This window comes from Macrobrachium rosenbergii, chromosome 29, assembly GCF_040412425.1.
Source record: "Macrobrachium rosenbergii isolate ZJJX-2024 chromosome 29, ASM4041242v1, whole genome shotgun sequence".
In the NCBI taxonomy this organism is placed as follows: Eukaryota; Metazoa; Arthropoda; class Malacostraca; order Decapoda; family Palaemonidae; genus Macrobrachium; species Macrobrachium rosenbergii.
The window spans coordinates 12,628,261-12,689,208 of NC_089769.1; the positions used below are offsets into that span (position 1 = coordinate 12,628,261).

The 60,948-nt window shown below is 35.4% G+C and overlaps 1 protein-coding gene across 3 annotated transcripts; it reads right to left on the reverse strand.

Annotated features, from left to right (window-relative positions):
- Positions 1–40,963: 40,963 nt before the first annotated feature.
- Positions 40,964–54,836, reverse strand: LOC136854597 (solute carrier family 25 member 3-like). Of its 3 annotated transcripts, none has more exons than XM_067131041.1 (7): positions 54,742–54,836; positions 49,088–49,222; positions 45,010–45,173; positions 44,601–44,837; positions 44,115–44,361; positions 43,853–43,972; positions 40,964–41,528 (listed from the first exon to the last, which is right to left on the reverse strand). In XM_067131041.1, exons 2-7 carry the CDS (start codon positions 49,212–49,214, stop codon positions 41,365–41,367), a joined length of 1,059 nt encoding a protein of 352 aa, XP_066987142.1. In that variant the 5' UTR covers positions 49,215–49,222; positions 54,742–54,836; the 3' UTR covers positions 40,964–41,364. The 3 variants fall into 3 exon arrangements, with proteins under 3 accessions (XP_066987142.1, XP_066987140.1, XP_066987143.1); XM_067131039.1 differs by having other exon boundaries at positions 53,860–54,779; XM_067131042.1 differs by lacking the exon at positions 54,742–54,836 and adding an exon at positions 54,542–54,739.
- Positions 54,837–60,948: the final 6,112 nt, after the last annotated feature.

Genomic DNA, 60,948 nt, shown 5'->3' on the forward strand with positions numbered 1-60,948 from the left:
TCGTTGGAATTTGTGGAGGGATTTATAGCACAGATTTCCTATTATTAGGTTTCATCGTTTCACACAGGAAAAAAAAAATACAAAAAGCCATCCACATCTAATGAGTCTATACCAAAAATTCTTTTTCAGTGGGATGCAAAATTTATTCCTTCCGTTTCTATAAAAAACAATAATCAACTTAAAATTGGCCCAATACTCTCTCCCGCACTGGCTGATATTATACACAATATATATATATATATATATATATATATATATATATATATATATATATATATATATATATATATATATATATATATATATATATATATATATATATATATATACAATATATATATGCATATTTAAATATATAAACACATATATATGTATATAAATATATATATATATATATATATATATATATATATATATATATATATATATATATATACATATTTAAATACATATATATATATATATATATATATATATATATATATATATATATATATATATATATATATATATATATATATATATTATGATGCTTTACTTCAGGGAAAACCCGAACGCCGGCTCCTCTACCACTTTTATTATTTTTGTATGAATTGCACGAAATATTCCGCGAACTTCCAGCTCAGTTTATCCTCAGTAAAAAATATTCAAGTTACATTTCACTTTTGTTGGTCTTTCAAGCCCAGAGTTAGTCATATATACATACCACTACTGAATTTTATGTTTGTTTGTGTGAATAAAAGTCAGTGCAACATGAAAGCTGATGGCAAGTGTTTGCCTGCACTTATTTTCGTATTTTCTGTAAAATGTTACTCCAGATACTTCTGAGTACATATTCGTCTTCACGTGCCTAATTATAGGCATCAAAGGTAATATTTGCATTGGTCGAGTTAGCCACTACCTAATCATGCAAGTTTTAAAACTGCCCTCCTCATGCAAAGATTTTTCGACTACTCAAATGAGCGAACATCTGAGAGAAAATGCGTATTTTTCTAGAAAACCAAATATTAATCAAGATAACGCAAAGATATGTTTTTGTGTAAAAATGCTGAGTCTACATACATTCCCATACATTGAGTTGTTGTATGGTAGATTTAAGCAACGACCCATTATCAACCTTGGTTTTAAGTGTCAAAACTATTGGTTGTCCATTTTTGACACTAATCTCGTCTCTCTGAAGCGCTCCTTAAAAGTAGGACCCAAAAACAATGGCGCATACAGCATTCATGAAGCCTTTCCCATACACTGTATAAAAATGCATACACATATCACTATACATCTGTCCTAGCCGGACTCTGGCTGGGCAGAAAATGAATGGCAGAAATTCAGGCAACGCGCCAAAGGCTTCCAGGATCAAAAGTCTTGATCTGGATTCCTGGAACGGCAGATACCTGAAATCTACCCCGTTTTCCCTGCTACTTGTAACGCGAGAAGACTGGACGGTTCCCTTTTGGGTGAAAACAAAGTTGACGTTGTTCACTTTCAAATGCAAACCAAAAATAATCGAATAGTGTTTCATTTACGGCGGATCTCTCCTTTCTCAAGCAACGGCAGAAAATACTGGAGTGAAAATGGACACAAGGCAAAATCTCCTCTGTTCTTCCCAAGAATCTTTTATCCTCATGAATATTTCATTTACTTCCGGATAAATCTGTGGATTGAAGCAAGAAACTCCACCTCTAAAATTAATATATATTATATATATATATATATATATATATATATATATATATATATATATATATATATATATATATATATATATATATATATATATATATTTAAATTTACAGCAAGCAGTGACGTTTTATTAATTTACATATACAGTAATAAACATGAATATGTAAAAGTTCTGACCTCGGTCTTTTGCCTAATCCTCTGAAGAATCCAAAAGTATATTTATTCTTTATATTCATGTTTGCATTTATTTAATAAGAATCAGGTTCAGTGATCGTAAACCTTGTAGTGATTTCAGTTTGCAAAATGACCGCTCTTTGATTAGAGCCTTCGTTGGACTGCGGCATTCTTCAGTCCAAAATGGGATCCACATTGAAGCGAATTCCTTTCGTCCACGAACAGTTCAAAACTCTTTTGGGTATTTGATGAAAGGCCCACATAGCTCTGTCCTTGGTAGTTGGAAGTATATGTGAATGTCTAAACTTTAACCAAAAGCGAATGTGAAGTTTTGGAAACTAACCAGTTAGAGAAAATTTATCGTAATTTAATTTATCCAGTGACTGAATCTTTGAAGATATGTTTTTCAATGCTTTAATTTTATCATTAAAGACAATCTCCTAAGGCCAGCAATATGGGAATTAATAGTAATAAGAATCATTCAAATATTAATTAATCAGTTCAGCTCAGTTAACAAGGTGACAGTCTTCTCCGAACGGACAAAGTTAATTTTCTATTTGGCTCGAAATTTGACGTAAGTTTGTTGCTACTGCAAAGAAAACGTTCTCATTTGAATAAATATGAAAGGCCTCTGAAAAAAACAAAACCATTCCCACTGTTCACGAATATAATTCCTGTTTCCGGAAAATACATTCCTCTCAAATACATTCCTCTCGTGCATTAATCCTTAGTAAAGAACATTATGAAGCATCTTTGGCTACGGATGACTACGGATGAAATGCAAAGCTTTTCCTACTTGTTGCCACTACCTCTCTCTCTCTCTCTCTGGGGTGAAATGCAAAGCTTTTCCTACTTGTTGCCACTACCTCTCTCTCTCTCTCTCTCTCTCTCTCTCTCTAGGATGAAATGGGAAGCTTTTCTACTTGTTGCCACATCTCTCATCTCTCTCTCTCTCTCTCTCTCTCTCTCTCTCTCTAGGATGAAATGGGAAGTTTTCCTACTTGTTGCCACTACATCTCTCTCTCTCTCTCTCTCTCTCTCTCTCTCTCTCTCTCTCTCTCTCGGATGAAATGCAAAGCTTTTCCTACTTGTTGCCACTACTCTCTCTCTCTCTCTCTCTCTCTCTCTCTCTCTCTCTCTCTCTCTCTCTCTCTCTCGGATGAAATGCAAAGCTTTTCCTACTTGTTGCCACTACCTCTCTCTCTCTCTCTCTCTCTCTCTGATGAAACGCAAAATGTTGCCACTCTCTCTCTCTCTCTCTCTCTCTCTCTGATGAAATGCAAAGCTTTTCCTATTGTTGCCACTACTCTCTCTCTATCTTGTCCAAGAAACAAACACTTCAAATATAGCTTGAATACTACTGTAAAATAATTAATTAAGGGTAATAATGGAATTTTTCCTAATGTCACAAGACATGCTTGACAGTGGTAGCACCGGGAAATTTGATCGAGCAGAATCTATCAGGCGTATGAAATGTCTGTTCTTTAAGATGTTTTACCTTTTTTAAAGTTTTACTAGCTTTTGAGTCTTAGCATTTGATGACTTGTTTGTATGACATGACTCTCTCTCTCTCTCTCTCTCTCTCTCTCTCTCTCTCTCTCTCTCTCTCTCTCTCTCTCTCTCTCCTTATGGGAATAACAAATCTCATGGCAAAAGCAATGATGTGAAAATAAAAAATAAAGATAAGAAGGCTGCAAATCCAAAAAGAATTACTCTAACTTACCCACTTCTGCCGAGACTTTCACAGTCACCTTAGCGACTAAATTAAAGGCTTACTGCACTGGAAACAAAACCTCGCATCGGAGAGAGTATGTTTTGACGAGATTTGCATAAGAGAATCTTCAGAATATCTTCAAGGTAACAACAGGCAAGAAAACTTTTCTTTTGGAAACGACTGGAATGGGAAAAGAATAAGTAATGCATGATATATATATATATATATATATATATATATATATATATATATATATATATATATATATATATATATATATATATATATATATTATATTTATATATATATATATTTATTACATTCATTTTACACTGATGAAAAGTCAACTCAAAGATAGTCATTATATTAAAAAGCATAATTTAATATATGACGCAGGCAATCTCTACAAACACAAACAATGGATAAGACACAAAGAATATATATATATATATATATATATATATATATTGGATTCTGGAGATTAATATATATATATACTAATATAAGACGATACAAAAGACGGAGATATAAAAATATATATATAAGTCCCTATATATATATATATATTCGTCAAGCAGAACAGGTAGAAAAAGCTTTAAGGCCACCTATATACCTATCCTGGCCTATAATATGAACGTTATATGAAATTTTTATCTCACCTGATTTATATGATAATCTGTGAAGCTAATATTTATAAAAATATATATATATATATATAGATATATATATATATATATATATATATATATATATATATATATATATATGATATTTTTATCAAATGTTGTTTAAATCCAATTCACGCTACTTCGGGAATATCCCCGATGGGGAATTATCACCGAAGGGAAATTTTATAAGTGATAAATGGATCGGTAACTCCGGGTCTCGATCCTCGACACAACACCTTCCAACAAATCCAGTCGACGGTCAAACCACTGAACCACCAAAAGAAAGGTAATGTACCAGGATTTAAGATTTTTCTTCAGCCACGTTCCTTATTCGCCTCCGACTAAGTTCTTTTTTTTCATAGTGCTATATACCTACAGTGAGACTTATATTGCTTTATATTTTGTGCCGTTAAATTTGCAAAGCATTTACGAGAAGTGTAACGTAAGCGTATGATTGTTCGAGTCACTGGAATCGACTTCAGTCTAGGCATCTTCTATGCAATTCCTAGATTCCTTCATTACAGTGCTAGTTTCGGTTGAGTAACCGTTAGTGTTTCAATTGCAGATTAGGAGTATTCAGCCGTGGATCTGCGTATCATCTTGTGTGCGTAGCGGGCACTACTTCGTTATCAATGCCTTTTGAAGTGGGCAACCCATTTGTATTCCCTCCAGGAAACTCCCCGTCACTTGCTCTTGCCTCATTACCCCAGAATTACGCTACCATTCTTCTGTTGCGTTTTCTTTTGTAAATATAATGATTTAAGTTAAATCTCATCACTCCCCTCTTGAAGTAGGCCTTCAGCCGTATTTTGTTGTTTGTAATTTTAGCTGTCCTCAAGGCCGGAGTCCAGATTTTTGTGGTAATTAAGGTAAGATGCGTATCATCCTTGTATGCCCCATTTATCTAGCAAGACCCCAGGTTTAAAATTACAACGCTGGTGATAATTCCCCATCAGGGATATTCCCGAAGTAGCGTGAATTGGATATTAAACAACATTTGTAGCTTCATGATTATATATATATATATATATATATATATATATATATATATATATATATATATATATATATATATATATATATATATATATATATATATATATATATATATATATATATATATATATATATATATATATATATATATTCATATCCACCATTATTAGACAACACATATCATTGAATGTCCAATTTATTGTACCTTCGGAATAACTTAAACCCAAGGAGAATTATAATTGATATGTGCAACGCCACCAGTGGGATTCGAACTGCTGCCTGGTTTGCCAAAGAGCGACGCACATAGACCTTTTTCCATTGGCAGCCTAGTGGTAAAAATATTTGTCACTGAAGTCGGAGGTTGTCACTTTCGGGAGGTCGCAACTTTCATATAACAATTCATTTATCAGTTATAATTCCCCTGCGGTGTTGTTTTCGGGGTAGAGCGAATTGTATACTAAACGACACCTGTAGCTTAATGTTTGTAAATAGAAAGAATGTCGCGGTGATGGGATAGAAATTCATGTGCCTATATGTATATATATACATATATAATATATATATATATATATATATATATATATATATATATATATATATATATATATATATATACTATTATTTATATATTTATATATGTTATTTCTTATTTGACTAATCAACATATTTATTGTATATTTTATTAAATATATATAAGTATATATATATATATATATGCCTGTACATATACAGTATATGTAGCCTACACACACGCACACACACACATATATACTGTATATGTGTATATATGTATGCATATGCTTTCTTTCGTTAGTATTCAAAACCCAAGTACAATTGCAGTACCTTGAACTTTTAACTTGGATTTCATACTTCATACACTTGCCACGCTGGCCAAAAAGTTCTCAAACGCCGATGACAACCGCCGGGTGATTAACGCACGCTCAAATTTCTGCGCATAAACGCACAGTCAAATTTTAAACTCATCAGGGACTCTAGAGCGCTCTCTGCTCTATGAAAGTAATGACTAGTGAGTGTCGGCGAACTGCGGAATTATTGAATTTGACCGTACGCGGTATACCGTCTCCCTGGAGGAGCGGGGGCGGCCTTCCGATTCCAGCTGCACGGAAAATGAATTCGAGAGAATTTCGCGCCGCTAACGAAAGGCTTCGGGATAGTCAACTTTTGATCTCGATTCCCGGAACCGGAGATATCTGGAAGTGTTTCCAGACTTGTGTATTACTGGGAATGGGAGCAGACTTTGAGGCTTCTCCCTGCACGAAAGCGACGACGCTACGTTATTGACTTCTGAATAATAAACGAAAATGCTACAGACGATTAAAACGTTCATATTTACAGCGGATCTTCCTCTTCCTGATGGCGGCTCAAAATACTGGAGTGAAAAACCTATTTCAACAAATTTCCCATATTTACAAAATGTATTCCTTTAAAAAAAAAAAGATACCTATTTGCATGTAGCTGGAGTTTCCCAAATGTAAGTATATCAATAAACATTTTAATTTATTCCATTAGAGCATTATAAATCAACGACCTCTTCTATACGCTTAACATGTCATGTCATGACCTTTAATTCTTAATACTTTTATGTATCCCTCGAATTAAACTATCCACACATGAATCGTTTTGGATAAAAACCTCATATATCTCAGAAATTTCAGTTTTATTCACCATAAAGGATGCACCTTTTCGCTTTGAATAATGATCGCCATTCGACATAAATCCTTCATCAATCTCCCGCTTGAAATACAGAGTTAAAATTAACTCAAAAAGCACCACGTTCAAATATCATTTTGCTGTGTATCTGATGAAATCGTGAGGTTTTTATCCCAACAGCAGCAAAACAATGCAAGCGTAATATCACGTCTCTCTCTCTCTCTCTCTCTCTCTCTCTCTCTCTCTCTCTCTCTCTCTCTCTCATTCAAAAATGGCCTTCCGTCTCTTTTCCATTCCGTAAATCCAGTCTCCCTCGAAACTTTCCGTGACGATTCTTTGCATCCAAGAGCCCGTGTTTTCTGTCATTTGGCGAAATCTCGCGAGAAAACAATTTCCTTTCTCGGATTCCGGTTTAAAGGGCTTCATAGTCCTTAAGTTTAATTATTATTATTATTATTATTATTATTATTATTATCATTATTATTATTTCAGTAGATGAAACCTGTTCACATGGAACAAGCACACAGGGGACACTGACTTGAAACTCAAGCTTCCAAAGAATGTTGGTTTCAATCTCCCACCGCAGACCCCACACTGCAGCAGTAACTGATCATGATACAAAGCCAGTGATTTTTCATCGCCCTGGGGGAGACGCGAACCCGCAAAATCCGAGTGGTATTCCACGACACTAACCACTATACCAGAGGAGCAGTTAACAATAACGATAGTTTGCCTACACGAACATTAATTCGCGCAGTTTATAAAAATTAATGATTTCTGGAGATTCTCTTCTGTCATGGAAAGTGTTATAAATCGCCCGTTAATTGGAATAATTGACCAGTGTCGAGAGGCCACTGAACTTGCGTTACATCCCTTTATCGGGTGTTGAAACTTTTAAAAATACACATGCCTCTACCTAACATTCACGTAACAAAGACAAATTGGTATATTATATATTATATTATATCACACTATATTATACATATATATATATATATATATATATATATATATATATATATATATATATATATATATATATATATATATATATATATTAGTTGTCCTGATGTCGGAGAACACTTAATCAATCAATCAATATATACTGTATATATATATATATATATATATATATATATATATATATATATATATATATATATATATATATATATATATATATATTACAAAGATACAACACACCCAAGTCTCAAACTGACTTTAACGACAAACCGGCCATCCTCCGGTTTACATTTTCCAACACAATTTAGATAAATCATAGTATTTTAATTGCACCCAATAAGTTTTTTTCTCCATCAAACACTATCAAATTCTGTCGTAAGCTTTTCCTAGGTCTATATATGCCATGTACAGCTTATCTCCTTTGCTTTCAAGCTTCTCGCATTACTATTTCATAACGCACTTAAACCACACTCCCTCTTTGTCTCAACCTACATTTTTTTTTTTATCTCAGTCCTTCTGTTATTAGACCTGCTTTCTCAGATCGTACCATACTCCTTCCTATTATACTATTTAACGTTATCAGCCTATAATTCTTACAGCTGTCTCCATATCTATACACAGGAAACAACAATTCCTATCACCCATTCCCTCTGAATCTTTCTCTCATCCAGATTTATTACAAATCCTGGTCAGCCGTTCAAATATATTATCATTACCGTACCAATTCATCTTATTTATAATCCTGTTAACTCCTGGTATCCCGGCCTCTAGCCCTACGTCAACTTCTTAACTTCAAAAGTCACTTCCAAAAGCATTCTCCACCTATTACTAACTCATTGTACACTTGCACTGTTCAACCCTGTCTGTTCTCCACACTGAACTGCAGAATTGCATTTGCAACAGAAAACATCTTTCCAGTTGCATCTTTTAATCTGAGATTTATCCTGAGATTTATTTGTTCATTAGCCTTTCTTTAAGCATTAATCACCCTTTTGAACAACTTTATTCTCACCAAAGTTCTTTGTTGGCATTCTTCCCTTATTTCCACTCAGGCCACTATACCTTCTTTTTATGTCTTCATTTCTGTTTTGGCAAGGAGCTACAATTGATATTATCTCATTTTTCCTTCTTGATTTTTCATATCCTCATTCTTTCATTTACTGTTTAAACACACACAACACACACACATATATATATATATATATATATATATATATATATATATATATATATATATATATATATATATATACATACGTATACATTCTTGGATATATATATATATATATATATATATATATATATATATATATATTTCTATATGTATTTATATATATACTGTATATATATAAAACACAAAATGCATACATAAAAATAACCGTAAGTGATAAATAAAAGCTGATTAAGCCAGAAACTCATCAATTAACCCCGCACCTTCGTCAACAAGTTCATTTCCGCGCAAGGATCAAAGTCAGAATTCCAAAATCCGTTGCCACCCTGAGTTCATGAGGGACGTCGATATGGTTAAATGGATGTACTCAAACAATGCGATGTTCGAATTCGACGACAAAGCAAATACACAGAGCTAATGATAATCTCTGGGACATATTTACAGTTTTAATTAACAGGGGCAGGAAGGAGGGTCATTTGTAAATATTACCTTTTTATATACAGTATATATATATATATATATATATATATATATATATATATATATATATATCAATGTATATATATATATATATATATATATATATATATATGAATTAATGTTTACAAATGACCTAGTAATTATTAATTTATTTATATATATATATATATATATATATATATATATATATATATATATATATATGTATGCACGTATGTATGCATGCATATAGGTATGTATGTATGTATATATATATATATATATATATATATATATATATATATATATATATATATATATATATATATATACATTTTACTGATAACCTCACCATTCCAGCAGATATAATAATCACTGAAAATCTGCCACATTTATTATGAAGACGCCAACAAGCCATGCTGCCATAATTTACGGCAAATTTGAAATGATTTAGCAACGGAAACATACTTTGAATCTTCCAAGAACATTATGGGCATTATTTGTTCGAGATTATTACTTTTGAAAGCAAAATAACCTAAAAAATCTTTTTTTTTTTGGTAAACAAAAAAATAAGGTAAAAATCGTCTTTGTCTTGCCCCACGCTCAGAATGAAATATAATTTTAATATTCATGATTAAATATAGCGTTCCTATACCACAAAAATAAGCTTTGCTATCTAACGGCTGGCATAAATAGCAGTAAACTATATAGTAGTTTTGTATAGGACGAATACAATTTTAGTTTTCTGTAAAAGAAAACTATTGTTCCGGCTTTGTCTGCCTGTCAGCACTTTATTCTGTCCGCCCTCCGATCTTAAAAATTACCGAGGCTAGAGGGCTGCAAACTGGTATGTTGATCATCCGCCCTTCACTCATCAAACAAACCAAATTGCAGCCATCTAGCCTCAGTAGTTTTTTTTTGTTTTATTTAAGCTTTAAGTTAGCCATAATCGTGCTTCTGGCAACGATATAGGAGAAGCCAACACCGGGACGTGGTTAAAGTTTTATGGGCCGCGGCTCATACAGCATTAAACCGAGACCACCGAAGATAGATCTATTTTCGGTTGTCTTGAATATACGCCGTACAGAAAACTCAATTGCGCCGAAGCAACTTCTGCGTATTTTTTACTTGTTTAATATTTTATTGCTTTATTTTTAGATATTTTATTACATGCATTCCTATTAATAGCTAAGGAAGCTATTTATACTTATATTTTGTTTTTGTTATTTTCCTTTCTTGAACATATTGCAATAAATTTAAATTGCTTATCTTCCAAATGACACCAAATAATGAGTATCCTACCATAACCACTTACGTTACACTGAACGACCAAAGAAATATATCATTAAACAAGTTACTAAAGAATCATCTTTTTTTATTTTTTCACTGTTTTCATATGCATAACGTTGCATAGCTAGCCATAAACTATGTATCACTGGGAAAGTAATTTATAGTATTTTTACATTCAAGAAAATTTTTAAATCTTTAATTCCTTATTTTTGGGAAATACTCCTCTATAACAACTGTGTTTTCAGCTAATTTCAATTCGCCAATTTAACCTTATATTGGCCTTTTTAAGTTTTACTTTTTTTAAAACGTCCCGCCACAAATGGCATTTATTCAGGTTTCAAATTGCGCCAAAATCAGTACCCTAGCGTGAAAACTAACCTTACCTAGACCAATCAGAGGAAAATATTGGTAAGTTCAAACACGGTCAGTGAAAGATAGGTGCGCCAAGGTCGCAGGGACGCAAACTAAAAACAAAATATGGATATGTAATGTTATATATAGAATATTTTTTATGAGAGAAATGTGGATATGTATTGAGTTTTATATAATACAATCATTTCTATGACAGTACAACATTTCACATCTATCACTAACCGTTTTACGATGGTACCGCAAAACAGATACGTTTATTTGCTAAATTTATCCTTTGTGTTAAATATTTTACGGACTTAATTCTCAGTTCTCTAATAAATAGTTATATATATATAATGGCACTTATATATATATAAGTAAATATATATATATATATATATATATATATATATATATATATATATATATATATATCAATTGATAAGACCCACTAACCTGCATAACTATGAAATACATATACAAATAAAAATAAACAGAGCTACACAAATGCATGAATACATGCATAAATTAACAGCAGTTTTAGAAACGCCACAAACATTGGGATAAAAGTGCAGGATTGCCTTAAACCAGCATTACAGATTACAGCCTCTCTTAAAACTTATGGGCATCATTTCTATTACTGGACAGTGTGACATGGGACCATTTCAGCAGCATATGAATGTCAATGTTCCGCACAATGCTGCCCTAAAATGGAAGACTGCAGTGTCAGCAAAAATACAAAACTGAGAAAAATGGCGGATACTCCCCTGCCTTCTACGATTTTGCAGATACTGCAAATGGGACCCGCTAAATACTCGTGGAAAGCATTGAAGAACATTCTGAAACTGCAGTAATTTGTGTATTAGTGTTTCACGAGCCCAATAGGTGGCATATCTCAATTTCGAAAATTTTGCAGATTCTGCAGTTTTCCAATTTAGGGCAGAATGGGTATAATGCACTCATTCCTAAGCGACAGCAACTAAAGATAACAGCAGAAGTTCGCTATCTAAAAGAGGATAGCCAAGAAAGACAGTTGTCTTAATTACTTGAGATGATTATTATTAGCAAAAGCTAACTCCCAATTTTGATCAAATTTTCAGAGAAAAAAATTCCTGGATGCTTATGACGTACAGATCTGAGAACATTTTTCCAAAAACAAAAACCGAAAAAAAAAATCTTCAGCGTGTAATATAAATACTATCAACTTATCAACGATATCAACTGACGAGTGGTCAAGTCGACTGTCTATCACTGTATCTAAACCAAGTTCCCAGGTTTGAATCCCGGCCGGGCTAGATGTACTTATCAATTATAATTCCCCTTGGGCGTAAGTTGTTCCCAAGGTATAGTGACTGATACGGAGAGATGTTTTTGGACTAATATTTGTGAGTATAAAAGTCATGTGGGTGTTATATATAAAAGTAGAAATATATACATATGTATATATTTATATAATGTATATATATACGTATGTATGTATGTATGTGGATGTGTGTGCGCGCGTTTGTGTGCGTGTAAGTATGTGTGAGTGCGTGCATGTATGCGTGTGTGTGTGTGTGTCTGTAACAGAAAATATCTAGAAGCATTTTCAGTTTTGTGTACTGCTTGAAACAGGTGAAGACTGGACAGTTTTCTTTGTACAGAGGCTTGTCTACACTGCTGACGTCTAAAAGTCAACAAAAACGAACGAAAACCTTTCTCACGGTGGACCTGCCTTGCTTTCCTACAGAGGGCGAGAACAGCGGGAACAAAAAAAAGTGACACTGAAGAATCCGCTCTGTTTCTGTGGAAAACCTTTTATCTTTGATGACTGATATTTTCCCCTCAGTAAATTCAACAAATTCGAGTCAATACATCCAGTTCTATATTGTAAAAAATTTCCACTGGCGGTAAGGTTATAAATCTTTCGAAAACTAGGTGGTAAAATAAGCTGAATAAACATTTACTTTGGTTGAATTAATAGTTAATGAACCATCAAGTAAATACTGTTTTTTATACACTGCAGAGGGAATTTACTTTTGGTCCACATTGTACAATATCACTGACATGAATCTTTACTTGTTTTTTTTTTTTAGGAAATGTTTATTCATATTTTCGAGCATGCGTCGCTGTTTATAAAAAATTAATACATAAAATATGCTGAGAATGTACCTAGGTCGTATTTATTTATTCAAACAGCACGTTCATTTTTTCCCTCTACAAAATTTTAATCCCAGCAAACTCAAAATTCTGTCGTTGTAGATGCAATATCACGCCTCTTTTTAAGACGACTTTCCACCCACTTATCCTTATGTAAATCTGGTCCCTCTGAGAACTCGCGACAAGATTCTTTGCACCCGGAGAGTCCTGCGTTTTCTGTCGTTTGCGACATGTTCCGAGAAAATAATATCCGGCCGCGAATTCTTGCTTGGAAGTTTAACGCATTCCTCTCTTCAGTTGGGGTTTAATAACGAATTTCACTGCGCGCGTTTGACACGCCAACGGTAAAATTCATTTGCGCAACTTATAAAAATCAGTTAGGAGACTGTTTAGCTGGGATGCGCAGACTCGTTGTGTATATGACAACCATTCTCTCTCTCTCTCTCTCTCTCTCTCTCTCTCTCTCGCTCTCTCTCTCTCTCTATTTCACATGCGCATATACATACATGCATATTTTTTCTTCTTTTTTAACGTGCTTTTTTCCCATTTTCATTGATGCCTTCTTTTAAAGGACTTTGATTTGGCGGTTAGGCCGTCCGATCGGCTGCCCTGCCTGACATCGCTCTGCTGGCCATATATATATAGTCTCTGGCTGGCCAATGAATATATATATATATATATATATATATATCTATATATATATATATATATATATATATTGTTGCATGCAATACAATACGCTTGAATGTCTCAAGTTTGATGATACTTCTCAACTGTTTTCAAATAAGGGATAGCTAAATAAAAAAAAAAATCAAGGGTCACTCCAATGGTAAATCACAGAATGAAACCCAGTGCAAAGTACTTCCACAACAACAGAGACCTGTATCACAGCACGGAAGCCCTTGAACTCTCTCTCTCTCTCTCTCTCTCTCTCTCTCTCTCTCTCTCTCTCTCTCTCAGTTCCTCATTGGACGGGTGGTTGTTCCTCGGCTAGTACTCTGCTGGCCAGCCACTCTGGCTGGCCAATGAAGAATTAGAGGAAATTTCTGGTGACAGAAATCCATTTCTCGTCATAATGTGGTTTGCCGACAATAAGATGAGGTCCCGTGTTAACCAATTGGTTCTCAGTGGTAAATCTAATCCTAAAACTAGGAGAGCTGTTAATCAGCTCAGTGGTCTCTCCTCTCTCTCTACTTAGCTTCTCTCTCTCTCTCTCTCTCTCTCTCTCTCTCTCCTCCCCGAAACTTCTGAATTATATACTATTTTTACCAACCTTCAGTTAATATCAGAGATTGAGTAATACAAGTATTGTCAGAAAGATTTGAACGACCTCTTTTCTCTGAGTAGGCTGAAGGAGTACAATTACAGGGGACGATAAGTACAGAAACTGATATAACAAAAAAAGAATACATAACAAAGGAGCTCAGTCATATGCTAATTCCTCAAGTAATATGATGTAATGCGATCACGAGCAAATGGCTTAAGAAAGCAAAACCTTAATTATCTTAGAGACACATTATGGTGGAGGTTATCAAATTACACGGAGAATTGGGAACGCTGGAATCAAATATAAAAATTAGCATAGAAATGACAATCAAACACAAGTTTCTCTGCACATTGGTACCGAGATACAAAGTCTTTGGAATGGAGGAAAAAAAAAAGGAAGACTTAATCTGCTGAAGCTATAGAGATCTTTAACGAAAAAAGACTGAATTTCCCTCGGCAGGAAATAAAATCCAGATACAAGAATTCATCATAGTACAAAAGGAGCTAAGTTTTTTTTAAGTAGAATTCAGTATTGGAACGTCTAATATTGTTCATTGTTGCGCAACTGAAAGTCATTATTCCAGATGTCACCTAACGTACCCCTAAAGTCAGTTTTTGAATTGTATAAATTTGCCAGTCCATAAGATCTTATTTAAGTTTAAAGGCATTTTACTGTGTGGATGGTTTATTGATTGCAAAGGTTTTAGATTAAACTGGTGGAATGATCAGATTAGGTGTAGGGTGCTGACATGGACCCATATATAAAATGCATGGTAAAGGTAGTTAAAAATGGCTGTAAAAAATGCTTCAATTTAGAAAATTTATTTGGACAAATGTTATAGCCCAAGTGCAAAAAAAATTTATCCATGTGACATAACCAGTTCTTTCCAAATACTATTTAGTAATGTCATGTTAGATGAAAGTGGTGACACAGACAATACTGTACTAGGGCAAAGTATCATCAGAGCTGCAAACTGTTGACCAACACCACCAAGTTGCAAAGAGAGCAGAGGAGTAACTAATATTGCTAATGCAAGTACAGAAGAGGTCAGAATCAAAAGATCCTCAGCCATTGCAACCATCAAGAGAACTGAAAATTGACTGAGCGACAGACTTACTGAATGTACCAGAATGTCAAACAGTGAAAAACCCCTTGCACAGCTTAGAGTAGGATTTGCTATTACACAAGACCATAAATACAACTCAAACTGCTTTAGCAGGACCGTACAAGAGAATGAATCCACCTCAGTATCCTGAAGCACACACTCAGTTAGCGATCCTTTGCACCTACTAACCTTTTCGGAACTTTAATTAACATTACTAATGTGAAGAGTGCAAATAAAGGTGCAGATCCAGCTTCATTCAGACTTGAAGGCTTAGTATCTCTACAAACAACGACTTTACCAACATGATGTGGAATCACCAGAGGTGAATTCAACCAGAGTGAGGAAACTATTACTTTCTAACATACTGGAGTAAATCGAAAAAAGACGCAACTTCCCTGAGGGATTTGTTGAAGAACTATTCAGCCACCCCTTTTTCAGTTCATCTATATTACTAAACGTGGTATGGATTAAAGCTCCTTTTGATTCATGGAATATTCAAGTCTGATGCAACAACAGGAAATGCTAACTAAAGTACAAAGAAGATATAGCATTCAAGAGGCACTCTGAAGGCTGCGGCTCCTTTCACTGTATACATCAGAATAGCAGTCTTTAAATTAATTAAGTGACTATGAAATACAGTTAGCACACCTTATAACAGACTATTGGAAATTTAGGTGTATTCGTGAAAATCAGTGCTGAACAAACAAAAGACAGTCGTGTGCATACCAATTCCAAGGAAGAGGTCTCTCACCACCCAGGCTCAGAGCAACACTGTCCATAATGCAAAAGCCATTACTGCGTCTTTTCGAGTATGAAGTATGCCCATGTTCTTGTATTCAGTTTCAAAGGTGGGACAAGATTCACACTCCAAACTCCAAAAACCAGGGCAAAAAAAAAAAAATTGGAAAACCTGAGTCCTCCTCAAACATCCCACCATAACCCCTGATCCTTGTGATGTAGGACAGAATGTTACTTTAGGCAAGGGGAAAAACTGGATGGATCCCAGTGCATATGGAAGTTTGGCACTGGAATTGGAGAAAAATGCTTAGAACCCTGCTTTTAAATCCCTCAAGCAGGTGGGATGTTCAGTAAAATTTCATGACAAGGCAATTAAAGCTGCCTGCCAAATATGGGATTAATATGAAGAGAATTTAACATCAATCACAAAACTCAGTCAAAATTAATCTACAGCTGAAAATAGTGACCTGTGAGCTCTGAAGACATTAACTGTCTTAATATAAGATAGGTCCCTTGTCACTTCCTCTGTTAATGAATTCGGAGTATGTTGTGCCTTCTGGTACACCATACCAAGGAAGAGCAACCATTCAATGGACCATCAAAGGCTATGCAATATGAGTATTTTTAGCAGACAGGACATATGTACAGATAAGAGTTGACGTTCCAAGCGAAAACACAGAGCCAGTCTGACTGGGAATGGGTCAAACATTAAAAGACAATGGAAAATATTTTGGACTCTTCTTGCACCTGCCACATACCGTCACAATTAATCAAATATGGCTGCAAAAAGTAATGTAAGTCAAATGCAATGGCTATAAATAAAGACGCAGCTGTGATGAATTTTTCACTTAGTCTTGCCAAGCCTACACAGATTAAGGGAGAGTCATATATTGCTATCATTAAGACAGCAATGTGCCACCACTGGATGAAAAGGTGATTAAAGTTACCTTACAAGGAATGAATTTTGAAGCACGCTTTATAATGACTTATTGGGGTTATGGATAAAGTGATACTGTATCAAGATATAAGGCCAATTAGAAAGGCAGTAAAATTTTTATTCACCAAATAATCCAATCAATTCCAATTTCAAAAAAAACAATTTTACGAGTCAGATTGCGGCTACCTTGGGAAATAGCTGTTGTGTTGGAATTGCAAATGGTTGGGACAATTTCTTTAAGTAACAATAACAAATATTCTACTTATATCATCACTGTAGCGATTACACCAGCCATCTACATTAAATTCACTTGCAAGACAGAACTTCCGGAATTCACTGTACAGCTGATCATCAATCCAAGTCTAACTACCTACGAGTCGATCAACTCTTTCAAGTCTTATTCATAAGAAACCACCTAAGAAAATAGTCAGTTTATGTAATATGCAACCTTTTCAGCATTTAGTTACACAGAATAACTGTTTCTTATAAAAAAATATTCCGTAAACCAGCTTATGATCACTGCGTCAACATCTTTTCAAAAGATTAAAATCCTTTCTGCAGGCGTCGTCAGACAAGCGAAATAATATGCGTTATTAAACTCGAGAGAAAGAGAGGAATGTGATAAACTTTTGAACAAGAATTCGAGGCGGGAATTTGTTTTCACGGAAGATCTCGCAGGTGACAGAAAATACCAAACACGTTGAGTGGAAAGAATTTGGGATGAAAGTTCTGAGAGAAACAGGATTTTCAGAAAGAAAAAAAAATGGAAGGAAATTTGCAAAAAGAGGGGCAACGTTTTTAAAACTAAACGACATTTTGTATTCAATTGCATTTAAAGAGGTTCTGGATAAGTGACTTGGAATTACAGTATATGTGCTTTGCGAAGACGGTAGCTTCTAGTACTGTATCAAGTTCTTCTGTTACAGGTTCAATATCAAAAGATTAATATTGAACCTGTAACTGAAGAACTTGATACAGTACCAGAAGCTACCGTCTTCCCAAAGCACATACTGTAATTCCAAGTCTCTTATCCAGAACCTCTTTAAATGCAAATGAATACAAAATGCCGTTTAGTTTTAAAAACGTTACCCCTCTTTTTGCAAATTTCCTTCCATCTTTTTTTCTCTCTGAAAATCCTATTTCCCTCAGAGCTTTCATCCCAAATTCTTTCCAGTCAACGCGTTTGGTATTTTCTGTCACCTGCGAGATCTTCCGTGAAAACAAAATTTCCCTCCTCGAATTCTTGTTCAAAAGTTTATCACATTCCTCTTTTTCTCTCAAGTTTAATAACGAATATTATTTCGCTTGTGTGACGACGCCTGCAGTAAGGATTTTAGTGACTAGTAGCGACTCTCTCTCTCTCTCTCTCTCTCTCTCTCTCTCTCTCCCCAGCGATGACAAGCAACTCAAAATGCAGCTTGGTTATTTAACGAAAGAAAAGGAAAGTTTATGGTACGAGTGGAATCCTCCCTTCAGGTCATGAAACGAATACTTTCGCAATCTGATAGTCCTGGCATAATTACATTGCTTTGGGCACTTAGACACGCTGATTTATTTATGCAAAGTCTGTAATTACACGAACAGTCACACAGACGCAGACTCAGACTCACACACACACACACAGGCATATATATATATATATATATATATATATATATATATATATATATATATATATATATAGCATCGAGTTAGGGGGGAAGGAGAATTCCTTGTATTTCCTTTCAATGTACTTTATTGTGCTGACGTTTCAAGACCATGTGTCCCATTTTCAAAGCTATAAATTAAAAAGACAACAGAATTAAAAATAGACTCAGATTTTAAAACGAGAAAAAAAAATTTTTACATAAAAGTATAAAAAGAAACATAACAGAAAGGAACAATGAATACCAAATAGTGCTGAAGGCAAAAGCTGAGTGACATTCAGGGTCCGTTTTGGTTCCAACGGACGAGAGGGGAGGTGTTGACGTGGATTGAGTATTTAATTGGGGAACTAGTTGTTTAATAAAAAGAGATTCTAGTATTGACAGTTGGTGGTCATTCGGGCTTTGCCTATTATTTTGAAATCCTTGTAATTGATATTATATTTGCATTTTTTCCCGTGGTCTCTTATGCATGAAAATTCGGGGTTTGATAATTTAGCACCCGTTCGGTAACTTACGCCACGATGAGAGTCTAATCTCACCTTCAACAACCTACGAGTGGAGCCACGTACTTCCCAGGTCACATCTGGGGCAATTAAACAGGTATATGACTCCCGAGGTCATCAAAGGGTGCAGACTTTCTTTATATTTAAACATAGACTTGATCGTCATTGGATTATTTGGTACTAGTTTCAATTCGACAGCCGGTAAATATTTGTTTATTATCTGTCGTAAATCTTGGTAAAAATGTTTATCGTAGATAAGGGGACACTTGCATAGAAAGGTAGTTTAGGTACTGTTGGTATTCTGAATTTTGGTTGAAAATATTATTTAAAAATTTGCGCAAATGTTTGTAAAATAGCTCAGATGGGAAACAGTTATTAATAAAATATTGGTGGAGATATAGAATTTCCTCGTGAAAACCATTCCAATCAGATGTTAAACTGAAGGCCCTGTGGAAGAGGGTAGATAAAGAGTTTAACTTAAAATTAAAGAAACAATGGCTGTAAAAAATTAGAACCCAGACCGGTAAAAGTTTTTTTTTTTTTTTTTTTTTTCATATACCTGTTTAATTGCCCCAGATGTGACCTGGGGAAGTACGTGGCTCCACTCGTAGGTTGTTGAAGGTGATTAGACTCTCATCGTGGCGTAAGTTACCGAACGGGTGCTAAATTATCAAACCCCCGAATTTTCATGCATAAGAGACCACGGGAAAAAATGCAAATATAATATCAATTACAAGGATTTCAAAATAATAGGCAAAGCTCCGAATGACCACCAACTGTCAATACTAGAATCTCTTTTTATTAAACAACTAGTTCCCCAATTAAATACTCAATCCACGTCAACACCTCTATACCTCTCGTGAGTTTCCGTTGGAACCAAAACGGACCCTGAATGTCACTCAGCTTTTGCCTTCAGCACTATTTGGTATTCATTGTTCCTTTCTGTTATGTTTCTTTTTATACTTTTATGTAAAAAATTTTTTTTCTCGTTTTAAAATCTGAGTCTATTTTTAATTCTGTTGTCTTTTTAATTTATAGCTTTGAAAATGGGACACATGGTCTTGAAACGTCAGCACAATAAAGTACATTGAAAGGAAATACAAGGAATTCTCCTTCCCCCCTAACTCGATGCTGTTCATCAGGTTTAAAGCAACCGCCTTCGACTTTGATATATATATATATATATATATATATATATATATATATATATATATATATATATATATATATATATATATATATATATATACTAGCTGACCAACTTGGTGCTGTCCGGGAAAACTGAATGACAGTGTACGGGTAGGGGAGGAGGGGAGGGGGAAGGGGGAGGGGAGGGAAAAGGAGGGAGGTGAGGGAGAAGGGAGAGGGGAATGGTGAAGGGAGCGGAAAGGGGGAAGGAGAAGGGGAGGGTAAAGGGGGAAGGGGAAGGGAAAGGGTAAGGGGATGGGAGGGAGGAGGAGGGGAAATGGGGAGGGGAGAAGGAAGGAAAGGGGTGGGTAGGGAGGGAGAGGAGGGGGGAGGGAAAAGAGGGGAAGAGGAAGGGGAATCGTGATGGGAAGGTCGAGGGGAGGGTGAGGGGAAGATATAGGGAAGGGAAGGGGGCGGGGAAGTTACGTTCCTTTATCAGAAGAGAATAAAAAGCATCTTCACTGAACAAAGACAATAAAAAAATTATTGTATTTCTACAATTCGTACTCATGTGTGTCTGTGTGTTTGTGTGTGTGTATATATATATATATATATATATATATATATATATATATATATATATATATATATATATATATATATATATATATATATATAATATATATATATATATGTATATATATATATATATAGAGTGTGTGTGTCCGCGTGTAATTACAAATTTTGCATAAATAAATCAGCGTGTCTAAAACGTAATTATGCAAGGGCTATCAGATTGCAATTCGTTTCATGACCTGAAGGGAGGATTCCACTCGTACCATAAACTTTCCTTTTCTTTCGTTAAATAGCAAAGCCACATTTTGAGTTGCTTGTCATAGCTAGAGAGAGAGAGAGAGAGAGAGAGAGAGAGAGGAATGTGATAAACATTTGAACAAGAATTCGAGGCGGGAATTTGTTTTCACGGAAATCTCGCAGGTGACAGAAAATACCAAACGCGTTGACTGGAAAGAATTGCGGCTGAAAGTTCTGAGAGAAACAGGATTTTCAGAGGAAAAAAAACGGGTGGAAGGAAATTTCTAAAACGGTGGGGGTAATACTTTATAAACATGAATGGCGTTTTGTGTCCAGTCTAATATAATATATATATGTATGTATATATATATATATATATATATATATATATATATATATATATATATATATAATATATATATATATATATATATATATATATATATATATATATATATATATATATATATATCTGAAAGGCGTTTTATGTTGAATGAAAAAAAAATATATATATATATATATATATATATATATATATATATATATATATATATATATATATATATATATATATATATATATATATATATAATATATATATATATATATATATATATATATATATATATATCACACCATACCTTTTTACCCATATGGAGGAAATGGCGCCAGAATGATGTTCTCGTTCGGTTTCTGAGCAAATATTCAGGGATGAAGCTGCCAGACCCACACCCTTGTGCTTGATTCCAGCAGACCCTGATACCCATTTACACCTGTGTGGACTGGTCAGCAGTAGGACGAGATTAATCCATAGACCTCTATAGCAAACGTAAGCCAAGATCTGCACCACTTAGACAAGTAGGGATGGGAACCTTGGCTTAGTGGTGCACAAGGTTGATATAAGAGTTTTATATGGACCTTGGTGGTGCACATCGTGGCTCATGTTTGCTGGGCCTGTGCATTGCTCTCGACCTCCTGCCAGCCAGTCAACACGGACCAGTGGCGTAACTAAGGGGGAGGGGGCGGTCCACCCAGGGTGGCACTGTCCGGGGTCGGCACACTGGCATCTTTTGACCAGGCCTGGTCTGGCATAATTCTAGATTTTCTAGCATATTTCGTCTGATCGGAACACTGAGCATCGATTTATCGACTCTGCTGTTGGACAGTAAGCGATTTTTTAAATAAAATAAATGACTAAGATGTTAAGGCTTAAAATGTGCGTTTAATGTTCACCACTTTAGTACTTTTTAGCACGGGAAAGGGGTGGCACTTCCAGAGTCCGCCCCAGGCTCTACTAGCACTAGTTAAGCCACTGACACGGACAGTATAGTTTTGTTGGCTATCTAGGGCTATCTACAAAAAAAAAAAAAAATCGTCAATTTGATGCTCATCAAATTGATACTCAATCAAAAATGTCTTCCTGGAGTGTTACCCAAAGAATATACTTATGTTTCACCAAAATCTGTTCACAGATTTTAGGCAATCCTGCTAAGTGAAAGACTTCAGACGAACCTAGCCTCCTTTTGATGGAGGCTGCAAACAATCAAAGTTTCTTTCGTGAATGCTGTCTTCCACTTCAATATTCCTAGTTAATGAACAGCATTATGGAAACGCTTTCAGATCAAGGACAGAAATATATAAGAATGGAAATACAATTTTTCTTACAACTCTTATAAACGAAGAATTTCTTTTACAATTATTTTATAGGAATAACATAGGAATTAATTACATGTAAAACATGTGCTTAGTCGTAGTTCATGGTGTAAATCTGTTAGGATATGGTCTATCAAAACATAAAAAAGATTATTGCTACCAATATTATTCAAAATTGTTCCTGGCAACTGACCACTGATAACGTAAGAATCTGCTCTGACATGAATTTCGAGATCAGTTACTTAATACACGCTTTATTACCAGCAAAGTTTCCCAAAGCAAATAATCTATTATTTTCGAAGGAAGACGGGAATAATTTTATATCTTTCTCATTTACATAAAATTTGAACCCTAAGGTAGGGTTGCTAGATTGGCCATTTCATGGCCCAAATTTTTTTAATTTGGCCATTTTTTGAACTCTGTGGCCATGAAAAATTAGTCTGGGTATTTATGCAAATGTACTCTCGAAATGCTACAAATGCACAACAGTAAAATCCTTTACGACTCGACTGAAGAACAAGATATTCAATATCTTGAGGAATGCTGTCAATTTAACAGCTGTGTTTCCCTGCAAGCATTCTAAGTTTAATTTAAAGTATTTTTGATGACGTAATCGAAGATATAGGCACAATTTACGCACAGTTAATTGTTGGTGTGTTAATTCACGCAAATCGATCATTTTATACCTTTGGCCATATTTTTGGCCGAATACTTTTCCAAAGTGGCCATTTTAGACCATGTTTTCTTTAAATTTTGACATCAAGCTGTTGTGCTCATCTGGCAACCCTGCTAAGCCTTCGTTTATTGCAATACCTTTAGTTGAAGGGAAACAAAAAATAAGTAAAGCAATTTCAGCCCCTATTTTAGCGCGGTTAAATTATTCAGATTGTCTATTGTCTCAAATTCACAACGTTTCTTAATTCCGTATTTATTGAATATGTACGGCGCCAAAAATCCCCAACTTTTGCCCGTTCACAATATTAAGTCAATGACTCTTTCAACAGCTAAAAAGCATGAACAAATTACACGCATTTTTACGGCAAAGTCTGGGGTGACATAAATTTGCATTGATCTTCAACTTTCTCATCAGGGTCGATTCATTATCAATTCAGACCGAAACTTGATCAGGGAAAATCCACATCAGGGTCCCGGCCAAAATGCGTCCGAGCCACGAGTTCATGCCTGACCTCATTAGGGTTAAATGGACGTAATTAAACAGTGCGATATTCACATTTCCAGACAAAGAAGATTGGCGCAGTTAATGATAATCACCGAAGCAGATTTAAAGTTCTTGATTGAGAGGGGCGAGAGGGAGAGTTACCACCAACATGGAAATATATATATATATATATATATATATATATATATATATATATATATATATATATATATATATATATATATATGTACATTTATATATACATACAGTATATATATATATATATATATATATATATATATATATGTGTGTGTGTGTGTGTGTTTTTGGATATATATATACATAAATGTCTGACTCAAATCAGGATCGAACCAAAGCCTTTCAAATGAGAGGCAAGGTCGCTACATGCTGGCTGGGTTGGTAGCACCTTTGCCTTTCAATTGAAAGACCTAGATTCGATCCCGATGTGAGGCAGAAAATTTATATATATATATATATATATATATATATATATATATATATATATATATATATATATATATATGTATGTGTATTTATATATATGTGTGTTTGTGTGTGTGTGTGCACGTGTGTTAATGTAACCTCCGAAGCTGTAAGCATTTCGAAGGGTTGTTAATGAGGTAATTGATTAAAGTCAAATCGATATATACAGGACCTGAGGATTCCAGGAATGTCTTAAAGAACTTGATGAACGAAAAGTGCCCAGCAGCTCGTAAGATTCTTGGTGAAATATTGTTTTATGTTATGTAACTTATACTTCAAAGAAGCAAAGATCCCCAAATTACAGACGACCAGAATCATTTCCTAGCTATAGAAGAGAACGGGTGAAAGAGGTGAGTAGAATCACAAGGACATCAATTGCTACGGGAACAATTGAAGGTGTATGGAAGGGTGTCAGTTGAGAACTGTAGTTCATAAAACAGCAAAGTATACTTCAACAAAGGAAGAGGGGGTTGATAATGGGTAAGCATAACGTACCTAAGGTTGCTTTTGAATTCTGAGGGCTTTCCTAAATTAAGACCATTATATCGATCATTTAAAAAAATTTCCTTACTTTACTTTTAACTCCGGTTGCGTTTAAGCAATCAATTTTCGGTCGTCTGCTAAAATTACACATATAAGAGTTATTTGTAAATGTGATGTCACAAAAGATTCTAAATATACAAAGTAAGTAGACTTGGCTTATATAAAACGAAACTCAAGTTCATCTGACGATGAGCTGGAAATTTAGTTTATATCCACTCGTCTCTTATCGATTTAGGTTCCAGTGACCTGTCATTAGCCTGAATAAAACTCGGCATTATTCAAAATTTCATCATTATAAAGATACATTCTTACCATACATAAATCCATGAAGCAAAAGCATAGTGTAATCTACCCTGCTATCGAATCTTAATAATTTTTTGACACATACTTTTACTTTCAAATATTTAACCACCAGCAATCTCGTGACGATTGATAGTACTATATTAGTAATTATCACCTTTGTAAAACCCAAAGAGCAAATTTTTGACTCCTGGTAAGGGTAAGTTCACTTTGATTCATTTTGTAAGAAATTCACAAGTTACAGTGAATCCGAAATTGGCGAGTTATTCCTGCCTCTATATATATATATATATATATATATATACAGTATATATATATATATATATATATATATATATATATATATATATATATATAGATAGATAGATAGATAGATAGATAGATAGATAGATAGATAGATAGATAGATAGATAGACAGATAGATAGATAGATAGATTTATATATACAAATATACAAATATACAAATATATAAATATATATATATATATATATATATATATATATAAATATATGTATATACAAAATACAAAAATCCTATAACTTTACCTTAGTGGTAATTAAAAATTTAATTATCCGTTCCCAATAATAATTAGAGCTTTCAGGAAATTCCTGCCTCGCCGATTTAATATTCGAACATTATTATTACTGAAAAAATCTTTTTCACTCCTGCGAACGTTTTGTCCTTACAGCACCGAATTTCCTGAAACCCGATATACCCGACTCGATTTTCATAGATCTAATTAACGGAGGTCAAATTCTCTCTCTCTCTCTCTCTCTCTCTCTCTCTCTCTCTCTCTCTCTCTCTCTGTGGATCGGCAAACTAACAGCAAATAAATCCTCTTTCACAAATATGCAGGAATAGATATCAAGCAAGCAGTCTCAACTGAAGTTATAAGCCAAACCATACGGTCCACATTTACATATTCATGGTCTTTTTTTGTTTTGTTTTTGGAGACATCTTATTGTAACACAAGCTACATGAAATAATCTTTTTTAGAAGCAGAGAGTTGTATAGATAGGCAGAATTGTGAAATAAATAACAAAAATGCACAAGGGTCTGAAGCAAATCTAAAAAGAAACACGCGTCTTTAGAAAAAAGTCAATTTTATTGAAAAGGTGACCAAATGCTGATGCCTGAACATAAGAGCCATAATCTGTTGTACCTCTGACAGCTTCAAAAAGGAAAGAAATGACACTTACACAACAGAGGTAATGTTTATCTATGGCAGGAACGCCTCCATGAAAGAGGGCAAAAGAGACGTGGCAACGATGCCTGAAATACAGAGAGATAGCCAGAGATCCTCGGGCCCAGGACTGGAAACTACGAAAATAGCTAGGAAGGATACTGATAGAACATCTATGGTGACCCACAGCAATTCTGCCCTAAATGAAAAACTGCAGTATTTGCAAAATTTTAGAAATTGAGATATGCCACCTAATGGGGTCGTGAAACGCTAATACACAAGTTACTGCAGTTTCAGAATGATTCTTCAATGCTTTGCAGTATCTGCAAAATCAGTAGTAAGGCAAGGGAGTATCTACCATTTTTCTCAGTTTTGTATTTTTGCAGATACCCCAGTCTTCCATTTTAGGGCAGAACTGGTTCCTTAAAAAGTGGAGCTGCCTTTGTTAGACAACAGAGACCCAAATAATGCATATTAGATATCGACAAGAACAGAGTGCAACAGAAACATAGGTTCGGTGCTTTAAAAAGCAATACAGCCTCTTTAACAAAAGAGACTCTGAGGAGAAACAAATGATAATAACGAGAAACTCAGTCATCTGCAACAACGATGTCTCCCCATATGAAAGCAAAAGTGAAAGACCATTGATGCCTTTAAATGCGAGCCAGTTTCTGTAAGATGTAGAGCTGAGACACAAAGAGGGGCAAAGGGCACTGACAAGAGAGACGCCAAGCACACGTCTGCTCCAGAGGCGCCTCCTTCCAACGAAAGGCAAATGTTACGTGGCAGCGAGGCCTTTGAAAGTGAAGCAGCCTCTTTTGATGTGCGAGAACCATTAAAGGAGAAAAGGAGCGCTGATAAGGAGACAGCTGACAAACAAAAGAGTCTGATTATTCATCTGTCGCAAGGGTGTAGTACTTCATAATAATAATTATTATCATCATATCTTGATGTCTGTCCAACTGTGTATAATAATTAGTAAACTTCGTCATACCAGAGCATAGTGTGATTATCTTGTAGGTCGAGGCCGCAGTATAAAACGGCAGCTTGAAAATTACCACTAAATTCCTGAGAAAATAGAATAATGGTATATAGTGCTCGACCAAGAATCATTTCATTTTTCACAGTATGACCAATTTTGAAAGAACTGTTTCAGACCAATCTATATTCTTTTCATCCTAGCACAGATAAGACCGTCGTTGAATGGTCAGAACAACATTGCTTTCAGCTTCACCTTTACCCAGATGTTAGGTACCCACCATTTTGGAAATTGATATGTAAGTGAAATGTTAAAGTTTCCTTTGAAATTATATATTTATTAAGGCTATCCTCATCAGATTTTTACGACTTTTGCGACCTCAAAGCTTGAATCGCGTGTCGAAATCTTTTGGATTAAATAATCAGGGGACGGTCGATTACCTTCCAGACTATTTTCAAGATTTGATGAGACAAGTGTGATTTACATGGCATTTCATCCATCTTTTGTTCTTCAATAGTTTTCCTTTTGTTCTTCAATAGTTTTGACCTAAGCCAGGTACCGTTGAAGGGAAAATTTCAACTACAGGATTCGGAAGTTCACTCCAGGTCACAACAGGAAGAAATATTTAGCACTACGTGGTGGATGGTAACGTCTGGGATAGCTTAAATGCAAGCGATGATTAGAGTTATGAAATATCTTACACAGCTTACACAATGAGGTAACTGAACAACGGTGACAGAGATTAATAGTAAGATCAGATAAAAGAAAATTTAATAGAACTTACCAACAATTTAACATGCGAGTCATCTGCTGAAGCCCAAACAGGGAAACAATATTGAAAAAATGGATGAATAAAAGAATTAAACCATCCCTTCACAACTGAGTTCTTCAAATTCTTGAAACACTCATTCTAACGATTCGTCGCTCATTTGAGGTCAAGTAGAACGAGATATGTTTCTCGAAAGTGAAAATGCAATCAAGGAGGACACTTAGAATTTTAACTGGGTATTGAGGAAGCCAGTCGTCCCTTGACCTGCTATCATATCAGTCTCTCGTAAAGATATAATCCATGCTGAAATACAGAAATTGGAATCATTTCAAAGTTGAAGAGCTTACATTCATCACAACACAAAATGAAAGAACAGAATGTCAAAAAAACGAGAAGTTAAAATAAAGAAAAAAATTCGCACTCTACCGTGAAATATATTCACCAAAATTAAGCAATAGAGATACACGACTTTTTAGCTCTATGCAAAAACCACGATAAATTGCCTTTCCACTGACATATAGTTCACTGTTATCTATGCCAGCCATTGTACAATAAAGCATTTCACAGTTATTTTTACCTATATTTTTCTAGTGCAGGTACATTTATATATATATATGTATATATATATATATATATATATATATACATACATATACACACACACACACACACACAAACACACACACACACACACACATATATATATATATATATATATATATATATATATATATATATATATATGTAATATATACATATATATACATATATATAAATATATATATATATATATATATATATATATATATATATATATATATATATATATATATATATATATATATATACACATATATACGTATATATGTGTATTTATATAAATATATAAACATATATATATATTATATGTATATATATATGTTATATATATACATATATATATATATATATATATATATATATATATATATATATTATATATATATATATATGAAATACCCCTGGTCCAACCAAATTTGAGCCTACCTAATTGGTTCGATACGAAGGCAGACAGTTGACTTTTCAATTAAGTTGTCAAGTGACATATAAGTTCATTTTGGCTGCTCTGCATATTCTTATAGAATTCAGATTTTGAACTTAGGATCGATTTAAGCCCTTCTCCAAAATGAACACTAAGTGCTAAGTATTGCAGCTTAAGGCAATTTTATATTAATTTTGTCACTAATAAGGTCCCAGCAATAAGTCTTGGCCTAAACTTTACATTCCATTCCATTTCACTAATATTCGCGGATTTTCACTAAATTAACATTTTAAGCCACAAAAAGTCTTAATTCCGAATTTACTTTTTTATGGGAATAACTTACACCCGAAGGGAATTGTGCGTGATAAATACATTGAACCTGAAGCTTTCGGGTTTGATACAGAGGTAGACGGTCGACTTATCCACTAAGCTATTATTGGAGACATTAGTTAATTTCGGATCTGCGGTATATAGGGACAAAATCATTATCAAGCCATAAGATACCTGTCTTCAAAGTAGATAGGTATTTAGGAGAAAATGACGAATAATAATAATAATAATAATAATAATAATAATAATAATAATAATAATAATAATAATAATAATGGTTTTCTATACAGTCGAAATGTGTTAATTTATACACCAGAGCAGTAGAAAAAAGAAATTATAACCTAAGAAATGCAGCTATCATAAAAAATAAAATGCTGACACATCGTAAAATACTTTTACAAAACTACGATTAACCGACTGTAACAGTCTCTGTAATGGCTTGCCTAATTAACTGCAAGGAATCGAGTCCCGCCCACCTTAAAGAGCTTCAATAGCTACTAATTAAAGGTAGATTTGAATGTAAATGATGCCTTTTCTGACGAGCATTGCAACGAAGGATAAGACTCCGGAGAAGATAAAGACTCTCAGAAATATAACACCGAAGACGTGATTTCATGTGGGATTGTAGACGAACATGTAGGCCTATTATCGGAGACAAGATACAACACAAAATATCGAAAGCACAGACCTTTGAATATACGGCGCAGCAACGTTGGGTCTGGTCAGTACTTGGGCGGGTGACCGCCTGGGAACACCTGATGCTGTTGGCGTTTACTTTTGCTGGTCCGCTGGTATAGTGGTTAGTGTCGTGACATGCCGCTCAGATGTCGCGGGTTCGCGTCTCCCCCAGGGCGATGAAAAATCACTGGCTCTGCATCACGATCGGTTAGATGAAACCAACATTCTTTGGAAGCTTGAATCTCAAGTCAATAGTCACTGTGCGCTTGTTTCATCTACTGAAATAATAATAATAATAATAATAATATTATTATTATTATTATTATTATTATTATTATTATTATTATTATTATTATTATTATTATTATTATTACACGGAAGCACAAGTTACGAAGGAAAACTATGAACAGTAATCGACACAATAAATGTGACCCGCCTGTCGGACCAAATGAGGGTCGATAAGAGAGCCTCCAAAAATAAAATAAAAAAATGATGAGAAATTCCAAACGCCGCGGGACGGGCATCCATAACCCATAAGGGAGCCGTGGGTCCTTTGCCTATTCCTTCGGGGATGTTACGATCGTAAGACTCAGGACAGAAATTGGAAGCTGGAAGAGAATTTCACATCGCGGCTGAAGTGAGGATGCCAGATCGTTCTCTTCGTTACTAACCTGGAATGAGATTGATGAGAGGAAATGCTAACAGGAATTTGTATTTATGAAGTCGACGTCATAATCATTGCGACTGACTGTATGGTCAGTTTTACGACAGAGAGAGAGAGAGAGAGAGAGAGAGAGAGAGAGAGAGAGAGAGAGAGAGAGAGAGAGAGAGAGGATTTAATTATTATTATTATTTTACTACCCAAGCTGCAAAGCTAGTAATCCAGTACAGATACAACAAACTAGTAAAAACTTAACTATATAAACGCAATCATAAGGCAAGGTAATACGGTCAAATAATAAGCTATGAAACTCAAATCGTGTGGGGCTCTTCAACCCCGACCCCAAAAAAAAATTTGCACCCAGTTTAAATTAATGAACGCTACAACTACATTACTACGATGATCGTCCAAATTCAATATTGGGACAAAATGGTGGTCACAAGGAGGCCAAAATATTCAATCACCAAAAGCAAAAACTACAGTGTCCGCCATTATTAATTATAAATGGAAAGTTTTCATGATCAAAATCGTATTACACAAAGGAAAGAAGGAGAACCCCAAAATTTTGGGAAATTGTCACTTTTAATGAGTTAATACATAAAAATTCAGAAAAGCTGAACAGAAATAGCATCAACACTAATAATTAAAAATGGCACAACAAAATCAAGTTCCTTTCAAAGAAAAAGTCAGTGCATGCGGAAATTTACACAACACACATATACACACACGCATAAATACATACATACATACATACATATATACTGTATATATATGTATTTATATATATAATATAAATATTTAAATATATATATGTATGTATGTATGTATACATATATATATGTATATGTATACAAACACAAACACACACACACACATATATATATATATATGTGTGTGTGTGTGTGTGTGTGTGTCAGTGAGTGCGCGTGACCAGAAGTCGGTTAATTGCCTTACAGTTTGGCACTCAGTTGCACTCAACCAGTTGCTGATCAGATCCGACATTGCTGATCTTCTCAAATACATAAATGAATGTATTTATAATCATTTAACTTATCTGATAATCTTACTTGCTTTTATCTTGCATTAGTCTAATTTCAATAAATATTTTGAGCGTGCAATTAAAAATAAAAGTTACAATTATTCTTTGATGAAGTGTAATTCAGATGTAATTACTTGGTCAGCTTTGATGGCATTACGACCAGGATTTGCCGTCCATGATGATGAGAATACAGAGAGAGAGAGAGAGAGAGAGAGAGAGAGAGAGAGAGAGAGAGAGAGAGAGAGAGAGAGAGAGAGAGAGAGAGAGATTAAAACTTAATGATCTTGGTGAAATATCGAATTTCATTCCCCCTCCACATGAAGCCACGACCCTTCTCGCAAGTTATGTAGCCTCTGATTCTCTTATTCTTTTTATCTTTTTGTCGAAGGGAAACAATTCACACATTTCACATTGCTACAAAATGCGGCCAGAATTGATCTGAGGATATCAGTTGCTGAAAGAGGAGAGATCCAGACGTAATAAGAATTGTATTATACTTCCTGAAACACGAGAGGAGTCAGAGGGTGGAAGGGTTCCCTTTGTTCGAAAGCGGTCCTAGCTTTATTGCCCTTCAGATGTAAACAATATAAACAAACTAATATTCCTTTTACGAAGACCCACTTTTGTACCTACAACACCAAAGAGAACGCTAGATTGAAAAACCGGGATATGAAATATGGTGTTATTACTTCGGTGAGAACCCGATTTCATTTTTTGGAGAATTCTGCAATGATTCTCAACGAATTCTTCATATATTTTCCAGCTAGAATTTAAATCGGTCTACTTCATGAGAATACTTCAGTTTGCATGTACCGTTTCGTAAAGGTAATCGTTTTCAAATCCATCTGGAATTAAACTGGAACTGGAATATAAAATTTAAGCCAAAGGTCAAGAGCTAGTACCTATGGGGTTCATTCAGCACTAAAAATGTTGGAACAATGGCTCAGAGGTGGTGGAAAGTAAGATGGAAGGCGTACGAATAAAAGGGGTTGCAGCTAGGGACCGAAGGGACGCTGCAAAGAACCTTAAGTTATGCCTAGAGTTCCTCCTCATATATTCAGAGGTAAAGCGTTTTTAAGTTTAGTATCATCACCATTTGTCCTCGAAATAAACCTTAATTCGCATCTCTTCGTTAATTAATTAGACCATCTCAAACTACCGTAACTGAAAGAAAGCTTGACTTTTGATTCGCATCTCATCCTTTCAGCCGATTCCTATTTCTAAAAGTCAGTAGTAGATGAGAACATCTAAAATCCATTTTAATTGAGAGCTGTTTTAACTAAATTAAAGGTATACAAGTTTAATGCTTCCTGAAACACGAAGCTTCCATTAACGAAGCTCCAAAACAAAAACAGTTCGTAAGTTTCCCGCCACAGAACTAATATTCTCTCAACACGACCAAGGGCTGTGTTTTCTTTTCGATTTTTCGTCCTCCCTACGTCAAAAATACTCTTAATTCCCATGTCATTCTCGTCCCAAAGCTTTTTTTTCTTTTTATTCAAGTAAACGTAAAACGTCCTCTTTGTAAATGCAACGACTCCCTTTCAAAAACGTCCTTCCATCCACTTTTGCCGCGAATCCCGTTTCTCTCGAAACTTTAGTCGCTGATTCTTTGCACTCGGATGAGCGTCCGGTGTTTTCTGTCGTTCGCGGGAGCTTCCACCAACACGCATCTCTGCCTCTCGGTTGTGTTTTTTTTTTTTTTTTTTTGCTCAACAGTTTAACTTACTCACCGCCAGTATATGTTTGATTTGGCTTCAAGTTTGATTACTCTTGCCTTGCCAACCAAAAAAAAAATAATAATTTTTGCGGCTTAAAATCAATTTCGGAGACTAAATTAGAAGAATATGAATCGCTCTCTCTCTCTCTCTCTCTCTCTCTCTCTCTCTCTCTCCACACACTGCTTAGATGACCATTGGTTTTGTGGCGCAAATTACTTCTATAGAAACTCAATCTCTCACCATGTCAGAAAACTCTCTCTCTCCACACACAATGCTTAGTTGACCATTGGTTTTGTAACGCCAGTTAATTCTATAGAAACTCAACCTCTTTCACCATATCAGGAAACTCTCTCTCTCTTCCTCTCTCTCCACACACAATGCTTAGATGACCATTGGTCTTGTAACGCCAGTTACTTCTATAGAAACTCAATCTCTCACCATGTCAGAAAACTCTCACTCTCTCTCCACACAATGCTTAGATGACCATTGGTTTTGTGACGCAAGTTACTTCTATAAAACTCAATCTCTCACCATGTCAAAAAACTCTCTCTCTTCACACACAATGCTTAGTTGACCATTGGTTTTGTAACGCCAGTTACTTCTATAGAAACTCAACCTCTTTCACCTTATCAGGAAACTCTCTCTCTCTCTCTCTCTCTCTCTCTCTCTCTCCTCTCTCTCTCTCTCTCCATACACACCATGCTTAGATGACCATTGGTCTTGTGACGCCAGTTACTTCTACAGAAACTCAACCTCTTTCACCATGTCAGGAAACTAAGGCGGTTAAATACTTCAAATTAATTTGGCTACTTGAAATCAGGAAAATAAGTGTAACAGGACTTCTATTAAAACATCATTACAGAAGCCCTCCTCATTCATCTGCTTTCGTATAACTAATATTACAGTGACCGCCAGGACTAGCGACGTCAGAAGAGTTAATTTTTTTTATATATAATTCTCAGGTAGTGTCTTGTAATGCATCACTTCCACGCGGAAAAATTAACTAAAGAAAAATTCATGATAAATGTTATTGCTCCAACGAGACCAAATGAAATCGACTGCTCAAAATGGTGTAATAAGGGCATTTACAAAAACGCAGACGTAATGGTCCGCCGACTGACGTTGGGAACGAACGCTTATTAGGCCGACAGATAAACCAAAGTACCAGTTTCATGGAAAAAATAGAGCTCACAATTCTATCAGCAAATGGATGTCAAACTTAAATAGGAAGCTTATGTCTCAAGTAAAATCCATTTGCAGGCAAATAATAAATCAGGAGAAACGCCCTATTACGCATACATTATTCCCTCCCCAGCAGTTCTTTTTTTTTTTTTTTTATTCTAAGACTGCAAACACACATCCTCCTGAACCAACCCCTGTCGTATCGCAATGGAAAACGCTGGTGGCTAAAACCGGAGGTGTGTTTCAGTTACCAGTAACAATCACGAACCCGCCATTACCCCATGTTAACGATCACAGTATTCATTTCAAAATCGGCTAAAACAAGCAAAGGCTTTGGGTAGGGACTGGGATTCCAATTCCATTACAATACTTGATGAATATAAGATGCAATAAACATATGAATCAGTTTTTTTTTTCCTCAGCGTCTGCCGTAGCAGCAGTTTCGGAAAATGTATAGTCCCTGTGTTAGGGTTTATAACGTAGCCTAACCATTTATAGATAAAATATGTACTTTTTCGCTGCGTGTTTATTACCTATCAAAGGCCTTCTTTATTAGAAGAAACAACAATCTTCCACGAAATATAAAAAAAAAAAACCGGAGTACGGTTAGTCAACTTCAGTTAAATAAACTGCAAATACAATTACGATTCTCACTAGAAATTATTGGTGTAAAAATTCTATCATTAATTTTCTTTTGCGACCAATGCATGAACAAAGCTAAGGAACTTACAATTATTTAATATACTTAGTAAATTTGTGACTGAATACGCATCGAAAGCGGATATTTACCTTCATACCATTTATAAGTCTAATCCTGTGCTTTATCCCAAAGATACAGACTACAGACGGGATATCAAGAACAGACCACAGCGACGACTAACGGTAGGTCTGCGGGTTCGATGATGCGCATAAGGCAGTGTTTCCGCGTTTTTTTTTTTTTTTCATACATTATTTTATTGTTCGAACATTTACCGTCAATTTCTCTTTCCGTGAATTTTCAAAATAACATGAAACTAAATCCCAACATTTAAACTAAATCCCAACATTTACAAATAAGTCTAATATTTGTATATGCTGCAAATATAGGTTTCCTTAATCTATGTATCTGTTTAAACCCCTTACATGTTTTTTACTAACTCGCCACGATCAGCCGCATTCAATTCGTCGTTTACTTATTTCATGAAAAGTGCCATCAAGTTAACAACTGAGCGATAAACACAGGTTGTTTCGCGAGATGAGCCGTCTTGTTTGTTCACCCATCACAGATGACAATGAACTTCGAATCAAAAGCGACAATGTATACTTGCGTTTGTGATAAGAAAACCAGCAAAAACTATAACTTATCTAAGATTAGTTGATGCGAGTGGAAGCGACGGTAAAATGCTTATGTTTAATAGCCTGATTTAATGCAGTTCTAAGGCCAGTTCTTAAATAATAATAATAATAATAATAATAATAATAATAATAATAATAATAATAATAATAATAATAATAATAATAATAAAAACCTATAGTGCATCAGTATCAAAGTTTGTGTATTACTTTGTAAACACTCGGGAAGAGGCAGGATTAGTTTAGTCATTCAGTCATGCAAGATGCAGTAACGAAATGATCATCTAATATCATAATTACAAAAAGAATTTTACCCAACGGGTCAGCGATGTTGTATCCATAAGTTAAATTTAAAGCCCATTATCGATTTCCTACTTCACATAAACTAATGGTCTCCAGTTGAAAAAGAAAAAATTATTTACTCACCAAACTGAGCAAGATGATAAATAACATCATTAATTAGATCGACTCTGTACCGATAGATAATGCGCAAAACAATCCATCCGTCACGCACATACAAACACTAGGCACCGACGCCAGATATAAACTGGATCAGCAGGACTTCTTGGTAAAATCCAAGGACCGCGGCAGTACCGATAGACGACGAAGAAAGCCTGCGACTTCGGGATCCTTTATTACAGCCGTTACATAACCGCATCCCCACTGTTACTACTACAAATATTTGTTATCGATCGACGCAGTTTGCAGTTTTTAAATTTGGACAAAAATAAGCTTCAAGAGAGAAGTATATTGAGATTCGTGGAAGCTGATATGTCTTGGTTTCTACAGCAATCGTAAAATATAAGAATAAAGTCAATTCCCTTCCTTACACCACTGGCTGGATGCCTTAGAATTAAATTCCGGAACTAGTCTTAACAATAATTAGTCAGATCTGACTAATTATTGTTAAGACTATTTTATATAAAATGGCATTAGCCATTTTATATAAAATAAACAATAAATGTATATCTGAATGCCATTCTTACTGGCTTTGTGCTAATATCAATTTACACTACTAAAAAAAAATAGACTGGCTAAACACTTAGATTACACATGATGCGCCTTTGCGAGTTCATTCTGTGGAAGCTTGCCAGGCGAGCACATTAGCTAGTTCCATCTGAACTCATTTCACGAGAACAATGATAACAATAATTATCATCATCATCGCATCCAACGCCGTGCCAAGTAAAAGGGCTTTTGTGAAATTCTATCCTTCACGTTTTTACCCAGCCTTAGCTTCTGCAAATGTCTACTCTTTTCCAGCATCCGTCTCCTAGTCCTCATCCGAGGCCTTGATCTTCCAGCTCTTCTGTTGCTCACGGGAATCCAGATGACACTATCATATACTATTCTCTCCAGCGTGGCGCCAACGACATGTCCAAACCACCTCCATCTACCTTTCATCATTGTCTTATCTACATATTAAACTAGACTGATTTATGTCCTCATTTACGTAGGCAATTTTATTTTATTTTTAAATTTTATTCACCTGCCTATCTTTTGTCTTTTTTTTTTTTAGTCCTTCACTAAATTCCATCGTCGTCCACTTTATCGGATATCATTGTTGTTAAATATTTGAGATTCACCCTTCTCCATCTAGTGATATTTCATCCCTCTGTGCATATCCTGTCCTCATTACTTCTGAGTCTTTTTTTTTAAGTTCCACCTCTAGACATGTGATGCATTCTATTGTGCAAGCCTTGTAAATCTTGTGTTTTGATTATATTATCCATAATGTACTGTTTTGCTTTAAATTTTGCAAGCAGTAATCTACAGCTTACTGTCTCCAGTTAGTCAGTCAGTCCCTTCTTTATGTTCAGTGTCAAGCTCATAATATTTCTCAACCAATTGTATCTGCTCTTCCTGAATAAATATTCTCATTGCGCCCTCCCAAATTTCTCTTCTTTCATTCCTCTGCACATATATTTATACCAAAGAGGGATTTCATTCCTACTAACTCAAGAAACAGCACCTAACTCCAACCCACAAGTGCAACAGTTAGTCACTATAATATATCTCAACTTCCAGTATCATTATCCTTCTTCGATGTCTGAAAATAATACAGTCAGTTCACAAGCATTACCAAAGGTCCCTTTCACATATTAAGTGTAGTTGATCAGACAGGAATTAAGATTCGTATTCTTGTTAAATAGAAATATAGTTATAGACTCGACATAAAAAATAAAACTGAGGCTACGCTTGAATTCCTTGCTGTGTCTTTTCCCGCCTGTTTCTGTTTCCTAATACCATCGACGGATGGTCTCTTGTTTGTTACTTTTTCATAAGTTGTATTTCAACAGAGATCTTTCACATTCACAATTGATCCCTGATCCCCTATACCCGCCGTGAGCAATCAGATTCGCTGAACTGCAGCAACAATATTATGCAGTAAATGAGCCTCGTTGTCGAGGTCCTTTAACCCTCACACCGTTGGACAGGGAAACAACCTCCCAGATGTCGTGCAATTGGATCTTCATTAGTGTAGCAAAAATGCAATGCATTACTACTCTAATACTATTCTCCTTGTATCTTAATACATTTTTATTTATTAATTTTTTTTCTTTTCTAATAAGTGGGATCTCCTCTTTATGTATTTCCCTTTACCTCCTCTTACTTCTTCCTAATCAACACCATACTCTTTGGAAGCTTGAATTTCAATTCAATGGCCCCTGTGGGCTTGTTCCATATGGATAGGTTTCATCTTCCGAATAATAATAATAATAATAATAATAATAATAATAATAATAATAATAATAATAATAATAATAATGTCCACAAGACATGACTAAATGATTTTTAATGAAATCCAGTGAGAGTTAAGGTACGGACCGTAGAACAACAAGATTTAAAGATGGATCCAAGTCAATATGTTGCTCTATGTGTACTGAATACATAATCACTTCAATTATGTATATTTGTAAAATCTTTAGAGAGTGGGCTAAAAGATAAGGAATGGAATTTAATGTAAAATTTAAGCCAAAGGCCAACCGCTAAGAACTATGAAGTCAGTGCTGAAAGAGAAATTGACAGTCAAGTCAATTTCTGGAACTAGGTCAAAGGCAAAGTGCACATCAACCCATCTTTCTCTTCCTCACTGATCTTTCAAAATGGCCAAAGATCTCAGCATGTCAAAAGGTAAAAAGAGCAGCCCTCATCCTATTGCCTAGACCGATACCGACCTTCCTACCCGGGCAGACGCTAAATATACTGACATTACACTTGTGTTGACGAGTAGTGAGAAATTAATTTCTATCACCAGAAATAAATTCCTCTAATTCTTCATTGGCCGGCCGGAGAATAGAACGCAGGCCCAGCAAAGTGCTAGCCAAGAACGATATCGACACGTCCAACGAGAAGCTGAACCTGGACGTAATTTAGTACAGTATAATGTGGTTCGGATTCCACAATAAGCTCTAGGTCCCGTTGCTAGGTAACCAATTGGTTCTTAGCCATGTAAAATAAGTCTAATCCTTCGGGCCAGCCCTTGGAGAGTTGTTTACCAGCTCAGTGATCTGGTTAAACTAAGGTATACTCAACTTATGTCCAGGTTCAATATCAATTCAAGTCAAGCATCTCGTGACCATATTAAGTGATGGTATTTTGGCGAGCCTAAGTATCACTACTCCTAAATAACTTAGCCAGAGAGAGAGAGAGAGAGAGAGAGAGAGAGAGAGAGAGAGAGAGAGAGAGAGAGAGAGAGAGAGAGCAGCTTTACATTTGTAGATTGGAAGAAGCAGGATGAAAAACATCTAGAAAATCCTGGGAAAATGACAAAAATGACCGGACTGCATAGGAATTAGGCAAAAATCACCTTCTTTAGTAATTTCACCAGGCCATTTAGTCTATGATTCTATCATAAATCTCACTTAAAATATTTTATCTTAAAAACTAAACCATCATTACTCAATTGCAACCCTAAAATCATTGGATAAAGCTGGTGATGGAGCTTGACAAAATTCCCATCACTTAATTTCCCCAAATATCTTCACATTTGTCTGGCTTAAGTTAGGACATTGCATAAAACGTTAAACTATTTTTAATATATATTCTTCATATAGAGGAATAGGGTCACGTAGGTTATTCATTCGAGACTGATAGGTCAAAATTGATCATTTACATTCGAATTCAAGCCAGAATTACTTCAGCATCAAGTTCTCTACCAAAAAATACCTTGCCCTTTATGTTCAGTTATTCTCATGTTCACTTCACATAGTCAGCTATTTGATTTCGATGTTAGATTCTAGTAATACCAACTAATCATCAGCAGAACACACATGCTAGATCTGGTCAGAGGGAGAAGAAAAAAAAAAAAAAAAAAGGATTTGATACCTCTGGAACAAGAACCTACCTTACGCCCTCTTTTAACTCTTAGTAATACCATAAACGCACTCAAACCATTCCTCTACAACAATACTCTGCATAAGTCTACCAAAAACAATGCTCATATCAAACCAGACTTTATCAGTTTACTAGTGATAAAAATTAAACTAAAGGCTATGGTCAGTTTTAGTTTATTTCAAATTTATACAATGGTCTCACTATGTACACTGCCATCCATCCTTAAATAGTTACAGAAAAAATATAACCGAATATTGTCTTCTTGACAAACATTTTCATTTGAAGTCTCCTGCTACTGTGCAAGATCTAAAATACATATTTAAAAAGATAAAAACTTTTTATCCGAGAGGTAAAGGTACAGCTAACACAACAAGCAGTAAACTTCAAATAATGCAACTACTTTAAGTTGACGACTCAGATCCCAAAAAATAAAAGTTCATATTTGGAGATCAAAAGCCTTTTTACAACACTGTCTCTCCACTTTACCTAAACCTGTCAAAATCATCAAGATTTTGGTGTATTGGATTTCAAATCTCTGGATAATGGAATGAAGGAAATCTAAGCCTGCTTGCCTTCAAGCTTTAATCTAAGGGATTCTGGCATCTGAGGGGGTGGGGGACGTGGGAGACGAAGTGTAACCTTGACAGCATCATAGATGAACCACTGCAGGGCTGTGAGAGTACCGATCATAATGATACGGGGGAACAATCCCTTCCACATACCTGAAAATGACAAAAAAAAAAAAAATTTATTAGATTTACTGAATGCAAGAAGTATGAAAATTTACTGAATACTGAAAACTATTAAACAATCTGATAGCAAATTACCAGCTAAGAATACTTGTACTTTAAACCTAGTGTTCCATAACACCACTTAGCAATGCATATTTCTACAGGGTTAGACACAGAGTTTTGTCCACTGTCTTCTACACCCTGTACAATTTCTGCCTTTACTCCCATTAGGTTTAGGTCTATGTCTATATCCATCTACCATGATCTGGTAGACCTTCCTAGAGGTATTTGTCCGGCTTCTTCCATACCTGTTGTTTCCTGACCATTTCCTCATCCCTTTCCATCACATGTCCATATTTGAAATCTCAAGTTTTCTCCCTGCCTCTGAATACCACATCTCTAAGACATTTCCACATCCATAAGATGATCTACCCACCATACTCCAGCTTTGCATCTTTACATTCTATGATCACACATTTTCAATATCTCCTCCACTTAAATCATCACAGCCTTTGCTTCTGCTGCCTCAGAGTGACCGAGATCTTTGCTGCCATCATTAGCCTTATAGTGGGTCCCTCTTATTTACCAGTAGTCTCTCTCTCTCTCTCTCTCTCTCTCTCTCTCTCTCTCTCTCTCTCTCTCTCTCTCTCTCTCTCTCTCTCTCTCTCCATTTCAGTCACGCTGTAGCTACTCTCTAAAAAGATCTCAACTCCTGCTTCACAGTTTGGTGTATTTTCATGATATGATTTATACTCCACCTCTTCTCAGACCCCATCTATCACAGCAGGGTTCTCCACTTCACTCTCTTAACCTCCTCTTGTAACATAGGCTGTTACACTTAATACACAATACAGAGTTCACCTCCATCTCCCTGACAACCACCACAATGACACTCTCCTGATGACTTTTTTTTTTCTTTTCCAGACAACATAAGATTGTTTTCCTGTCTTCATCTGCAATAATGTCTAAATTCTGCTCTTCCACCTTGAAAACATTTCTACCACCACCTCCAGATTCTGCTGTTAATACATGGCTGTCCACATAAAGTAGCTCACAGGGACCCCATTTTCCCATAGCTCCTTCCATTACTGGATAGACTGGAAAACAGGTGCTGGCAAATCCTTAGCATTTATTATGACAGTAACAATATCTTAATGTGTCTGGTACCCTTGCTCATTTAATTATGTCTTAATACTCTGTCAAATGCTTTTATAAGAGCAAAAAATATGAGGTATAATCTCCTCCATTCTGCTTGGTGCTTTTCCTGTAGTTGCCTCATTACAAAGACACTGTTGTTAACCTTTCCAGCATCAAGCCAACTGACAATTATCAACTTGAACAAAATCTCTCAACCTTTCCTCCACCACCTTAATCAAGATTTTCAAAGCAGGCTCAAGGAGTCCTATACCCCTCTCATTCCCATATTAAAGTGTACTGCCACTTCCTTTGTGTACCATAACTGAGAGGCCCTTCTCTCACTATTCTGGACCTAGCTTCCCCTTCATCAGGTTTTCCTGGATGACTGGCTCATTATATTTAACCCATTAACATGAGACACAGCACTTTTGGTGTGTTTCCAAGTACAGTACTACCAAAACTGAACTACAGTAGAAGTATCAAAATGTCTTGATAGCCAGTGATTGGAATAGGGACACAAAATTTAGGCCAAAGGCATGGCGCTGGGACCTATCAGGTCATTCAGTGCTGATAGGGGAATTAAGAGTAAAGGTGGCTTTAGAGGTGTAACAGAAGAAAAACCTTGCAGTTGCACTATGAAACCATTGTTAGGAGAGGTTGAAAAGTAAGATGGAGGACATATGAATGGAGTTACAGTAAAAGGAATGAAAGGGGTTGCAGCTTGGAGCCAAAAGGACGCTGCAAAATAACCTCAAAATAACACCTACTGCACACTGCATGAGGTGCAGTGATGGCACTAATCCCCTACGGGAAAGCTGGTGGTTTACCTTCCTCCTCTTAATTCATTGGTTTAAACCTCTACCATAATTGTAGTCATTTGATACTCAAAAAATAAAATTTTAATAATGACACACATCAGTAAAATCATTATGAATGTTAAGATGAGAGGGTGGTCAAGAAATGATAGTGTAATCATATGACCAAAGTAAAAATCTAGACCAGTACTGGCCAATGGCCAACCTTCAAAATTCTCTTGCATCAATTCACTTTACAACTATATAAATTTTTGCAATCCCCTGTGGTTTGGGCTTATGTACTCTAAAACTTTTCTAGTGCTTGCCAACAGAATAATTGTCAAATTTTTCTAGTCCCTGCCAATTGAATAAACATATACATACCCATAAATCCAAGACCCTTGGCAACTTCAATAGCTGAAGATCCCTTAGCCTGGTTCAATTTTGAAACAATAGTATCAGCAGGATGTGACACTATCGCACAGAAGACACCAGCAATGTAACCTAGAAACAAATAAAAGAGAATTAAAATCATATGACACAGCAAAAAAATTTAAAAACAATAAAAAACATATGACACAAACAAAATTAGTACCATTTTCTACTTAAGTTGTGCTATCATACTTGAATACAGTTAAAGCCATACCTGCAGCAAATGTGACCACAAGCTGTTCTGATTTTGTACACTGATCACGGGGCTTGGGAACGACATATTCATACAGGGCCTCCACAGTGCGCTCAAAGCAGGCAAACTTCATCATTGTGTATGGAATCTGTCTGCACCACAGAGGTACGACACCCTTGTAGAAGCCCCAGAGTCCTTCCTGACCATAAATAATGGGAGCACCAGCTCGCAAGGTGGCTGGGAAACCAGGCATAGTCTGGATACGAACCTAAAAATATACCAAATCAGAGCATTTTAATACTGTGACGTGTCAAAAGTACTGTACTTACTTTGATAATTTTACCTGCAGAAGACTAATGTTTAAAACTGATATGACATGCACTATATTTTGGAGTTTCTTTTCACTGTAGATTTTTAAGAATGAAAAAATATCCAACTAAAATAAAAAAATAAAAAACAAAGCAAAACAACATTCACTCCACCATAAAAATGAAGAGCATGACATACCTTCACAGCTTCCATGGGTGACAGAGCAATATCAGCAAAGAACTCGGCTGAAGCTGAAGCCGCTAGATACAGAGATGTTCTGTAAAGGTAAGATTTTTCCTCTCCAAGCATGTTGCTGTAAAGTATCTTGAATACTTCATAAAAGCCAAATTTGCAGATACCTTGCATGGAGTATCCAATGGCAGTAGGAGCCCAGCCTCTGCCAAGGCTGCGAACACCACCTTCAGCAACAGTTACCTGTCAAGTTGAATTTTTTCATCCATGAAATAATGGGTAAGTTTACAAACAAGTGAATTAAAAATAAAAGCAAATATCAAGGACTTGCAAAATACACTACACTGAATTGTCAAACACATCAGTAGGATAATCAAATGAAGTAGAAGAAGAAAATCCAACAACTTTACAGTACCTTGAATCCATTGAAAATTCCCTTATACTTTGCAGGATCAACCTGGATTCGGCACTTGACTAGATCAAGAGGTACAACAGCTGTATGAGTTATACCACAACTCAGAAGACCACCAAAGCCACACATAATATAGTACTGGGTTGATCCATATTCACAGCTGTCCCCTGGAAAACAAGTGACAAGTTGAAATTACACCTGTCAAATTTATTATTTCTTTGGGTTTTGACTTTATGGATTACAATTTATTCTTTAACCTTACAACTTAGCAGGGCCTTAAAATACTTTTAATTTGACTTTTGGAGATATGCATAGGACAATTCAAGTTGGCAAGTAATACTGGTTTCTCAGATAAAAATATTCAGCAAAAGATGGAAAGAAAAAGTCCTCTTTGCCTAATGCCACATCTAACTAAATATCACTCAAGCTCACCACAAATACAAGTATATAGTCACAAAGCAAAACACCCTTTTTTAAAAAATGTAAGCACTGTTACATCTGAGTAAATCAAATTTGATAAAATAATCTACTCTGAAATTATTACATTTTTGGCCTCATAATCCACTATCACTCTAACTACATAATTGTCATATGTGATATCATTTGGATCTTCATGTCCTCCTATGATCTCAACCTACTAAAATTTTTACCTTCATTTTTCCAATATTTCCCAAACTTCTCAATTTCTTTAATTTACTGTATACTATATTTTACTGAAATTACTTCTACTCATAGTTCGCCTCTTTTTGCATAAGCTGGAGAACTAGGAATGTTACTCCAACTGAATACAGGACTGTAGCTTACGCTATGTACTGTCCAACTTCAAAATTCCCATACCTCGAAAATCACTTTTATTTTTATGACTTCCATATCTACAATTTTCTTAATGCCTACAGACATGTCCGCAGGCTTATGCTAGGCTGAAAGTAATATTAATATTTCCCTGGATTCCTCTTGGGTTTTTGTGCAAGGGCCTGAACGTGCTGATTTATATTATACCTCCAGTGTTGACCAAGTTTCTGGTCATGATATCTGCATAGTCAGTCTTTACTTCAGTCTTTTTTGACAGCTTTATTCAAGAGACAGTTTTCAAAATTTAAATAGGAGTTTGGGGAGAATTTCACAGACTGCTCTGCTGCTGGTCACAAGAACTAAAACAATGATAGGAATGTAATTTCTGATTCTTGGTCCCTTGCTATTTACCTCAAATACACATATGTGGTATGGCATAAAAACTAAGTTTGTTACTTACGCAGATGATAGTACTCTATTCAAACTGATCTCACCTGACTGAAGACCAGTGGCTGCTGAATCTCTAATAGTACTTTAGCATAAATTGATAGCAAGGTACAAATTATTGGGGTTAAATTGGACCTAAACAAGAGCTATTAGATCCATGATAATGGATAACCCAATCCATGGATATTTTCAAGAAATAATGTTTAAGGGTATTCACTCAAAATTGTGTGTCATCCTCCACTGTGAATTCTCTTTTTAGAAACACATCCAGTTCATCCATTAAACCCTTCCCTTTACTATCCTGAGTAGAACCACAAACCACGACCAAGCATTACTTTCTTTTTCTTTTACGATCAAGAGAATATTCATTAATTTTTTTTATAGTTCCAATTTTTACTCATCTTTGATGCAACCCCGTTTTCTATCCTTCCTCCTCCATTAGCAAGGGTTTAGTGTGCAGTTTTCTCACTGGATGACTGTCCGTCTTGTTTCCTCCTATGGTAATGTTTCAGGCATCGAATGACCTGAGGTTTGCCCAAATACATTCTCATTTATGTCGCCTCATTACCATCCATAATCAATTCGAATGGTAAGAAACTTGTCGAGGTAACTATTAAGACCTTACAAATTCAGATGAAAAAACTAGTAAACAACTGTCTCAAATTCCTGAGAGAAGTTCAGCACTTTAAGATTATGCAGGAGTAGAAGGATTGGCACTATCAAGAAACAAGATTATAACTTGTACTAATTTTTTCATTTTTCCTATTTTTCTATGACTCCCAAATTAACTTAGGAATGTAAAAAAATCAGTCTAATGACTTCCAAAGCACTGAAATTTATAAAAAAAAATAAATACTGCACATCATCTAATAAAGAACACCAACAAAAATAACCTGTTTACTTTTTTTTACAAACATTTGCCAAAAAACATAAAACGGAAGGCATATAGATAATGTCAAGATTTTTGGAAACCTCTCCAATGTGGTATATTTCAAATATTGTTTCCTGGTTTGGTAAACGGCCATTAACTTGCACTTAAAACGGCTGGATAAAACCAAATTTTTTCATTCCAAAACTATGCACTGATCACTATCACCATGTTTATAGAAAATCTCTTTGTGCACTTATTCATTTTTCTGATAACTTGTTACATTCAAATCTTAAGCATTACAGTACATTCACTAAACAGGGAGAAACATGCATTGAAATTGTAACATTTCAATTATTTATTTATTTTTTTTTTTTTTTTGCTTTTTTGAGATTTAATACCATGTTTATGTTACAACTTTACATACATGAAATACTGAACTTCAAAAATTCAAACTGGGTGCAAATGTTTTTACTTTTTTTTTTTTTTTTTGCTGTTGAACAAATGGAGTATCATTCACACATTTTCCTGCTTGTGTTTTAGGGGGTTTTATCTTATTAATTCTATTTTTTACTACTTTTCAATCTTTTTCATACTTGGAGCCTTTCCCAAATGAAGCCCCTTGTTTGTAACATACTGCTTTTCCAACAGGCATTGCAAGTTGCTTAAAAATAACAGCAGCAGCAATAATACCATGTTGTATTAATGACTATGAAGAACCACCACGTTCTCCTGGGTAGATTAACAAATCTTGACAAATGCTAATTAATAACCTTAATATATGCTAATGTTAAGTCTGTGTAAACCTCAAGGGTTTTGTGTTTCTAACATGATACCTAGATTAAATACACAAGGCAACTGTCTTGTTTATCCTTCATACCATCTCTCTCTCCAAATCCCTTGAATGATTAGTAAAAAATTAAAAAATTTTTCATGGATTGTCTTCTTACATCACAACCAGTGGCCAAGCTTTTAAAAGTTCTATGACTTCTTGTTTTGCTTTCCTAGTACGTGCCAAATGCATAACGAGAGAATTGTCAGCAAAATGGTATTTTAGGAATCAAATTTAGGAACAAAACTTATGTGAATGAACATAACCACATATGTGGTCAAAATAATGCATGTCTGACCAATTACTTATCAAATTTGCACAATTAGGATTGACAATTATATATGATATACTGTGCCAAATTTACACTTATGATAAATGAAAGAAAATATATACGATACACAGTGCCAAATTTACTTATTATAAATGAAAAGAAAAATAAACTAACAATAACTACACAAAATTATCTCCATGTGGGGAGATGGGTTTCTTGTCTTTTAAGCTATAGCCTTCATAATTTTGACATAATTTCTTACTGACTGGTGTGAACGTATCAAACAAACTACACTAACAATAAAGTGCAAAACAATAAAAATTCAACAAAATGAACAGCTGAAACAAACTACAAATGCTAGACTAAAAATGCAAGCAAAATAATTTTGTTTACATCTAGTCAGTTATTTCTAACTTTGGAATATACTGTGATTAATGCAAATTATTTAGTTGGTGAAATCAGTCTGTGTCTAGTGAACATCAGAATAACATCTCTAGGTTAGCCTATCCAACAAAAATACTGTAGCTCTATGTTCTGATGTTCTGTAACTTCACTGATGTGCTTAGGCTTACTGACAAAATATGTTCAAGATGTATAAAATTTCTCTTCCATTTATTCCAATGTCCTACCAAATACAGCAATTTTACTTGTATCAGACACATTCCCGGAAACCAGGTGTATCACGGTGACTTCCAACGATGCTTAATATCTGAAATGTTTTTCTTGCATTTGTAAACGACCACGGAACACAGTGTGATGCACCATAGAGATACCAAATGCAATATGACATGCAAAAGACAAAAAACAAAAAGGAATGATTTAAAACCCTAAATGCAGAACAGTATCGTGTAGAACCCTCATATTCCCTTACCTTCGGCAGCATCAGCAGCAGCAATTCTTCTCCCACTCACAAGCTCTTTATTGGGGGCATCGCAATGGGCTTCAAATGGCTGGCTGAAGGGCGAATTTTTAGCGGTTTCCCATAAGCTGCGGAACATTTTGATGTCTGAAAAATTAAGAGTATTATAACATTACACTCCTTTAATAAAAAAAAAATATGAGTACATGTAGGCCACTAAACACAGCATACAAATTACAACTTACTTTAACCTGTAATGGACAGATCCCCTCAAAAGAGGATCTAAAACAGGTTTTGGGTGGTGAACAGATCCCCTCTGAGGAGGATGAATATTACACCCCATACAATTTGTGGCCCATAAATGAATTGTGGCAACTAAAGAATTCAGCTCAGCACAGTCGTGGGCATCTTGGGAACTTCAGTACTGTTCTAGACTTGGAGGGGGAATGTCTTGCTCCTCTCTCTGTGCCATGACCTTTTTATTTATTTGCCCATAAGTATACCCAGGGATTACTGTTGGTTTTAGTTATCTTTTTGATGTGGTGTCAGTTACGGTTGTAATTTTGAGAAGAAATATTAGAAACATCGATAAATCCAAAAAAAGCTAATGCATTTCCCGATCTCAGTAAATTTACGTAAATATTTTACAACAAATATGCTCAAAATTTGTTACTGATTTTAGTTCTTATCTGTTATGATACTGTGAGTTGTAATTATAATTTTACAAAATAAAATGAAATTATTAGAAAATACATGTAAACTTTAAATGTAAAACTTGGTAAAATTTACGAGTGTTTTGTAAAAGAGGCCCCACACAGGGTTGTAAATAGTCACTTTCAACTTCCCGTGGAAGGTAGTTAAATTTTTATAATTTTTTTTTCTTACACCATGTGCATTTGTATATCTTCCTCTTTCCATCATTTTTTTTTTTTTTCTGAAGTTGGCCAACCTTAAATTTTGCCCCGGTCTGTGGGTGTGCTTTATCATATATAATTAGCCCGTCCCTTAAGGGTTAATATTACTAAGACTTTTCTACTGAAGTTAGCTTTCAATAAACCACATTTTTTTTTACATAGGGTTCCGTTCGCTTAGCAAACAGCCTTCTTAACCACTTGGCAACTGGTATAAGATCCAAGGCCAATATTGTTGCTGCCAAATGACTTATGCTTTCAAATCCAAGTATAAACAGAGTGAGAGAGAGAGAGAGAGAGAGAGAGAGAGAGAGAGAGAGAGAGAGAGAGAGAGATAATCGATTCGATTTTTGAGTTGTACAATGATAAAACTGACACTGCGACTACTGCATAACATTTCAATAACCAATGAACTGTGAGTATTTGATCCTCCCCTTTCTACATTCTTAAAGACTGGGAAAGACTGTAGACAAAAACACAGAGAAGCAACACCTAACACCAACTGAGCTATGACCAGCTGGTGCAATGTTTGTGTTCGGATAAGTCATGTGGCCTAGGCTACCCCTAACTGTAGGAGGAGTTTCAGATGGAATAAAACCTAACCAAACATACCTCTACTTAACCAAACCTTGGATTATATGCCCTTCCCTAACCCCTCCGCAAGTCAGCACATCCCAACATCTGGCCTGGCCTACGGAACTGCGTAACTGTACAAGGTATTTCCGAAGGAATGCAACCTAACCCCTAGGATGAAATGGACCTAAGGGAACACCCCTTATGTGACAATGAACACTAAGTGAAGTTTCCGTTTGAATACATAAGCCTGGCATAGGCTAGCAGCTTGAAGGTGGTAGACCAAAAGAATCATTGTTAACCATACAATCCTATCCAAAAACATTAAGTAAATGCCTTTACTTAATTCAAAATTGCTGAGATCCAAGTCATTAGGATCCTACCATTTGTTTCGACATTCCTTCACTAGGAAGTTTCACAGTTGCAACACTATATATTGAACAGGGATCGGAGATATCAACCCAAGGCAAATTTCATTTAATTCAATCATTTTTAATAAATAGAACAAAGGCTTTATTATAACCATGGAATCATCCCACAGTTTTCATTTCACAATTAACAATGGCATCAAATCCTTCCACTGAGTAGGCCTAAACAAGAAAAGCTGTACCTGGGTCAGGGTTAAGGGTCTGCGAATTATATTGACAAGAATCAATTTTCACTAGTTGGAGTTCAAAAAACCTGGGACATATGAGGTTATGATTGGGCAGGTTCAAAAATCCCTCGGCCTGGATCTGGAATGATCAGGTGGCACACAATAGTCCCTTCAAGAACTATGGGAGAGCAGCACTGCGTGACACCACTCAAATCAACTGGGGATTTAGAAAAGTTACTTTCCACAGAAAAAAACTGCCATTCACCACCTAATGCATATTGACCAAGTGAGTTGGTTTTTAGGCAGTTTAGAGCATGAAGAATAACTTTTGCTCTATGGAAGTTTTCGTAAGGCAGCACATTTGATGGACATTGATCCCTTACTCATCAATCCACCCTCGAAAATCATTTTCAACTCTGGAATACGATTTTGATTTGAAGTAAAGTTGTCATTAAATCATTCTTACTTAATTTTCATTTGGGTGCTATTTTCAATGATTACACGACTTAAATGTCCAAACCATCTACTCTTCACATCCATTCAATTTGGTGCATCTTGTTACCCAGCTGTGCATGTGCACTGATGCATTTGTGCTATTACTTTCATTTCATTTTGATAAGCATTTTAGTCAAGATTATGGACAGTTGCAACTGCTTCATCCCCAAAGGCTAATAAACCAGATAACCTATTCATTAGCACATACCACGCCCCTCTAGTTGGGTAACTACACGTTAACGTGCAAAATGGGTACCAAGTTTAGTACCATCCGTTGGGATGAACCCACGAACATAGATGAAAGACAGCAAATATCAAACAGTAAATATAAAGGAGATGGGTACACGAACACACCGTTTATAAATATAATTCCTAGGCTAAACAATATAATTAAATGTATATAATGCAGTGCAAGGTAGATAATGAAAAATTTACTAAGATAATGAGAAATTTGCTGTCTTAACTTTACATTTTTATGGTCATCCCCTAAGGGGTAGTACTAAACTTCGCGGAAGCTCCGCAGGACACCATGTTTGCTACAAGCCTCTCGGGTATGAAAGTAAAAATATAGCCAAAAGAGGGGAATTCCTCAAAATTACCTCACCTGTACTGTTATACACACCCTTTTCTATGTTTCAGCAAAATATGACATCATTAACGATATCTTCATACGACCATCCCCTTTACAATTACCTCAAACAGACTACAAAAATGTAAGCAGAAAATAATCAAGAGGCAGTAGATAATCTATCCAGCAAGTGGTAGGATGGGCCACGACACAGAATGCATTTCTACTGATTAGCCCATAACTGCATTCAGTCCAGGTTTAAAGCTGGAGAAACAGTTTTCCTGACAATTTCTGTGGTCATGAAAAATGATATTCAGCTCCACTACAAAGGTTTCAATAACCAAACAATTTCTTACGTCTAATAGCATGTAAACACCCCTTAAGAGGTCAGATTTAGAAAGGTAGGACCCGGCATTCAAGGTGCCGATAGGTTAGTAAGGTTAGGCTACTAATATCCCTGGTTTTCACTCATTTTCAGTCATCCAACCACCTCCCTATAAAAAATTGGGTATTTTACTTTTCAAATTGGAGTTTGGTAATTTAAACCGGCTGTCACTGAGCTTTTAAATTGGCGTTTTCTATGTTATTTTACTTGCTTTACAAGAATTTAAAGTAATATTTTGTCGCCGGTTGTAACTAAACTGTGATTGATCTTTGAAGACTACCTTGAACCTACTAGGTCTAAGCATTCAAACTCACCTCCATAGCTAATATAACCAGTAAACACCTCTATCTGGTTACAATTTTGCCGTATTAGCTGGAGGGGTGGGGGGGTTTGCCGCGGAATGCTGGCTTAGACCTACCCTGCGTAAATTCAAGTCGCGTAGTCTTCAAAGGTCAATGACAGTACACAAAATATTACTTTAAATTCTTGATATAAAATAACATAGAAAACGTCAATATTGTCTAATTTTTGGCATAAAAACCTGGAGTTTTTATGTTGTGATCGTAAGGCTCCTTAACACTAGTACAAAACTCATGCTTATATCTATCGGAAATTTACTGTTACGAGGTAAATGTAAAGGAGACAGTACACATAGATATGTATTGTAATTTTTGGCATAAAAAAATGGGTGTATATAATGCAGTACTGGTGAGATAGTCTGTGAATCTACCAAGATAATGAGAAACTTACAATTTTTTTTTTTTTTTTTTGGGCTGGTAAAAAACAGGGCTGAAGTTCTGCAGTTCCCTGTTTAGTACCAGACCCTTGGAAATTACAAACAAACAAAGCATGATAAAAACTCTCATTATCTCAGTTATTTCTTTTAATAATCCAGTAAAACTTTACTTTAGCTGCGCACCCTGATTCCCGCCAGTCTTCGACTGGAACAGGTTCCTCATACATAGACATAACCTTTCCTATAATAATAGGTCCCGACCTAACCAGAGCTTACCTACCTAACCTAACTTATGACGATGCGCCATAACCTGGCTGAAGGGGGGGGGCAAACCCCCAAAACGGCCGTAACCTCTCCCAGTCAGCGACTGGCGGGAATCAGGCTACACAGCTAAAGTAAAGTTTTGCCAATTATCCCACCTGTACTGCATAATTTACACCACTTAAATACAATCTTCATTCAAAAACTATAGTATTGAACAATATCTTGGTACGGCTATCTCCTTTACAATAGCCTCTTACCATTCATTCCAATGGTGCTGGTATTGAACACGTCCACCATGGGAGTGGCGCTGGTATTAGTTTACACAAAAGAGAAAAACAAACGTTTATTGCCTTTTCTCCCAAACACGGCAACAGCCTAGCCTGAGGGGTTCCTGAGGTTTTTAGTATCAACTGACTAGTTTTATATTTTTCTCCTAAAGCAGCCTCGTTAACCTAACTCCCTACACTATTATCGAGTCATACTTTTAAAGTATAATATCTAAATGGCTAAAACTTAAAGCCAAAAGCTTATGGTTTAAGATCTTTCGAAATTAAATCCTACATACTCAATTTTTTTTTTTTTTTGGGGTGTTTCTGGTTAGGGTACCTAGCACTTGGCCTAAGCCCGTCTCAAGCTGGTTGTCCCGAAAATAACCCCCTAAAATTCTGCAAATTGACCGGTCGGGAGTCAATGGCCAAACAAATGCCACAGTATGCCAACCAAAACCTTGACTAGCTCGACGTAATACCGTAGTAGTATTGTCAACATAACATACGTCTCCAATTCTCCTAGATCAGTCTACCGAAGGCTCAGTTTAACACAAAATCACCCTCCGTGTGTATAACCGAAGATATCTCCTATCAAACGGGGCAACTTTGTTATTCTAAACCAAGAACTCAATGAAACGAGAATTCGACCCAGTTCTACTTTGCAATCTACCGGGAGAGGTCCGGCCGACGGTATAGCAACACCGGCTTCAGTTACACCTTTCGCCTCATTTCCCCCGTTTTTCTCGCTTGCCGTGGATATTTCATACGTGGAACGTCTCTCACACTATATTAGTTTTCACTAACGTAAGCTGGAATTAGCACTTCTAACGTTAAACCTGGAAGTTTGTGTAAAAGCGGCCGAATTCTCACCTTAAGATGGCGCTGCCTAAGTAATAGAGGGCAAATGCGGCTGGTACTGCTTCTGCAGGCCCGTCAACCCCGTCTTTCATATTAAAAACTATAATGTTTCTTATAACTATTAATATAAATAGTATTTTGTTGTTTATATTTATAATCTTATTTTTTAAATAATTTTTAAATCAATTCATCATAAATAAAAATATTCTATAATCTGTAAAATCTTGAATTATTTACCGGCGTAACATTAACCTTTCAGTAATACAGTGAGTTACGCAATAAGTATGACCGAAAAGAAAGGAAATCAGCTGATGCCTGCTTTTGTGTATTTAATTTGATTAGGTCTTATTTCGACCTTCGAGAGTTGTATCGTTTGCCGATCAGAACAGAATGCGAAGAAATCAAAAGATGTTAAGAACTGTATTGGATGACATTCAAGTTTTCGATTTGTTTCTTTTCTATTTGCAGATCAAAACAGAATGTAATGTGATTAAAAGATATTCAAAATTATGTTGACTGAAATATAAGTTTTCGATTTGTTTTTTCTTCTATTTACAGATCAAAACAGAATGCAAATAAAATAGGAGATATTCCAAACTGTACGGGCTGAAATGTAAGTTTTCCATTTCTTTCTTTTCTATTTGCAGATCAGAACAGGATGAGATGAAATTATAAGATATACAATATTATGTTGGCTGAAATTTAAGCTTTCGATTTGGGTTTTCTATTCGCATGTCAGAACAGAATGTGATGTAATTAAAAGATATACGAAATTGTGTTAGTTGAAAATTCAATTTGTTTCTTTTCTTTTTACTGAAGAAGTCTGTCGCAGGAACTGTCCCACACTATAAATAATATAGGAGAGGTTTGGAACCTATAGTACGTATATGGTATTTTCATTTTGCTTACCTATTCAGGGCCCAGCGCATACAGATTATCATGAATGGTTTTATTGTCCGTTTACTATACTATCTCCATTTCTTTTTTTTTTTATCTTAATCCCTCGTCGGTGTCACTGCGTTTCAGCAAGCCTTTTAAAAGGCTCATCACCACATTTTCTTGAACCGATTACATTTAATACGAATCTAGAAAACCGAAAATTCATGCTGAAAAAAATTACCCTCTGAGATAAAAGTCAATTTGAACCTTACAATTAAAGCAGCTAGCCGAATAAAGAGAAAAAGCACAATTCCAAAATTATAAAAAGTATATAAAAGGCTAAAAAATTGGTGACCTACTTAACCAGAAGAAAGAATAAAGAAAAGCCAAAGTAATGATGAACTTGCCAAAGCATTTTGAAAATTAACTGATACACACAAACACACACACACACACACACACACACACACACACACACACACACACACACATATATATATATATATATATATATATATATATATATATATATATATATATATATATATATATATAAATATATATATATATATATATAATATTTTAAATAAGTGAAACTGATACACCTTCCGTCTCAAACCCTTAACAAAAAACCACGAAGTTTCAAAAAGACGGGATATAATGGCATCTCTTAAACAATAAAAACAAAGCAAAACACTTTGTAACTAGCGTATTTCCCCCTTTGTGGACATTGCAACAGCCGAATATTTTCACGAAGTTGTCATACTGTATAAAATGATAAACAAGAGCTTAGGTGAACTTTGCTATCCAATCAGTGAGATAATGCGTACGACCGCCAGGAAATGATAAGTGTGCAGTTGATATGAATAGACCTACATGCAGCGTTTGAATCATTTCAATACAGGTACTGGAAACGAATCACAGAAATGTTTTAAGAGCTATCTCACCAGCAGAACTTTTAAAAGTACAAACTGAATACTGCAGGTCTGTCTAAAAAAATCTGTCAAGAGGGGTCACGCAAGGCAAGGTCCTAGCATCGGACTATCGTGGCTTATAAAAAGAAGATGGTGTAAATTTTGTGCAGACGGTATGCAATTGTGCCTGGTTATGGACAACCCTAAAGATATAATGATCTTAATAGGGAACACAATGAAGGACATAACAGATTGGATGAACAAAAAAAGACTGAAATTATATTAAGATCAAACAGAATGCATTTTAAGAACCTCAAAAAGAAACCTTAGATGATACAAAGGTGCAGTGAAAAACTTGGGAGCACTGACTGACGACATCTAAATGAGACAGATCGAGTCTCAAATGTAGCAACAATAGGACACGTATTACCTGAGAACTTTAGCCATAAGAAAAATTACCTAACTAACGATATATTAGAAATACTAGTACATAACTATATCATCGTTAGGTTAGACTAACGGAAGTCTCTGTCCTGGTTTACCAAACCAATTATTGAAGAAGATGCTGTTTGATTAACAAGACAGCCAAATTTATAATGAATAAATCTTCATAGGATAGGGTTACAGCCATTCTTATTACAGTCATCTCTGTTGAGCTTCATTGTATACCTACAAAAGCAAGAATCGCGATAAAAAACAGAGAACCGGAATGTGTAAACTACTTGCCACATAAATAAAGCACCGAAAGTAAAAATACACGCTGGGCTATGGAGCCAAGTTACAACGGTATTGGAAAAAGGGTCTAAAATACGTAACTCCCGAGCTAGTCCAATAAGTTGCCAAAAGAACTGCCTTTGAATACTTAAAGACATTTTAGAAGAAAATCAAGGCTTATCTATTCAAAAACAATTATGACACGAAAGACCAAGTAAGAAGGTTGGGTAAGAAAAAACAGATAAATAATTTCTTTCGAAGATAGTTATCAAACCAACCAATCCTGTGATTGCTTATTTCAACACAGTGAGGTTAAGACGTAGTTACTTATTGCAATGCGTAAGGTGTTTGCATGAGAGAAGGATGGGTACTCTGTGGCAATCGCAGACACCCACTGTCCGTCTCATTAAACGTTCCTGTTCTAAAATATATCTTTAAGTTTAATAACAAAGTAGAGAAGTGTTAAGGCGAAACTTGATACCTGTCATGAAAGAGAATAAGGATCAAAGAGCGGCTAGGAGAGTGGTGAAAGAAACTGATATCGATAATTAGCAAAATAGAAAATTATTTAACAGCTAGTACTGCAGGTGAGAGAACTGTGGATGTGATAAGTTCGGTTATAGAGTTGTTGTCTTCCAAGACTAGCACACTCGAAGCACAGAAGAGGGAGATGGAGGAGAAGTGGCTATGCATATATTGGGAAGGCAACATCTCGAGTGAGAAGAAAAATAAGAAAAAAAATATGATATGAAAGGAGAGACGAAGAAAGTGAAAACATAATAAAGGAAAGAACAGGGAGACCATGAACCGTAGGGTAGAAGCGGGAGAGAAGTTAGCTAATAAAGATTTAGGAAAAGGGGGAATGGGTTATGCAATAGCAACCGCCACTTCAGCTGGCTTGACGTAAGTCGGTGTCATCAGCTAGCTTGAAGCTGGCTACGATAATGGAATGGGTTCACAGGTGGGACAGATGCCAAGGTTAAAGGACGATTGTTTTGAAAATTTTACGCGAGGCTTAATCACTGCGCCGAGATAAGAGGGTGCTAGATAGTGTTGCCTCCGAAGGTCACACAGAGTTACTTCTGTATTTCTATTATCTTTCAGTGATCCCAATACTACTCATTGTGATGCAAGGTTGCGATAGCCATAATTCTTTAAAAGAACAAAAAAGTTGGTACATTTATGACAGTGACGTCACTAGAGCCAGTGTTACTCAGTGTGGTAACTCCTGGCGCTCTCGCTATCCATCAACCCAACCCTCCTCTGTGGACCTTCTCTCGAACTAGCCTATACAAGATTCTTGGTAGTGTTTTATTTATATTTTAAGTAATGTTATTCGTAAACCTTAATTCCTGTATATAACTTACAAATTGTTGACATACTGAAGCTTGAATCCAGCTGGTATTTTGAGTGACAAGTCTTGCCTCTTTTGCTTTCTTCTGCTATATTCGCTTAGCCTCCTCGATTTATGTACTCCGCGTAGAATAAAAAGAAGGTAAATGGTAATATTTATAAAACCAGTTAGAAAATATAAAAAGTAAATTTATTGAATATGTTAGTTTTATCATAAATAGATTTTAAAGTCTCACGATTTGAAAAACCGTAATTGAGACATAACCATCTAAACTTTAGTATAGTTTCTAAACATGTATCAGAAACAATTTTTCTCCAACGTCCTGTTTTAAAATGCTAAATTCCCTAATTGTTAGCAAAAAGTTTTATTAATTGTAACAGTTCTTAAAGCACTAAAAACAAGACTTTTTTGTAGGATTCCTTCATTAACTTACAGCATTATCAAGCACGAATTTATTATTAACTGAGCGAAAACCTTTTAATCTTCCTTCTTTACCTTTAATTACTGCTTAATTCTAACATTTTATTGATAAAGATCCAAATATACTAATAACCAAAATATTGTGACAAAAACACCATGAAACTTGACCCAGTATTGTGACGAAAATCGCAGTATAAATCGACACAATATTGTGACAAAAACACAGCAAAACTTGACACAATATTGTTACAAAAAACAGTAAAACTTGACACACTATTGTGACAAAACACAGTAAAACTTGACACAATATTGTTACAAAAAACAGCAAAACTTGACACAATATTGTGACAAAACACAGTAAAATTTGACACAATATTGTGACAAAACACGGTAAAACTTGACACAATATTGTGACAAAGACACTGTTAAACTTGAAAAAAAATCGGTGTTTTAAAAGCACCATCGACGCGTGGCTGTAAAGTGACAGTCCCAGTAGGCGTAACCTTGATATTGTAATGTAAAGAAAGGGTATGAGGCCTCTAACCGGAGCATACTAGAACGTTCAAAGAGTATATTGGCATATAGTTAACCTCTTGTAGGTTTAGTGATATAATGCAAGTAAAGTGAGCTTACGGAAAATGTTTGTTGTAACCTCAGAGATATTTTGTTTTTAAGAAGAGTAAATTTCTAATTTTCAGAGAGAGTTGGTAACTTTAGCGCATTGTAACTGCATCACCCAGTACAATCTGCACACCCACGGGTCAGTGAGTTTTGCCCTATACGCTATATGCTAAACCTTGAGGCTAAGAGGAAGAGGATATCTGTCGATAATATAAATACTGTTTTCTTAATGTACAGTAGCCTACAGTATCTAAACATAATGAAATTTCTTTTTATTTGGAACAGTGAACGGCTTGAGCGTTGAACTTGAAAAATCGACAGCACAGGTATAACATTAAATTCGTCTTGAAAAAAAATATATAATATAAATAAAAATAAGATAAATGCAGACGTTCATGAAAATTAACAAATGCAGTTTTGGGGTTGCAAAGTTTCAGCGCAATATCTCAGAAGAATTATGAAGATGAAGAACCTCTAAATTTTGATGTAACTTGTGGACATGGGTGATAGAGAGCTCGCTTGTAAGATTATGATCGGATGAAGGATTTCTACATAAATATAGGGTGAAGTCACTCTTTGGGTTCAATACGAATTTCAAGAATCCTAAAACTAGTTGGTTTGTGAATGATGATGAATAGTTTTGCTGGGTAACATTGCAGCATTCAATAAAAGATGCTGTTTAAGCATCCAAGCACAAATAATAACAACAAATTTACCAGAAAATGATAGATACGGAGCTGTGATTATTATTTTTTTCTATCTCAGTCACCATATTCGACTAGGTGGTCTTTACAGTGTGGGGTTCCGGGTTGCATCCTGCCTCCTTAGGAGTTCATCACTTTTCTCACTGTGTTCACTGTTTCTAAAAGGCACTATATGTGCTCTTCTGCATGAGTCCTGGAGCCACTTTGGCGGCTACTTTTTCCCGGTTCCTTTTCAGGGATCTTGGGATTGTGCCCAGTGTTCCCATGATTACGGTTACAATTTCCATTGGCATATCCCATAGTCCTTCTTATTTCTATTTTCAGATCTTGATACTTAAAATTTTTTTTCTCTTTCTTTCTCATCTACTCTGGTGTCCCATGGTACTGCGACATCAATAAGTGCTACTTTCTTCTAGAGTTTGTCAATCAGCGCCAAGTCTGGTCTATTGGCACGTTCTGTTCTGATACAATAGTCCCAGAGGATCTTTGCCTGATCGTTTTCTACCACTCCCTCAGGTTGGTGTTCTTACCACTTATTACTGCAAGCTAGCTGGTGTTACTATTATTATTATTATTATTATTATTATTATTATTATTATTATTATTATTATTA

Bases quoted from the DNA above. Each gene is read 5' to 3' on its own strand.
- LOC136854597 (XM_067131039.1), bottom strand. From the start codon at position 53,899: ATGGTGGACGTGTTCAATACCAGCACCATTGGAATGAATG. The intron at 45,174-49,087 runs GTAAGGGAATAT...CTTGTTTTCCAG, and splicing joins TGCTGCTGATGCTGCCGAAG to GGGACAGCTGTGAATATGGA. The intron at 41,529-43,852 runs GTATGTATATGT...TGTCATTTTCAG, and splicing joins CAAGGGTCTTGGATTTATGG to GTATGTGGAAGGGATTGTTC.